General features: G+C 48.1%; 2 protein-coding genes across 3 annotated transcripts; one reads left to right on the forward strand and one right to left on the reverse strand.

The window, feature by feature from the left end:
• Nucleotides 1–7,169: 7,169 nt before the first annotated feature.
• Hmgcs2 (3-hydroxy-3-methylglutaryl-CoA synthase 2) lies at nt 7,170–27,542 on the forward strand. 2 transcript variants are annotated; one of them, XM_050124778.1, is made up of 10 exons: nt 7,170–7,343; nt 16,642–17,096; nt 21,643–21,768; nt 22,185–22,349; nt 22,615–22,780; nt 23,237–23,407; nt 25,285–25,391; nt 25,784–25,909; nt 26,276–26,391; nt 27,114–27,542. In XM_050124778.1, the coding sequence occupies exons 1-9, from the start codon at nt 7,240–7,242 to the stop codon at nt 26,380–26,382; spliced, it is 1,527 nt and encodes a 508-aa protein (XP_049980735.1). In that variant the 5' UTR covers nt 7,170–7,239; the 3' UTR covers nt 26,383–26,391; nt 27,114–27,542. The 2 variants fall into 2 exon arrangements, with proteins under 2 accessions (XP_049980735.1, XP_049980734.1); XM_050124777.1 differs by having other exon boundaries at nt 26,276–26,387.
• Nucleotides 27,543–30,568: 3,026 nt separating this feature from the next.
• Nucleotides 30,569–57,485, reverse strand: Phgdh (phosphoglycerate dehydrogenase). Its single transcript, XM_050124796.1, has 12 exons — nt 57,224–57,485; nt 48,090–48,241; nt 46,718–46,783; nt 44,612–44,666; nt 44,415–44,513; nt 38,592–38,724; nt 38,006–38,154; nt 37,021–37,173; nt 33,859–33,991; nt 32,736–32,866; nt 31,593–31,830; nt 30,569–30,864 (listed from the first exon to the last, which is right to left on the reverse strand). Exons 1-12 carry the CDS (start codon nt 57,359–57,361, stop codon nt 30,710–30,712), a joined length of 1,602 nt encoding a protein of 533 aa, XP_049980753.1. The 5' UTR covers nt 57,362–57,485; the 3' UTR covers nt 30,569–30,709.
• Nucleotides 57,486–70,839: the final 13,354 nt, after the last annotated feature.

Below are 70,839 nucleotides of genomic sequence, written 5' to 3' on the forward strand. Positions count from 1 at the left end.
CAGAACGGTGAAAGGTGGTGTGTGTAAAGACATATTTTAAAGTTTTTGGACAGTCCTATGAATATCAGATCAAACAGAGAACTGGGCTATGAGTGGTTTTCAAGGAATCATCGTGAGATGATTGAACTCTGATCTACAACATTTCAACTTTATAGCCACCCAGTTCAGCCATTTGGACTTGTGGAATACTTTACCCTTTGGTCTTAGTATGCATTGATTATACCAAAATGAGTTTCATTATATTTTGGTCATATTTACTCCCTGATACCATCCTGTGCCTCCCCCTCACATACACACACAATCCAGTGAGTTCCCTGGTCCCACCCACCCCCTCCCTCTCACACACAGTGTGTTTGTTGGCTCCCTACCTCCCCCTCTTTCTCTCTCACACACAATCCAGTGAGTTCCCTGGTCCCACCCCCCTTACACACACAGTATATTTGTTGGCTCCCCACTCCCCCTCTCTCACACACTCACACACAATCCAGTGAGTTTCTTCATTAGCGTTGCTTACTCTACAACTAAAGAAAATCTCTCTCCCTGCCCCATCAACCACTAACGGCAAGGAGGAGTAGGGCCCCTGAACCTCCCCACTTCCATGATAGGATATTCAGGAACCAATCTCGTACAACTTTGTACAGATAGTCACACCTCGTGTGAGTTCAAGAGTGCAGAGGCCACGTCACATCTGGAATAAGGACTTCCCATCCTTTCCTTGGGATCTTCCTTTCCTCGTACCCCTCCCCCACCATGTCCCCTGCGCCATGGAGGGAGTAATATAGGTGCACTCTTGTGGCTGAGCGTTCAACAGTTGCTCATCCCCAGCACTGTGGCCAGTGACGGGTCTCTGCAGCTACTGCCCACTGCAAAGGAGAAGCCCGGAGATGATTGGTAGTTTCATCTATGAGTATAAACATGGCGATTTAGAGTGGCCTTGCTAGGAAAGTAGCGTGGCCTTTAGAATCTTGAACTCGGGTACAGACAGCTCCCCTCTACCCAGGGAAGTCTAGCTTACACGCCCCATTCTCTAACAACCCTGACTCTGCTGGGCCACTTTTAAGGGGCTACCTGCACCTCCGCTGGGTTCACCACTGACTCTGTCTGTCTTCCCTATTGTTTCTCCCTTCTCCTACACAGCTTGGATAAAGGCACTGTGTCACCGTAAACATCTAGCTCTGTAGAGACCCTGTGACGTTTGCTGACTCAGACCTATTGAACTTCTGACTGTGGCTGAACCCAAATTTTGATCTCCTTTAATAATTTTTTAAATTATATTTTTACTTTTGGTTTTTCCAAGACAGGGTCTCTTTGTGTAGTCCTGGCTGTCCTGGGACTCACTTTGTAGGCCAGGTTGGTCTTGAACTCTGAGATCCACCTGCACCTGCCTCCTAAGTGCTGCTATTAAAAGAGTCTACCACCTCCTCCTGGCTTTCCACTTTAGTCTTGCATCTTGGACAGCTAAGTCTGGCTACAGGAAAATACAACTTTGGGTTTTCAAACATGCATCTCCAGTGTGGAAGGAAAGAGTGGCAGATTCAGAAATGAAGTGGTCAGAAATGGAATGGCAGATTCAGAATGGACTTGAGTAGGAGAGAAGGTCATGTGACCGCGGGGAACATGATGTAGAGGGATAGGACACCAAATCAGAGACAGCATGATGGGGTCTTAAAGGGATGGAGAGGCTTTTCTTTAAGGGAACTGGCTTAACACACAGCTTAAAGTAAACAGATAATTGCCATGGACAACATGATAGCGGAACCTGAGGGAGAGAGAGGAGGAGAGGAACAGAGAGAGGAAGGGAGGGAGAGGGAAGAGATGAAGGGAGGGAAAGAGAGAGACAGAGAGAATGTTCTCTGAACACCAGGAGTTGGGGAGACTAGCCACAGCTCAAACCCAGTTCCGGGTAAGCATCGTAGTTGTTTGTAGAAGGAGCAGAGATAAGGAAGAACATTTGTTTACAAAATCCTTTTATATTTGCAGGAGGTGGAGCTGTGCTGTATAGAAGGTGTGGCTTGATTTCAGACACACACACACACACACACACACACACAGAAAGAGAGAGAGAGAGAGGAAGGTAGGAAGGGAGGGAGGGAAGGAGGGAGAAAGAGAGAGATCTAACAAAGTTTGTATTTAAAGTCTCAAATCCTCATTCCCAGCTGAACACTTTGACTCTTGTTTCCCCTAGAACACAGTAACTATCCAAAAGAGCTGCTCCCCTACCCCCTCCGCCCCTGCTCCGCCCTCCTGTTACTAGGGAGGAAAGGTGCCTGTTTTGGGCTCGTGGCCAGTCACCACTTACACAGTGATTGTGTCACCTCTGTCCACACAAGGGCCGTTCCCCAGCTCTGCCCTCTCCCTCACATCCAGGTCCCATTCCCTACTGTGTTGTTCTTATCCTTCTGTTCCCGTACAACTCCATCTTCTAAACTCCCTTTGCAGGCCTCTGTGTTTTACTGTTTGCACCTAATCTATATCCTCCTTTGTAGCAAATTAATTGTGCTACAATCTCTTTAGTCTTTTGTCCCCAGTGCACCAGTGCTATTGAAACCTCTCTTATCGAGGTCCCACGTGACTTCCTTCTCATCAAATCCAGTGGTAGGTCCTGAGCCTTCAGCATCCCAGACTGCTGGGGCAACAAAGGGCAAGGTCATTCTCCCTCCTTCTCAAGGAACTACCAAACCAGACAGTTCCAACTCCATCCTCCGGCTGCTTCTCACCCTCTGACTCTACATCTGAAGGAATCCAAGCAGTGATATCCTCCTGATGTCACTAAGATGGAGGAAGCTGAATGGGAACCCTGGGATTTTATGCAAACATACAGGATTGCAAACACACAATGTATTAATTTGATAAAACTAGAGAACATAAACATTCAATCTAACAGAAGTTTGATTTTGTGTTGTCAAAAGAAAAAGCTCTCACTTCAAAGGCATAAAGGACATGGTTTGTTCTGGAACAAAATTTGAATGACCCTGACCTGAGGACATACATTGAGGTCCCCCCCAAATATAATGTCCAAAATGGAGGCAGTTTCATGGAAGTTGATGGTAAGAGAATAAAGAAATTTATAAATCAATGCATTTTTTTTAAAAAAGTGCATTGATAGAAACCTCAAAGAGGAAAGTTACAGTAAGATAAGGGGAGTTCTGCTATTGGCCTTGGATGCTGTCTTCAACACTCTTAGCCCTTTGGTAAGTTAGTACATTACAAAGGTTTCTTCACTGTCAGATTAAGTATGGCTAATAGCAGTGTGTTAGGTCTGACAAAGGGTGTTTTTTAGGGTGCTAGAGACCACCCAGGATAAATTATTATGAGGTTTTGGGGCTGCACCATTCAACCCCTCCTCATTACCCAAGTTTCATTGTCAACTTGTATAGCCAGATTCTACCCTGGAATTCTCCTTCCTGTAAATGATAAATGGGGCACCGCCATAAACATTGCTGCAACAAAGACAGATTGCTGACTTCAACAACCTAAAGAGTCTCTTTAAGTTTTTTTTTTTTTGTTGTTTGTTTTTTAGGGACATACCTACACTCAGGAAAATGTTGACTTCAACACAAGAAAGAATTTCTGGGCAAGTGAGCATGAAGCAAAATCAGGGTTTATCAAAAGACAACTGGTGTAGGTGGCTGAGGGGATGGCTCTGCTGGTAAAGTACAGACCAGAGTCCAGATCCCTGGCACTCACATAAATAGTGGGTATGGTGTGCACCTTCAGTCACCGTGTTGAGGGTAGAAGGCAGGAGCATCCTTGAGGCTTGCTAAACAATCTGTTCAGCTGAATCAGCGAGCTCCAACTCCAGGGAGAGATCCTGACTCAAAACAGAAGATAGAGAGTGATAGGAGGGGGAAAGGATGCTACTTTGACCTCTGACCTCCACCTGTACCCCACCACACACACACACACACACACACACACACACACACACATGCAGAAAAAATAAAGGGCTTTTTATTTAACATAGATTTTTAAGCATAAGAGTTAAGATAAAGAAAGAAGTTTAGGAGAAGAAAACAAGACACTGCAAGGGCAATGGGTATGGGTTTCTCTAAGAGAGTGTTGCAGCTCATTGCCTTTAAAATAGTCATATATGCCACTTTGGTGAAGTTGCCAGGGAAACAGAATGAGATGACAGGTCTAAGGGACAGTTGACATGACTTTGAACAGGCAACCGTCTAGCACTAAGGGATGCAGGAAGGTATCTTCACCACACAGCAGAGTTTATAATAGTCTTGTTTGAGATCCCCACTTGGAATCTTGGAAAAGAAATGAGGCCCTTCTCTGTACAGACATTTTATGTCAAGAGAAGAGAATGTCTGTACAGAGAAGGGATAGTGTCTCCTTGCAGGCAGCCTTGGTACCAACACATCACAGCAAATGGCAATGAGGAGGAAGGTTGATGCTCGGCTGGGACAGACTTTAACCAGAGTCAAGGGCAAGGGCCTCTTTCCCTGCCCATGGTTCTCCATGTCTTTGCGTCCTGCCTCACCAAGCACTAAGAATTCCATCGGACTAATCAGCTTTATTTCCCTCCCGCTGTTGAGCATGTACAGAGTAGTCTGTTGTCTGCCAACTACTTGTGACAAGCATTTGTGAATGTTATCTTAGTTAATTTAAATAAGTATCTGAAGTTGGTTCTGTTGCTGTGTCCAAGTTACAAGTGTCTGAACAAGGTCAAGATTATGACTGAGCTGGGAGACTGAAATCAAGAGGAAGGCAAGAGCCTGAACCTGACAAATGTGTAGGAAGCCAGCATGAAGGCTGATATCGCTAACAATGTAGGAGGGGCTAAGAGTAGAGAGGAAGCAGTGGTCCGCGTGCTTAGATGCCTTTGAGGGGAAGTGGGGCAAGACTCTTACAGGACTGAAAGAAATGGGGGACATTGGGTGGGTGATGGCTTGGACTTTAAGAAAGCAGGTTTTTGTTTATTTGCTTTGACTCAGGGTCTCATGTAGTCTGAGTTGAATAATTATCACAGGGTCATCAGGGATGCTTGATCCTCCTGCCTCCACCCCTGAGTGCTGGGGTGACAGAAATGTGCCACCACATTTGAGTTGACAATGGGAGGCTTTGTAAGGATGGGGAATGGAAATACTCAGTACTTAGAGGTATCAGTGAAGAACCAAGAGACACGTGCCTTGTTCCAAGTACTGAAGAGCCTTGGGTGTCTGTGGCCAGAGGAGCAGTGTGTGGAGAAAGAAAAAAAAAATCAAAACCATTATTGGGAAGAGCCACGGGAATGCCAGCTGATTCATCCTTTGGAATTCCCAGTTCTCAGACAATAAACAACGGACATTTCAGAGAAGAGACTGCAATAAAGAAGTCTCTTGATTTCAGAACCTTGTAGAAGGTTCGGTGGATGAGCATGAGCACCAGGCGGAGACTGAGCTAGACCTGAGCCAAGACATGTGTGGGGGAAGGGAAGATGAAACATTTGACCCCAGGGATTGGAGGGAGTACAGAGGAGAAGCACACACAGTTGAGGTGTAGGGATGGAGGAGGAGGCATCTGCTGCCACTGACGTCCTAGAGTCTGGCAACCTGAGTTCTGTAAACTTTGTGGGAGTGAGAGGAGCCCTTGTCGTTTTATAATCTAGACCCCAGGGGAGTGTGCGAAGAACTTGGAGATCTATGGACAGGGTCTTGGTAGGGTTCTTGCCACAAGGAGGCTGTTGCAGGTAGGCGTGGCCTGAGAGCATTCTAGCTGGATTCAGCAGTATGGAGACAAGAACATGAAGGTGACCTAGAAGGCTCAGATTTAGGAGATATCTAGAGCTTCTGGCTTCAGGGAAATAAACGAACCAGAACTACCCCAGTTCTTGTGACTCTCTCGCAGAGTTGGATTAGACATCCGGGTTAACAGCATCAACTGCTAAGCGAACGCGTGATCTTTGTGAGGGATAGAACCTGGTGCCCCAAGAAGGGTGGGGCTGACACTCACCTAGCACCTCAGATTGCAGGAACTTTTGTCTTAAGTAGCAGAGGCACTGGGGAGGGCTCTCAATGGATAAAGTGAAAGTATGGGACCTTAGGTTTGGGACCCCACACCTCTGGATAAGCACACGTCTGGAACCCCAGTTCTGGAGAGGCAGAGCCAGGCGGATCCCAGCAACTCTTTGTTCAGCCAATCTAGCCCAATAGGCAAGCTGCGGGTTCACGGGTTCACAGAAAGACACACTCCATCTTAAAACCTAAGGCAGAAAGTGGTAGAGGAAGTGACGTCAGCCTCCGGCAGCCAGAGGTGCCTGCACACGGCAGTGTACTTGCGTGCACAGGTGTAGTACACAAGGTCAAAGACACGGTGGGGGGTGGGACCCCACTCTGCAGCGTAGCAGAGCTTCCTGCTCCCTGATGTCTTCAGGCTCCTGCTAACACCTCTCCCTTTTAGGAGAGCCTGGACTTCAAGACAATCTCCTTTCGAGGGACCCTGAAGCTCTCCCGCAGCACCGGCTGCAGCCTTCTTGACAGTCATGTAGAACTGTGTAAGCATATGGTGATATATAATACGATATGATAAGCAATAAAGATAAGAAGAAAATAGCCAGCTCCACGGATCAAAGCCAGCCAGCCCCTCACAAGTGAGACAAAACCTACTACTCTCAGCTGCTGGAAAGGCCAGTATTAAAAGATTTTACCTGTAATCACAGCACTTGTGGGAGGCTGAGGAAGGAAGACTGACTTATAGTTCAAGGCCAGTCTGGGCTACTTAGGAAAAACAGGACAAAAAGAAAGAAAGAAAGAAAGAAAGAAAGAAAGAAAGAAAGAAAGAAAGGCAGAAAGAAAGAAAGAAAGAAAGAAAGAAAGGAAGGAAGGAAGGAAGGAAGGAAGGAAGGAAGGAAGGAAAAGAAAAAAGTCACTCAGCAGGGGAGTGAGGGGCCGAGGCGGGAGGGAAGGTGGGCTGGGGACCAGTTGGGGTGACTGTTAGTTAGGATCACACTTCCATGTGCTTCCATGGCTGAGCAAGTAATATAAGGCTGACGACGAAGGACGCCTCAGAGCCAGCCAGCCAGAAAGCAGCCAGGAGCAGGGCAGCTATGCACATGTTAGAGATGATGTTTTCCTTTGACTTGGTTCTGAGACCTTTGGCCCAGTTTTCTCGAAGCAGGCAGAGGCCTCGATAAGCTGAGGCGGAGCTTCCAGAGGCTGGAGTCCTGGAGACTTATAAAGCCCAGCCCACAAGTGCTGGGCATCTCTCCCAAGGTCTCCGGACTGCTGCTGGCACTCTGCTGATACCCAAGCGATGCAGCGGCTTTTGGCTCCAGCTAGGAGGGTCCTCCAAGTGAGAAGAGTGTTGCAGGAAGCTTCGCTCACACCTGCTCACCCGCTCTCAGCAGCCCAGCAGAGGTGAGTTGCCTGCGCTGAGGGGTCAGACAAGCAGGCAGAGGACCTGTCGGAGAAAATCACTAGAATCCTGGGCAAAAGCTGGTGAGGCTTGCACTCAGCCCTAAACACACAAGTTGGCTTCAAAGGAGCTCTGTTGCCTCTTTACTAGACAGCGCCTGCCAGCTGTTGAGCTGGAAACATCCAAACCTAAGTCTCTGATGCGGGTTGTTTAGGAAAATCAGCATCCTTTCCTCTGCCAGCTGGAGGAGGCAGCAGAACTCCTCGGGGATCCCGCGGCTGCAATCGGATCCCCCAGCTGCAACCGGATCCCTCAGCTGCAACCTTAGTTCAACTGCTCACTTTAGCTCAGGGCAGCAAGACCTAAAACGTACCAAAAAGAGGAAGTTGTGTTTCTCCATACTTCAGCTTTATATGATTAAATATAGAAGGTGTGTGTGTGTGTGTGTGTGTGTGTGTGTGTGTGTTTAGGGGGGGCATGTCCTTATGCAAGAAGAACACTCATGCCTCAATTCTTTGTAAACACCCTTTAGTCTGGTCCAAGTACTCGTGGTTGCCCAGAACTAACGGGATACAGCTGTGCTTCGTGCTTTGGGTTCCCAGCTGCCCCTGAATTATTTTCTCCTTTGCTCGCTGCCCACTGTCCCAAGGCTTCCCTTCACTTATACTCATGAACACGAAATATTTGGGAAAGCCCTTTGCTCTTGTGTCTTCCCTTGCCTGCTCTCCAGGAAGCCTGGTATAGGTGTGGAGGAGAGGGGACAGACATTGCCCTTCACCTTTTTCTTTTCTTTATGACTCCGCCATCATCTCCACTCTCCCACCCCTTGCAAAACTCCTGAATTTCAATAGAATATTCCAGTTCAGAATCTAGCTTGTTTCTGCCTTTGTGAGGAAGTGGTAGACATGATTTACTAATTTCAGGTCTGAACAAGAGTGATCATTCCATGCCCCCCCCCACTTTTTGAGAAAGGATCTCTCTATGTGGCCTTGACTGACCTAAAAACTCACTATGTAAACCTTGACTGATCTATAACTCAATATGTAGAAGAGGCTGGTCTTGAACCCATGCAGATACATCTTCCCGTGCCTCCAGAGCACTGGGGTTATAGGTGTGTGCCACCAGCCACCACACCTGGCACAGACTTTCCCTAAGCAAAAGTGGACCACTACCCAAGCCTCCTTCCTCATCAACGCTCTGTGGCTTCCTTGGTTCATGCTCTGGAATCCTTGTTCACATTTCCCTTTTGGTGGCCTCATGGTTAACCCCAGTGCTGGCTGCCTGAACTACTAATGCCTTTATAGGTCATCTTTGCTGTAGCTCACCTCTAATCCAACCAGCATCAGTTTTAAGTCCACCCCAGAATAATCACCACCCCAGCACCCGCTTCCCTGCCCTGATATTAAACTCCCGGGTCTTCATGTTTCTCACTCATAACCACTACACACCCTCCTCTGTGAAGGCTTCCTAGCCTGCTCACACAGCCCCACTGTGGCCACTGTCCTTTCACCCCCTCCAGTTCTTCACTGACAAAACGCCACTCATCTGTCACTGACCTTGGGGGCTGGTGAGGTGGCTCCTAGGGTAAAGGTGCCAAATCAGAGGACTTAAGTTCAGTTCCCAGAATGTGCATGGCAGAAGAAGAGAACAAACTCCTGAAATTTGTCTTTGGACTGCCACACATGTGCTGTGGCACATGTAATCCCCCCACACCGCAACATTTGAAAAACATAAACGAAGGAAACAAGGTTGACTTCAGATTTAGCCTCTCCCATGAAGCTCTCCTTATTTTGCCTCTCCAGAGAATCTCTGCTTCCCTTGCCCTACATGATATTTCCTGTATCCCTTCCATGGTCCTCATCCCCCTCCAGTCTTGGCAACTGAACTACAGCCATGCTCCTTCCTGCCCTGCCCTCTTCTCTGTGTAACGCCTCACACAACACCACCCTTCTCTGCACAATGGGTGCCAACCATGGATGCCGACCATGGGTGCCGAGCATGAGATAGTTAGCTGTGAACTCACAGGGAAGCAGGAAGGATGAAGTGAATTAGAGCTTGGTGCGGATTCTTGCGCTAGCTAGGCAGCAAGAACAAGCGACTTTAAATTCAATGCAGTATCGTCCTTGGAGAAAGCACAGGATGGGGACTCTTAACCAAGTGCCCGGATGCTCCTGGAAGCCTTTGTGCAGTACTTTAATCTCCAAGGCCCTGAAATCCACATCCAGAAAAACCTCTTCCACGAAGATAAGGAGAGTTCCTGGTTCTCTGAACTTCTCCCTGGATCTTGTCTTTATGAGAAGCGAGGGAGGCAGTCAGCCCAGATAAGGCAGAAAAGAGACATGAACCTGAAGGGAAAGTAGCCACGCTGGCAGCTCCAAACACTAGCTAACCATTAGCTCTTGGTCCTGGGGACGATCCCCCATAAATATTTGAAAGTTCAAACTCCAGTTATTTGGAGGGCACCAAATAATTAAGTTAGCTCCTGCCCTCTTCCTGTCAGAGACCAATGAGGCGAATCGCTCTGCTTTGGTCTCTCTTGACCGTAGGATGCTCTTTTGTCTCACTGAGGTTCTTAAAAGTGACTCCTCGTGGGAGAATTTGGGAACCACAGAGGTGCAGGAGAGGAAGAGAACTCAATAAGAGCCAGAGCCTCTAGGCGACAACTAGACAGTATTCCTAACACTGGGGAATTACTTCACTAGAGTTTATAGCGAAGAAGGGCACTGGCTTCAGATCCTGTAGGAAGGGCGCTTGCAGCTCAGAAGGGAAACTGCACACTTTCACCAGAGGAGGGACACAAGAAAGAAAAAAAAAATCTCTCCTCCCTCTTCTACTGACCCCCCCCCCCATTCTCTCTGATCTCCATTTAAATTGTACTTTTGATCCTCTGTGCTCCCACGGGTTGGCCTGCTCCACTCCACAAGGAGCTATAAAATGCCTGCCCCTCTGTGGGCACAAAGGGTGTCTGCCTTAGTCTCTGGTGAGTCAGCTCTGCATGGGGAGTGTCTGATGAATACTGAAAAGTCCCAATCAGAAGAAAACAGACAGACTGGAAGTTAGGGGAAAACTTCCTTTACAAGTAGGAAAATGACCTGGGTGTATTGGCCCACTTTTGCAATCTCAGCACTCCGGAGGCTGAGGCAAGAAGGTCATGAGTTCAAGGCCAGCTTGGACTATGTGGTGAGACTTTGTCTCAAAACAAAACAAACACAGCAACAAGTGGGAAAAGGATCTGTGTGTTTATGTGTGGGGAAAAAAAAAAAAAGAGGAGATAGGTACACCATAAAGACAATCAAGGTTTCTAGATTATTCCAAGAGCTTTTACCATATGTGAAAATAAAACATCAGGATCACAACAGCTGGAACGGATGGAGATGGTAACAGAGCCGACCTCAGAAAGGGATTGCACTCTTCTGCCGGTAGTTGGGTGTACTATTTTTAATAGGCACACAATAACTGTTCATACTTATAGGTATGGTGTGACATTTAAGCGTTCATGTGCACACACACACACACACACACACACACACACACACACACACAGATACACACAATCTTGCAATGACCAGATCAGGGCAATTGACTTATTTATCTTTACAGACTTTTACTATCTCTTTGTGTTGTGAGCATTCAAAATCTTCCCTACTTACTACTTTGAAATAATTAATTACTGTCAATCATAATGATCCTGCTTATATCATAGGGCAATGAAAGTTACTTCTGGGACTGGAGAGATGGTTCAGTGGTTAAGAGCACTGGCTGCTCTTCCAGAGGCTCAGGGTTCAATTCCCAGCATCCACATGGCAGCTCACAGCTGTCTGTAACTTCAGTTCCAGTTCCAGTGGCTTCAATACCCTCATACAGACATACATAAATAGGCAAAACACCAATGCACATAAAATACAAATAAATAAATTATTTAAAAAAAAGAAAGTTACTTCTGGGTGAGGATGTGGTTCGGTGCGTTTGCCTCAAATGTCCCGCATTTATGTCCCAGCACCATGGAATAAAGAAAAACAAAAACTGAAACTTGTTTCTCCCATGCAGCGGCACCCCTGTGCACGGCAGCCATCCTCTCCCTGCCTCTCCCTTTCCTTACCCTGCCCCAGGCTTTTGTATCAATGTTCTAGTCTCTACTGCTTTGAGGTTAATGTCTTAGCTATCACCTGTGAGCAAGAACATGCAATATTTGACTTTCTCTGCCAAATATATGTCCCATCCATGTCACTGCAGCAACAGAATTTAATCTTCATAGTTAAGTCATATGTATTCCAGCATACATATATGTTTGTGTGCAGTTCATCTGTCAGCGGACAGTACAAAGGATTCTCTATTATGGTTCTGGTCAATAGTTATGCAATAAGTGTTCAAATGTCTATTGTGTGTGACATGCAAGATGTCTATTCAGTTCAGTTCCTTTGGGTATGTAGCTGGTATTAAAATTCTTGGATCAGGTGGTAGTTCTCTTCTGGGTTTTGGTAGTACAACTGTACAGTTTCTGTGTGGCTGTATCAATTCACACTCCCATCATCTCTGTATGAAAGGTTTTTCCTTTAAAAAAATTGTGTGTGTGTGTGTGTGACACAGCAAGGAGGTGTGTGTACCTTGGCACACATGTGGAGGTTCGAAGGCAACTCCCAGGGGTTGCCCTGTGGCTTACTGAGACTGACCACAGTCTGTCTTCACAGGAGAGGCAGAAAGGCACCTTCCCCCACCGAGCCATCTCGCCAGCCCTGAGAGTTCCCTTTCTCTGCAGCCCTCCCTGCATTGGCTGCTTATTTCCTTACAGAGCCATTTTCACTGCGGCGAGGCTCCATCTTGGACCTTTGCTCCGCATCTCCTTGCTGAGGTGTGATGTTGCATGTGTTTGCACCTGTTCTCTAGTTGTGTATCCTCTCTTGAAAAATGTGACTCAGGTGTTGGCCTATTTAAAAACAGAAATATTTGGATTTTTGTTGTCAAGTTCTTTCAGTCCCTGATATGTCCTGAGAGTTGCACCCTTCAAATGAACAGATTGCAAGGATTTCCTCCCATAGGAGGTTGTCTTTAGTCTCATATTGTTCCTTGTGCTGTTCAGAAGCATGTTCCATTTTAAATAATCACATTTGCCTTGCTCTGGGATGGGGGTTCTTAAGAAGTATTTGAAGGACTAGTGAGGTGGCTTGGCGGGTAAAGCTGATATGTCTGACGACCTGAGTTCCATTCCCAAAGCCCACATTGCGGAAGGAGAGAACACCCACAGTTGCCCTCTGATGCCCACACACATACATAAGTCAATATGTAAATAAATAGATAGGTCGGTAATATAAAAGCAGGGAAACTGAAGGGAAGGGTCATGAATTTGAGTTTGATCTAAGCAACCTACTGACTCCAGTCCAGGCTCCATAGTGAAATCACGTCTCAAACAAATCAAATCAAAACAAGACAAATCTTTACCCACCTAGATTAGCATGTGTCCTGCATTTCCTTCCAGTAGATTCATGATTTTAAGCCCTACATTCGGGTCTTTCACCAATTTTCAATTTATTTTTGTATGGTGAAAGTCAAGGTCCAGTTCTCTTGTGGGTGGAGAGCTTGTTTTCTCAGCAGCACTCATGGAGAGGTTCATTTCTTCAAGGTGTATTCTTGACACCTTGGCAAAAACTCAGCTGGCTAGGAAAGTGTGAGTTTATTGATTCTGAGTTCTTTACTCTGCTCTGTTGGTCTATGTGTCTGTTTTTATTTCAGGGCTGTGTAGTTTGAGCTATAATATCTTTGTAGTGTGTGGTCATTGCTTTGTTTGAGAAGGGTTCTGCTATATAAGAACTGGCCGACCTGGACCTTGCTAGGTAGCCTAGGCTGGGTTCCTACACACAACCTCCTGTCTCAGCTGCCCATGTACTTGGATGGTGGATGTGCACTTCAATGCCCAGGTTTGTACCTTTTGAAGTCAAGTCTCCTAACACCTAACACCTTTGTTCATATATATATATATATACACACATATATACATATATATATAGCAGGAGTATTCTTTTTTAAACATTTGTGAGTGTGTGAGTTTAAATGCTCACATGTACATGTGTGAATACATGTGTGTGTGCATGTGTGTGCACGCACACACTCGCACGTACCTTATAAAGAGGTCAGAGGTCAACACTGGGTATCTTCCACACTCTCCATTTCAGTTTTTGAGACAGCATCATTCACTGAACATGGAGATTTCTGATGGACTAGACTAACTGGATAATGGGCCCCAGTGCTGCTCCTGTACTCAACATGCTTAATTAATTGATTAATTAAGCTAATGGCCTACCAGGGTGATTTATTATTTCAAGGACTAATTCTATTTCATTGTTCCTTTCATTGCTTTATTTTCTATTTTGTTTGTTTCTGCTCTGCTGCTTGTTATTTCTTTCCTTTTCGTATGTTTGAGTTGGTTCTTACTTTTCTTGTTCCTTGTATTGCATCACAAAGTCGTTTATCGCATTGCATCATTAAGTTGTTTATTCATAATCTATTTGTTTGGCACAGACGTGTTGCCATATGCTTCCTTCCAAGGGTTGGTTTTGCTGTGTCTCGTGGGCTTTGGAATGTAACAGTTTCACCTGCATTGAGATTGTTGTCCAGAAACAGCAGCTGTTGGTGGAATGTGCTGCCAACGTTTGCTTCATTCGCTTGGTCTACAGCCCAGGTGAACTCTATTGTTCCTTTGTTGACTGTCTCCATGATCTATCTTATCTATTGATGAAAGTGGTGGTGGTGGTAAAATCCCCAATTATATTTTAGGATCTGTTTTTCCAGTTCTATCTGAAGTCTTGCTTTATAGAATCCATGCCCCTGCACTGAATGTATATGTATTTCCTCTTGCTGACTTTATCTATTGTTTATTTATTTATCTATTTATTCCTCTTGCTGTCCATTTATTATTAGACAGCAACCTTCTTCATCTCTTTCTATTATTTACAGTCTATCTTATCTGACATGAGCATAAGTACTCCTGTTTGCATTGGGGGTTCTTTTTATGTATCATTTCCATCCTGTCACTATTGGTTTATGTGTATCTTCAGTAGTGATAAGTTTGCTGTAGAGAGTATATCAATAGGGTTTGGCTATAGTCCAAAGCCAATCTATATCTTTTTGCTGGTCATTTCTATTGCCTGTGCTCCTTCCTTTTCTTGTTCATCAATGTGGTTTGATGGTTTTCTATTCTGATAGATTTCTCTTTCTCCTTTTACATATATCCATTCTGCTATTGTGTTCTATATTTTCAGATGTCTTCATAGTGTGGTTATTTTGTCACCTCAGTATAGAATTTCCATAAACATTCTTTTAGAAGTTATTGGTCAGTGATGAATTCCCTGCTTTTTCTTATCTTGCTAAGACTTCATTTCTTCATCTCTGAAGTATTCTTTGCTGCATATAATATTCTTGGTTGGCAGTTTTTTCTTTTAGAACTTTGAATATATCACCCCATTCCCTACAATCCTGCATGGTATCTGCTGAGAAATCTGCTGTTAATCTAATGGACAGTTCTTTATATATAACATGAGTTATTTCTTTTGTTGATTTTGGAATTTCTATCTTATACTTTTCCATTTATTTATTTACTATGTGTGTACACGCGTATATGTGCATGCTATGGCTATGTCTGTGGAACAGTGTGTGGAGATTAGAGGACATTCTGGAGGAAGTGTTTCTCTTCTCCCACTATGTAGATCCTAGATGTTGAATTCAGGTCACTGGGTTGACAGCAAGTGCCCCTACTTGCTGAGCTACTTTGCCAGGTCTGTCTTAACTCAGCTGTGCTTTGCTAAGTCTCATGGGCTTCCTTCCATGCATTTTCATCTCTTCTTTTTTTCATTGGATTAATTTTTAAAAAGCATGCCTTCTTTATGCTCTGAAGCTGTCTTTTTTTTGCCTGCTCAGTTGTATTTTTATGACAGTTATTACTATTCTCCGAGCTGAAGAACATAATAACTGCCACTCCCTATGACCAAGCGTTCAAATATATGAGCCTATGGGGGCCATTCTTATTCAAACCACCACCCCTGTAATCCCAATACTTAGGAGGTAGAGTCGGGAGAATCCAGAAAACCTAGCCTGCCTGGGGTAAAATGAGAGACCCTGACTCACAAATCTCAAATCCAAAACAACAACAAAAGACACACAAAACAAAACAAGCTCTTAGAAGTTAAAATAATAAACAGAGAAAAGGTATAAAGGCTTTTGTATTTGTTACTCTTCCTTTTGCTATGACAGGATATCCTAACAGAAGCAACTGGAGGGAGGAAGCAGTTATTTTGGTTCACAGTTTTAGGGTTCAGTTTACCATGGTGGGGAGGTCACAGTGACAGGAGCTTGAAACAGTCAGGAGTCAGAGGACACGGAGTAGCTATGCTCAGCTTGCTTCTTCCTCTTCATACAGCCTAGGACCCAACCCAGGAGAAAGTGCCGCACTCCTCCAGGGTGGGCTGTTGGAGCCTCCTCCAACAAAGTCAGCTAGGGTACATGGAAGTGGGTGTGAGGTTGAGGAAATGGCAGATTGAAAGAAATTGAGACAGAAAACATAGGATAAATTTGGAAGGTCGGTTTGGTAAATATCAACCAGCCCTGAGTTTATTTTAGAACTTGCTCTTATACCAGTTGAAGGCAGAACAAAGAGCGGTAGAGTCAGTCAAACATCCGCCCTGCGCTGTCCTTGGAGAAAGCCTAAGCAGTTTTTAATCTGGATGTGCCTTGGGCTGGCACCTACCAGCCTGTGTCTTGTTAGATAATGTGTTCCTTTTTATGGGCAAAATGCTCTTTCTTGTGGGCTTAATCAAAACGTTTTTTTACAGTTCTCAAGGAGAGTGAAACAAGCAAGCTTGAACTCAAATGACTTATAAGTCAGAAATAGACTCCAGATGGAAACTGAGTCACATTTGGGTTACCACAGTGGGCCTTCCCATCTCAATTAAACCATCAAGATAATCCCTCATAGGCAGGCCCGAAAGCTAACCTACTCTCAAAGATGGAGGCTTGTCTCCTAGGCAATCCCAGATCCTAACGACTTGATCATCAACACTGACATTACACTCTGGGAGTCTAGACTGCCATTCAAAGAGCCATCACAGAACTAGCGTGGTATGCGATTAGGATTTAGGATGAATTAAAGGATGAAAGGGTCAAGTCAACAGATACAACTACTAAATTTTCACTCCCTTGCTAACAGAGCTTTAAAACATACCAAAACATGAATGAACTAATTACCCCATTATTGCTTTCGCGGCAACTGTCAAAAGGCCATCAGTGGATTTACAGCTGTTATTTTAACCACAGGTTTTTCACAATCCCTCCTGCTCCCCTGGCCAAAACAGACACTTGGCCGAAAGACGTGGGCATCCTTGCCCTGGAGGTCTACTTTCCAGCCCAATACGTGGACCAGACTGACCTGGAGAAGTTCAACAATGTGGAAGCAGGGAAGTACACAGTGGGCTTGGGCCAGACCCGAATGGGCTTCTGCTCGGTCCAGGAGGACATCAACTCCCTGTGTCTGACAGTGGTGCAGAGGCTGATGGAGCGCACGAAGCTGCCGTGGGATGCTGTGGGCCGCCTGGAAGTGGGCACGGAGACCATCATTGACAAATCCAAGGCTGTGAAGACAGTGCTCATGGAACTCTTCCAGGAGTCAGGCAACACCGACATTGAAGGCATAGACACCACCAACGCCTGCTATGGAGGCACTGCCTCCCTCTTCAATGCTGCCAACTGGATGGAGTCCAGCTACTGGGATGGTATGTGTTTCTGGGACATTACAGAGGTCGGGTTCTCAGAGTAGGGGCTGAACGCTATGTTCTGCTAGTCAGCTCTCCAGAGGGCTTTATCCTGGGAAGGAAGGGAAAGGCAATTTAATTCTACAGCTGCTGCTATTGCCCAACAAAACCAGTGAGAACAACCAGGTAGATGTCCGTGCGGCGGTTCATTTCTTCTGTGCGTTATCCCGTGGCGTGAGTCCTGCACCAGATCAGAGAAATGATCGGTGTCTTACTGTTTCGGTTACTTGTCTTGCATCTGAGCTCATTGCCACCACGGCAGGAAGCACGGCAGCATGCAAACAGACATGGTGCTGGAGTTTAGCTGAGAGTTCTACATCCAGATCTATAGGCAGAAGGAAGAAAGAGACTTGGGGCTTAGCTGGAGCTTTTGTAACCTCAAAGTTCACCCCCAAAGACTCTCTCCTCCCAAAAGGTCATATCTCCTAATCCTTTCAAATAGTGCCACTCCCTGGTGACTAAGCACACAAATACATGGACCTATAGGGTCATTCTTAGTCAAACCAACACATTAACCTCCCAGAGCCTCCAAGCTCTTGTTCGCCTTTCTGCCTTTCAGGGCTGAGGGAAGGAATGAATGAAGTACTGACTGGGGTGTGAGGGGCCTTGGTGGTCTCCGTAGTTACTGAGTTCGAAACTAGGCCAAAAAGCACAGGAAAACAAAGTGAATACTAATTACAAAATTAATTTTAAGGTCCTGATGTGGCGATGGATCCTAGGGAATATACAGCCCAATATTCTTTGCTTTAAGTAAAGAGACCAGGACTGCAGAGAGGGCTCAGTGGTTAAAGTACTTACTTTCAGGGCAAGCACAAGGACTGGAGTTTGGATCCTGGATCCCAAGTTAAAGCTAGGCGAGTGAAAAAAGACTGATCTATATAAAAATGAGGGGGCTGGCAAAACGACTCTTTAGGTGAGGGTGCTCGCTGCCAAGCCTGGTGATCTGAGTTAGCCCCAGGCTCCACGAGGAGGAAGGAGAGAACTCTATTGAGTTGTCCTTTTATTTCCTTTTGGCGTGACTTTTATAAAGGAAGGAAAATAGATTTTTGGAGAACTTAATCATTAAAAAAAAAGTTGGCATTAAAAGGCACACACTGAAATGAACCAGACTCAAAGGCTATTCAACTCGATGGATTTCTCTATAGTTAGAAGAGCCACTCGGAACAGACTCTGTAGATTTTATACTTCCACAGTTGAAAGTATGTTTATGCGTGTATCCACCACCAAAACCAGAAACTCCACGAGAGAGTTAGAACTAAAAAAAGAATTTGCTTTGTAACTCATGACCAGCACCTGCCTTCAGTCCTTCTTCATCTGCTGCAGGACGATCGTTTTGTATGCTGTGAATCTGTTTGCACATTTGTTTGCATATAGACAAATCTTATTAACTAAATTCCACATCTGAGAGAAAACCTGAAAAGGTTTGCATCCCGATAAACCTCTCCACCAATGCAATAATCCAAATCAGACTAAATCAAACCAAATTAGAAAAAGCCCAGGTTTAATGGATGCCAGCGCTTCTGGGTTGGCATTCCAGCCCCAGAGAGGAGATGGGGAAGGAAGACTGGCAAACCGCGTGCTATTTCTCTGTGGGGACAGTTTAAATACCCCGTGGGAGTGGTCTTGAGCAACTTTGGCAGGGGGTCACCCTTTGGCAGGCTTTCTTGGAGGTGGAGTCTGGACTGAGGCAACTCCCAGGGGAGGGGCTAGGGATGAAACTTTTCACCCAAACATTCCAGGCTCTTTGGGTTTATTGATGCCAGGGGTTGGGGTGACACTTCCAATCAAACAAAAACATGTGTCTTTTTTCAACATGTGTCTTTTTTCTTCCTGAAATTGTGTGACCTTGTTTAATATTATACATTTTAAGTTCATCCGTTTTCCTGCAAACGTCGTGATTCTGTTTTTCTTTTAGGCTGAATAATGTCCTATTTTATATATAAAAATTTCCTTTATCCACTCAGCTCTTGAGGACAATTAGGATGATTCCTCTTCTTTGCCACAGAGAATAACGCAGCAGTAGAGATGGGGTGCAGATACCTCTGTGGAAGGGTGTGGGGTTCTCTGGGTATACGGTCAGGAGCGGAACAGTTAGGTGATATGCTAGTTCTGTCTTTACTTTTTGAGATATCCCCAAACTTATTCCCACAGCAGCTGTATTCATTGAAGCCCCACCAATACTGAATAAGTGTTCCTTTCTCTCCGCGATGTCTCCAGCATTTATTGATAGATTTGTTGACGATGGGCATTAGGACTGGGGTGCTAAGGTGGCATCTCAAAGTCGACCTGATGGCTAGGAATATCGAACACTTGAAACAACAAGTGGCCACTTGTGCTCCTTTTTCACCTTTTTGAGAAGTGTCTATTCCATTCATGTGCTCAGTTGTGGACTGGGGGTTAATTTCCTCGGTATTTAATTTCGGCATTTTTTTTTTTTTTTTTTGGTAAATTCTTGATAGTGGCCTACTGTCTGGAGCTTAGCTGGTAAAGATTTTCTTCCAGGCTGTGTGAATATTTTAGGCCATTTTTTCTGTTACACAGCTTGTCTTTTTTAAATGAGACTTTTGTAATGCAGGGAAATAGTTCGTTGGTTATACATATTGTAAATAGTCTTCAGTTCATCTTTTGATTTTGTCTCTCCCTAGAGATTTGGTTTTTTATGGTTAAATTTAAAGGCCTTTTCCTTAATGTTATGTAAGTGCTTTTCTATAGTTTCTGAATTTTTCATATTGAGAATGAAAAAATAGATACATAAAAAAATGTTATTTTTTTCTCCAGTGGCCCACATGTACAGTGTGAGGGAAAACCCTAATACTTTCTTCTTGGGGTTGTTACAAGTAGTGAGAGGAGGCCTTGGGACTTCAAGGAACGTGAGTTGGCCTCCTGATCCTCAAAACTTCATCTTACAGTTTAATATCTTAAGTTCTGTGGGCCTCGGTTTCTTCCTTCTTTGAGGAGGCCGTGGCTAGGTTGTGACTCAGTGGGAGAGTGCTTGCTTGCCTAGCATGCTCAAAGGCTTGGCTCAACCTGCAGCAGTGCCCAAAACACAAGGGGGAGAGGGACCAGTCAGAACAGGGTTTAACTTTCAAATTCCACATCCCCTAGGTCAGTGGTTCTCAACCTTCCTAAGGCTTGCAACCCTTTTATACAATTCCTCATGTTGTGATGGCCCCACCATAAGGTTATTTACATTGCTATTTTATAACTGTAGTTTTGCTATGAATCATAATGTAAATATCTGTGTTTTCCAATGGTATTAGGTTAATTTGTTTGCAAAGGGGGCATGATCCACAGGTCAAGAACCACGGCATTAGCTGAACACTCCAGATAAGTTTCTCAGGAGGCCGTGTCTTCAGACCTGTTAGCACAGCCTCCTCCCTCCTGATGCATTGTCCTTCTGTGGTTTAGCAGACACATGAATATGTAGGTGCTCTAAGTTGGTTGGTACAAACCTAAACTGTCTCCACAAATGCCAATCAACAGAGCTTTAAGCGACTTTGGAAATGGAATCCTGACCAGACATGGTGGCTCTAATTTGTCATCAGCCACTTACCGATGCAGGAGGATCCTGAATTTGATCCAACCTGGCGTATGCAATGAGACAATGTCTCAAAAACACTACAGACAGGTATGGAGAATGAATGGCTCAGCAGTTGAGAGCACTTGTTATTGCAGAGGACCTGGCTTCAGTTCCCCGTCCCCGCATGGAGGCTCACAACTACCTGTAGCCACAGTTTCAGAGTGTTCAACCACTTCTTCTGACCTCTATGGGGACCACACACACACACACACACACGGTGCAGACACATGCATGCAGACAAAACACTTATACACATAGACTAAATAAATCTAAAAAGTAAAGCTTAAACCCTAAAAATAGAAACAAAATTTTGAAAAAAATAAATAACCCTGGGGACCAGCAATATGGTTCGGTGGGTAAAGGGGCTTGCCACCAAGCCTCATGACCTGCGTTCCTTCACCAGCACCCATGTAGTGAGGCCTGACTTGCACAAGTTTTTCTCTGACTCCCACATGGGTTTTGTACTGTATGCATGCGAACATGCATTCACTTAAAAACTACATCAAAAGTCTGGAGGTGGTAGCTCAAACCTTTAATCCCAGCTCTTGGAAGGCAGAGGCAGGTGGATCTCTGTGAGTTCGAGGCCAGCCTGGTCTACAAATTGAGTGCCAGAACTGTTACACAGAGAAACCCAGTCTTGGAAACCCCCCAAAAAAAGCATAAAAAATTTTAAATGTAATTCATATATATAATTCTGAGTGAGTGAGGATTCCATAGTGAGATTGTAGGGGCACTGAGCACTGAATTTATATTTCAAATACAAATGGATTGTGGGTTTTACTAGAGTTTATGTGTGCTATTTTATCTTTTTTTGTTTTAAGGTCTGGTTCCATTTATTTCCAGAATACAAAACTGTGCTAGGCACACAGCTGACCTTCTCTACTCCAGGTTTGGCAGTGATGTCTGATGGTCTGTCTGTCTTTGCAGGTCGCTATGCCCTGGTGGTCTGTGGTGATATTGCGGTCTACCCAAATGGTAACGCCCGGCCGACAGGTGGCGCTGGAGCTGTGGCGATGCTGATTGGGCCCAAGGCTCCTCTAGTGCTGGAGCAAGGTTCGTAATTAACAGTCCCAAGAGGCTGCAGGTGGTACGTTCACAACATCGATCCTAATCCCAAACTGTCGCACACACTCCTCAGGGCCAGGGGATGGTGGTGGCTCTCATCTCAAAATCTGGCCTGGGGAGCAGCTGCTTAAGGAAGAGAGAAGCCAGAATCTGTGGTTTCATCATTCCTGGCGGGGGCGAGGACAGTGTATGGATTGGGCCCTCCGAATGCGGGTTCGGAACCGTAGGGAACCATGGTGAAGCTAGCAGTGAAAGACGACATTCAGCCATAAAGTCAGGCTTGGAGAATTCTGGCATAGGCGACAGAACAAAGCCAGGAGTCTTTTTTCACGGTCTCTCCCATCCTTTCTGCTTGAGGCGGCCTGTGTGAGAGGCGGTCTCTGAAACCGTCTATACCTTTCCAGGGCTGAGGGGAACCCACATGGAGAACGTCTATGACTTCTACAAACCAAACTTGGCCTCAGAATACCCACTGGTGGATGGGAAGCTTTCCATCCAGTGCTACATGCGGGCCTTGGATCGGTGCTACGCAGCCTACCGCAAGAAAATTCAGAACCAGTGGAAGAAAGGTACAGGGCAGGGAGGGCATAAAGCGGGGCTGCTACTCATGGCCAAGAGTCTTCCTTTATCTTTCCCTGGGGGGGGGGGAGCACTTTGTAAGGCCTGTGGGACGAGTGAGACAATGTGCAGAGGAATGAATGAGAGAGCCTCACATGCTAGGAGTGGAACCCATTTCTTCAGGAAGCTGAGCCTCTGGGCATCGTCACATCCGGGAGAGAGGATCTTCCTAGCTCATTGTCACAGGGCCTCTCACCTCTCCACCTTCTTTTCTAGCTGGAAATAACCAGCCTTTCACCCTCGACGACGTGCAATATATGATCTTCCACACGCCCTTTTGCAAGATGGTCCAGAAATCCCTGGCTCGGCTGATGTTCAATGACTTCCTTTCATCCAGTGGTAACACACAGAACAACTTATACAAGGGGCTGGAGGCCTTCAGGTGGGTCTTCTTTAAGTGGAAGGCTTGGGAAGTGTGAGAGCGGAGGCTCCCTCACACCTCTGATGTGGGCTTCCCTCCAGGAGAAGTAGCCAGCAGCCCTCCACAAAGCAGAAAGGATGCTAAGCCTTTCTTTGAATAGAGGGAAGGGATGGGGCAGCTCTGCAGGGGCTCTCCGTGTATTAGGTAAGGGGAAGAAGATAAAAAGAAAGAACAAAAGCCCAGCAGGGTGTGTGGTTATGGGTTTGGTTTCTAGTTTTCTAACAGACTATGGAAGTGTGCGTAGATGCCACAATGAAGTGTGTGTAGATGCTGTCTCAGTCGACAGGAATGTGACTTTGAGGTCTACAGACGTTTCAGTTTGTAATAAAAAACACGCACCTCAGAGCTTTCTCGCCTCCATGTTCCTGGCCTTGTTGTCTTGTCTACTCTCATGTGACATCTTGCTCTGCTTCACAGGGGTCTAAAACTGGAAGAAACCTACACCAACAAGGAGGTAGACAAGGCGATTTTGAAGGCCTCCCTCGACATATTCAACAAGAAAACCAAGGCCTCGCTTTACCTGTCCACGAACAACGGGAACATGTACACCTCGTCCCTCTACGGGTGCCTGGCCTCCCTTCTCTCCCAGTGAGTACTGCCCCTCCCACCTGCTGTTTCCTATTCGTAAGCTGCTAGCCCAGCCAACGCTTGCTCCTTTCCATTGAAACATTTGGTTTGTTGAGAGATAGACTTTTACAATAAAGGGGGAGTAAGAGAATGGAATGAAAGGTTATAACTTGTCCCAGAGGTGGTTGGGGGCAAGTTTGCTAGCTGTGTTGAACTTCCACGGCATGAACATATGTATACTGGGGAATGTGCCAGATATACCCAGGCAGGAAGAAAATAGAACTTGTGGGCGTATCTTTATCTCACCAATTTAAAATCTCTATACTTGATACAGCATGGTGGATTGGAGGCTGGCTTCAGACCCCATAACTGGTTCTAGCCTGTTTACCACTTGTCTTGAATACTAACTTCCTGGACCTGTATGAGCCTTGCTTTCTGTACCTGTGAAATATCTGTGTAACAAGGGCTGCTTTCCACAGTTCCTTTTTATCCTTTGGTAATTTCTTACAGTATAAAATGTACTTAGATTGTATCCACCCTCCATCACATACTGCAACTCCTCTCGGACCACCATTTAGATACCTCTTTTTTTGTTTTTATATAACTCACTGAATCCAGTTAGTGCTTCCTATATGGTATGGGTATAGGGTCATCTGCTGGAGCATAAGCAACCTACCAAGGGCCACACACTGAAGAAACCAACTCCCCTCCCTCAGCAACCGTCAGCTACCAACAGCTCTGCAGTTAGGATGAGGCAGCATGAGCCGTCTCTACCCATGCAGGAATTGTGATGGGCTTGGCCGAATGCAGGCAGCCAGAGTTGCAGCGTGTTCATGAGTGCAAAGGCCCTGACATGTCCAGGAGGCACGATTTTGCAGCAGTCCAACCTGACTTCTGGATCTCACAATCCTTCTTTTTCCTCTTTTGTGATTGTCCTTGGTGTGTGTGTGTGTGTGTGTGTGTGTGTGTGTGTGTGTGATACAGATGTATTCCCATCAGTGCCATAGTGACACAAATGTTATTGGAGTAACCAACAGCTTTCTAATTGGATTTAAGGTCAGCTCCATAGGAGGGAACTCATGCCTGGTATTGTAAACATGTCCAAGAACCCATGACTGGGTAGGTCCTAGGCCCTACACGAGAACCTACGATTACTTTGCTAAATAGACATGGTATGGAACACTCTTCTAAATACCTATCCATATGCTCATATGTTAGTACAGCTATCATCCCTGCGTCTTTTGGCTGTGGCTAGTGAGCAATACAGAGATTAACAACTGGTCAAAGTACGGAGGATGATCGACTATGGAATGCTTTCCAGTTTTCATGAAAATTGCCTTAAAACATTACGATGCTCAGAAAGCGCTCAAATGCTGTTAGCTGTACTGATCTTTCATGTTTTGCGGTGTTTATAAGGGAGCATTGCATATTATATAGAAAAGATACCTAGAGGTGAACTTGATCAAATTACTGATGGGGGATGCTCAGAAAACTGAGTCATAGGGATGTGTGCTAGCAAATGCCTGTACTCCCAGAACTGTGGAGAACTGGGGAGAGGGACCGTAGAATTCATGGTCATCCTGGGCTACATAGGTAGGTAGGTACACACACACAAGCTGAACCATTGTGGTTTGGGAGCCCTAAGGGTTAGTCCACTGGTCTAATCTGCTACACCTGGAAGCCTCTGCCCTCACAGTTCTGCCTTCATGCTTTGGGCTGTGGCCGCTCTCGTTCTGGCAAAGCTTCTTCTTGTTCCCACATCTGGATTACACCAAAGGTCCCTCTTTGTGCAGGGCACGTGGAGCATACTTCTAGCTGCGTGCGGTGTGCAGTGGCGAGACAGAAGCTTTATATGAAATGCAGAATACTGATGTGGATTTTTTTTTTTTCACTTGCAGACACTCTGCCCAAGAATTGGCTGGCTCCAGGATTGGTGCCTTCTCCTACGGCTCAGGCTTAGCAGCGAGTTTCTTCTCTTTCCGCGTGGCCAAGGATGCCTCTCCAGGTGAGTCTCATCTTGTAGCAGGTACTCCTGAAACCGTGCCCCACCCTGCACTTCACCCCAGCTGAGGCTGTTGTCTTAACCAAGCTAAACTGGGATTAAGAGCAAAGAGAAGTCCTACATAAGATGAAATGCATGTGAGCGCTTCCTCCACAGCAGAGTAGACACAAGGAAGCCTGGTAGACAAGGCAACAGGTCCTGAGGAATGGGCTGGCCGCCTAAAGAGAAGCTGATGGACCTGAAACAGCCAGTGTCAGTTGCCTGTGGTGTGACTGCTGTGACCAAGACCAGGCACCTAGGCACCATGGGGAGGGGGTCAGCCCCCAGACCCTGGCTGCCTATTAGCACCAGCGACGATGACAACAGGACGTTTTAATATTGCTTCTGCTTCCCAGGTTCCCCTCTGGAGCAGCTGGTGTCTAGTGTGTCAGATCTGCCCAAACGTCTAGACTCCCGGAGGCGCATGTCCCCTGAGGAATTCACAGACATAATGAACCAAAGGGAGCAATTCTTCCACAAGGGTAAGAAAGGGGGCAGGAAAAGAGAAGAGAGCGATTCACCCCAGACAGCACATCAGTGCCTGGGAACCATACTGGTGGGTTTATCAGATCTCCAGGATGTCATGGGCCAGGGTCACAATTTTTATGATGTGCTTATTAGGCGAGACCTTGAGCAACTGAGCCATCTTCACAGATGGTCTCTAACAGCCATGCAGACCTCAAGGGCCAGACCCCCTCTTCTATATGATTCTACCTTCCATAGGGTGTTCTAGGGCAGCTCAGTCTGGAGTGCTTCCCTTGCATCTGTGGGCATTCCTACTACTGCGCTCTTTGCTGCGTGCCTGCGCCTCTCTTTCTAAGTCCTGCTTCTTCTTCTGTGTCCCACAGTGAACTTCTCACCACCCGGTGACACGAACAACCTCTTCCCAGGGACTTGGTACCTGGAGCGAGTGGATGAGATGCATCGCCGGAAGTATGCCCGGCGCCCCGTCTAGAGGAGGCGAGTGAGTTTGTCGGGCTCGTAGCCTGAAGGCCTGGGGTCTTCCTCTGGGTAGCAGACGCAGTTCTGAAGTCTGTAATCATGTCAGAGACGGTCATAACTTAAGAGGATTTACAAACTGTGAGCTCCAGGACATGGGTGGGAGGGGTCTCTGTCTTGGAAATCTGGACTGTGAAAGTCAGACCTCTTCGAGTAAGTCTCCGAGAAGCTTGGTAAATCAGAGCCCACAGGAGGAAGCAGCCAACAGACAGAACTGCAGCATATTGTTCCAAAACAATGAGAATCAGAATGAAAAGAAAAAAAAAAAGACAAGAGAGAAGGCAGATCATCCCTTTCCTTCCTAAGAGCCTGGCAGCATCATGCCACAAAGACGGAGCACGGCTCCTGAGCCGTTCGCACTGAATCAAGAGTACCAAGCTGGGCTGGCGTGGAGAATTAAGGTTGATATAGCAGGCCATGGAGCCAGTGTTCCAGCCAAGCCACCCTGACCTCTCATCAATAGCAGAGCATGTGACAGGGACATGCCTGCCCCCCAGTCTCGGCTGCTTTAGCACCGGTTGATAGGCTCCCCAGGCATGGCGGCTCAGAACTGGGAAGACAGCTAGGGTACCAGGATCTCATAGAACAGGGGGGCTTTCATGCATAGCTGTCTCTAACAAGGGGCAAGGCCTTGGGGCTGGGGAGCCCAGGGTGAGGGGTGACCAAATCTGTTTCTCCTCCCTACAGATCCATACAACGGTTCCTCGGGAACGGATCTGAGCTGCTGCCCAAACAGTGTCTGCGTAAATTTCCACCCACAGCTAGCTGTAAATAACGAATAGACACGGTAGCCCCATAGGATCAGCGGTGAAGGGCCATCAGGCTCAGTGGCTCCTTCGTGACTCTCTCTGATGCCACCACTGCCACAGGCTCATGCTGCTGTGGACCAGAGCGCCCCTGTGAAGAATACGGGAGAAAGGGGGAACGCTGACCCCTGTGGAAGCAGATCAGTCGTTTTCTCCCACATTCAGACAGCCCCACCATTTGTTACGGCTCATCATCGGACTTCAATGCTGTTGCATTTTATGCTCATTACTTAAAAGTTTCCCGAGAATGTCTAAATTTTGTATCTTGTCCTGAAATAATGTTTGGCAATAAAAATGAGGGAAGAGACGATGCACATTTTCTAGAAGTCAAGAGCTTCGCAGAGAGCAGGGCACGCATCCCTTCACCCCACCCCTTCCACAAGTCTGTCCAATTCCACCAAGGACTACGGCAGATACCAGGCAAATAAACAAAGTAACACGAACCCCCCCCCTCCCCCCCGCGCTCACTTCTCTATCCTACAGACACCATATCCAGGCAGGGCCAGCAGGTGCTTGGTACATCAACCCCCCCTTGGCATATGTGGCCAGTGTTACCTAGACCAAACATAAAAGCCATAAGATTAGCCAGGCATGGTCACACAGATCTTAGCACTTGGGAGGCCGAGGAAGGGTGAATTCAAAGCCAGGCTAGCCTGTGTGGGGAGATCTAATAAACACATACACACACAACAACAACAACAAGAAAAGATGAGGCAGAGGTAGGTAGGATACTCTCTGCCTTGGGTAAAGAGGATATAGCTTTTCCAGGGTCCTCAGAAAGCAGCATGGTCTAGGGATGGGAACACTGAGCACAAGGCAGGAGGAAGGGGCCAGGGAGGGCTAGGAAGGACAAGGTGTTGTAGTCCTTCATTTCTTTCAGAAAAAGCTTTGGAGAGCCTTGGGGACACAGAAGAAGCAAGGTGAAGACCATGTCACACTGCCACTAGTAATCCCGGGCAAGGCTCAGGCTAAACAGCTAATCCCCCTCTCCTCAGCACGGGGCCCTGGGCCAGCATCTCTTGCAGGACCATGCTCCCTTCTTTGGTTACTGTAGTGCTGTCTGTCTGCATGGGAGAAAAGTCACCCGGTTCAAGACAGGGACACAGAACCCATGAAGAGCAAGCTCTCTGCAAGGTCCTGGCAATCAGGACCCCCCTTCCATATATCCCATCCTTGGTTCCTGGCCTACCTTTACCAGGGGTCATGTGGCTACAACTAGAAATGACCTCAGAAAGATGGCTTGGTGAGTTAAGGCACCTGCTGCCAAACCTGATGAGCCAAATTCCACCCCTAGGTCTCACAGGGTAGGTGAGAACCAGCTCCTGTGAAAGGTCCTTCTGCAACCAAGCTTGGAGTCACAGCCTGCACAAGACATCAAATTCTGATTCTGAAGAAGCCACATGTACCCTGTGGCATACATGTTCTACGCCCTGATAAAATGTAATTTAAAATTGTGTCAAGGTGCTTCCGGTCAAGTGAATGATTGCTGTCACCACACAACAGCTGAAGGCCCAACTTCAGGTTACAAGCAGAGCACACAGGTCATCATTCTCCACCCTCCCACCACACACACACACACACACATGTCCCTTGCACTTTTCCTCATCTGCCTTTATAAGGCCCGAAGAGGTCCTCCAGGAGTTAAACTCCACTCTAAAGTTACAGGAAATGGATGCCACAGGGAGAATGTCACAAAGAACGGCACTGACTGAGCAAACACGTTCTTTCACCTCACAAGAGCTATCCAAAGTGACTCCCCAGATACCGACATCCTCTGCTCGGCAGTTCCTCCTCGGACCCAGGAGAATCTCTCCATCCCTGTAGCAAGTGACCTGAGTGGTTTAGCCACGCCCCAAGACTTCTGGTGCGGGATGGAGCACTTTGAATTCTCTGAGAGCAAAGCACCACTCATCTTCTAGATCCAGAGCGAGCTCAGCTAGCTGGAGGCACTGCTTAGCGTGAATGATGCCTTAGGTTTGACAGCCAGCGATGGGGGAAATGAAAATCAACCCTTCCTTTTCTATTTGTGTGTGTGTGTGTGTGGGGGGGTGTTCTATGATCAGCCAAGGGCCACGTGCTGCAAAGAAATGCTCCCCTATGACCCTCATGAAGGTGTTTCCAAGTCAGGTCCCGAGCACCCTAGCATGCACTGCGCTTTGTCTGGAAATAGGACTCATTTTCACCGGCATGTGGCATGTTTAACTTCACCCACCTCTGCCTGCTTTCCAGCTATAGGTGTGGCCCCTCGGGGATACTCTTCATTCAAACCGAGTTCAGGAGCCAGCACTGGAACAAGTATTTCAGTAAGAAAGTGGGTGGTCCGCTATCAGGATGCCCAACAAACAGGCACTGGACATCACTGGAGAGCGTGCTGAGAAGCTGCCTGACTGCTCCGAGGAGCAGGCATGCCCATACGTCGACCGTCAACCTCGCGTTCATTTCCTGAGCTCGCACTGCTGCCCCACGAAGCATCACACCCCTCTCACAGACGACCCAGCAGAGCTCAAGGTCAAAACCGTGGTGTTCCAGGTCATCCAGGCCCGCCCCTTTCCAGGTCATCTAGGCCCACCCCTTTCCAGGTCATCCAGGCCCGCCCCTTTCCAGGTCATCTAGGCCCACCCCTTTCCAGGTCATCCAGGCCTGCCCCTTTCCAGGTCTGGGGCAGAAATGGGAGCAGGCCTTTCCTGCTCTGGACTTGCAGGAAGCCATGGCTGAGAGTAGCCTCTCTGTGTCAGGCGGGCTGGAAAGAAACCCTTCCTCACTGATGGACTAACGGGGCGAGAAGCTCTCTATAGACACAGTCGTTTGAATGGAGTTCATTCTGCAGCCTTCCATGAAAATCAAGTGAAAACACCGCCCAGCTCACACTAAGCTTGCTGTGTTGCAGCTACTAAGGAAACATGTTCCTTTAGCTCACAAAATCTTTCCAAAGCAACTCCCCGGAGGCCAGCATCCTCTGCTCAGAATCAGGAGAATCCCTGCACTCCCACAGCAAGTGAGCTGTGTGCCTAGCCACACCCACAAGACTCTGGTGCCCAGCTGTCCACTTTGAATTCTCTGACGGCAAAGCACCAGCCAGGGCCTGGCATACACGGTGCTGAATTTTACTCCTTAATTGCACTCCTAACATGAGGGGATTCTGAAACACTCTGAGCTACATTCCTGTGGATAATCTTTGAAAGGACGGGAGGGGCTATCTTCAGGGCACCCATGCTCAGGTCTTTTGTACACCCCAACCTTCCTCTCCACAGTTACTGGTCAGCTGCCAAACCTCCAGAGGCAGCCCGTGGGTGCCCTCTGCTGGCTTTTCTGGATAATGACCACACAGATACCATGTGGTGTTCAAAGCTTTACTAGATGTTATTTAAGGCAGGTGCCTGGGTTCTGCCCCAGGAACGTGGATCTCCTCTCCCTATAGATAACAGCGAGCAGGTTTCTCAGAAAAGCCCGAGGGCCTGGTGCCTCCGAGTCCCAGGTTCAGAAGCAGAACTGGAAGGCTTCAGACACGTGTGGCTTCCACGCATCCAGGCTGGGCAGCAGGGACGAGAGGCCCATAACGTGCCAGGTCTCTCCGTCTGACACCTTGGAGGTTTGGTAGGAAAGTAGCTGTACACCTGCCTCTGCCAGGAGGCCTGGGGGTGGGCAGAAAGGAAAGCCCGGGTTAGCATGGCACAAGGGGGAAGGGGTGAGAGAACAAGAGGCCAGAGTAGCGAGATGTCAGGTTTCTGTGACCCAGGCGGAAGGGCGGAGGATGGGAGGGGGCGGCGCTGGTCTCCACAGTAAGGAGCTGCCATGGCAGAATAGGTGACTTTCCTATTCTCAGCCTGAGTATCAGGTGAGGCGGGGAGCTAGTACCCTGACGGGAGCTACGCCAATAGCGAGGGAACAAGATAATCAGAGAACTGTCCTCCGGGCAGCTGGCAGAGATGATGAAATAAAGTCCCCCCAGGGTCTGGGGGTGCATCCTCTGCCAAACCTGGATGAGACCCAGAACCCTCAGAAGGGAGACCAGGGCTGCACCTCCTGTGCTCTGACACATATGTTAGGCTGGTCACCAGAGCCCATGGAAGAAACAATCCATGAAGTAAGCTCCAGGGATATAGAGAGTGTGCGGGAACATGGCGAACTTGTGCCATGGCCGGGGGTAACTGGCACTCTGCCCACCTCTGCCCATACTACTCTGTGACCTCAGATGAGCCGCTCACTTTCCCTGGCTGAGCTGTTTCTTTCTAATATTGTGGAAATGGCTCTTTGCAAGATCCTCGGTGAGGCACATATAGACATGCCCTGAGGCACAGAGAAAGGCCCAATCCCAGGGAAGACCCCATCTCTGCCAGCCTCCCCCACAAAGCCTCCTCACCAATCATAGTGGGCAGCATAACAGGGTTGGAGGGCTGAGCTCGGAACATGAGCAGGGGCTGGCCCCGGCGTAGTGGCACCTCTGGCCTGAAGACAGCTCCGTTGAGCATCTGCAACATTGGGGTGGTACCCTGGACCAAGCCCACAGCTTGGTAGGGGGCACCTGCCAGGGCCACAGTCAGGAGGCCTTCCCCGCTGCCCTGCTCCCCTGAGGCCCCCGGGCTGTGGGAGGTGGTGACCTGAAGAGAGAAGACAGAGGCACAGTTGAACAGTCTAATCACACCCAAATGCAGGGAATCAAGTCCAGCCACCAGCTCAGCAGTCTGGGTACAGGAACAAACGGGGACAAACTCATGTCTCCAGACTTTAGCTTCTCAGGGCAGTCAAGATGCCCCATAAAGGGAGGACCAGGTGTCTGCCTAGCTGGCCAGGAAGGGTGGGAAGTGGGAAGCAGAGGACCAAGCAATAGATAGCTGACCGGCCTGGTCCTTTCTGCACCAGCCTCTTAAGTCAATGCCTGACTAGGATGCAGGAAAAAGGTTAAAGGTGGCAGGGCCGGGAGAACACTGTTCCTAGGACTCCGGCCAGCTTCAAATTGCCACCACATAGTCTTTGATTCCAAGGGGAGTAAGGGAGGAAGCCACTAGAGGAAAGCTCAGAGGGTGGAGGAACGTGTTCCCAGGGTTTGCAAGCATCTCTTGGCTCCATTAAATGCGGCCTATGTCAGCTTTTTTTTTTCTTCAGTTGTAAAATGGAGGTGCCTTACACCCCCCATTCAGGCCATTTATCCATCTATCCATAGTTTTGTGAGTGTGAGTTCACACCATTACACTCAAACATATGGTCACTCCCTTCACAGATGAAGGCATCAAGGTGGGCTCTCACCGATGGGCTAGCTCTCACCGATGGACAGGCAGGTGGCAAGAAGCAAACCCAAAGAGCAAAACTGGGAACAGGCTCTTAAAGTGCAGGGTAGATAGAGCTAGGCACAGGGACACACGCCTGAAATCCTAGCGTTTGGGAGGTAGAAGCTGAAGGATCAGAAGTTCAAGGACAACCTGGGTTATACAAGACTGCCCCCCCCAGAAAAAACAAATAAAAAGAGGGGTGACATAGTAGTGCCCAGAGTAAAGAGAGTGCGCACATTGAGGCCAGCCTCTTTCACCAGTAGCTTAGCATTCACCAAATTCACATCTGCCTGCTTTGACGCTTCCCTCAGGAGGCCGACAATGACCGCAGGGCTCAGACAGTTCCCAGCATTCTTCAGAGATGCTCCTGCGGACACAGAGAGTTATCCCAAAGTTAGTTGTTCACTAGACACCACAGGAGGGGGCAGGAGACCACTGGCACTTAGCTCTCAGCGACAAGGCTCTTGTTGACCTGGGGACCCCAAAGGCAGGCTGCAATGGGCACTGTAATTCCTTGAGAGTGTTAAAAAGCCAGCTGGGGGGTCCGAGCCCAGAAGCCTAGGATATTTTAACCAATTTGAGAAACTCCCCTCCAAAACTGAGAACATCCTGACTGGTCTCCTTGGCCGGCCTGTCTTCCCAGAAGATGCTTGGAAAACTGTGTGCTCCCACAAGTGGCTGGGATGGTGGCCCTTGCAAGCTCAGAAGCAGAAAGGTGACACTCAAGTAACCATGTGACCAGCGTCCAGCTATGTTTCCTCAGGGGCTTGGGAAACCAAGGCAGTGGGCGTGGCGTCCCCTGGCTCCGCCTATCCCTGATAACCTTGGCATTTTGGGTTTACCTGCCCTGCCCAACCTCATAATCTCGCCCCAAGTGTCAGGTGCCAAACAGGTAATTGAGGGTGCTGGAGAGGCACTGTACAGGATGAAGGGGGGCACCGAACCCTGTCTGCAGAGTGGTGGACCCACTACCAAGGCCCCCTGAGCCACACACAGTCAGGTGGAAACCAGAGCCACACAGTTTTGCTGACTGATTTAGATTCTCTAAAGATTCCAATAACGTTTACACGAAACTCTCTGGTCTTGCTTGCACGGGGAACTTGTCTATACTAAAAACACTGCATAAACATGATCTGAGAAAATTAAGTACATTTTCCCAGGGAACTTACATACATTTTTTTTTTGTCCAACTCAGTCGTGGGTTTGAGCTGTACCCAGAGCAGGGCCCAAGTCCCCTGAGTCTGCCACTAGATCTGCACTGAGCACTGGAGACACCCAGCAGATATGAGTCCACAGTCTCTATTCCCCCCTCTGCAGGACCCCAGCTCATGCCGTGGGCCCAGCCAGACCCGGACTCACCTTGTGTCACCACCTGGATGGTCCCTTTAGGGGAGCCAGCCCAGGCATGCATGAGTGTGCCCAGCGCTTCTGCCAGACCAATCCAAGGCTTGGTGTGTGGAGAGAAGGCGCTGGTAAGGGCCTGGGCGTTTACCTGCAGAAAGAGGAGGACAGGGTGAGGCTGAGAACCTGCTCAAAAGAGGAACTAAATCAACACCACGTGGCCAAGAGTCAGCCTGCCATGGAGGGGCAACTCAGGAGATGGGTGACAGTCACCCAGAAAACAATGACTTATCCCTGTAGACCAGAAGAGCTACAGAGCCCAAGGGCACACAGAGGAAAGTTTCTGCTGCACTATGTAGCCAGAACAGGGGCTGGAAGCCTAGCTTCTTCCATTGAGCAGTACTGGTACTGGAGCCCTCTGTGGGAGACGGACTTCCTGTGTGATGGACAGGGGTCTGTCTGGACAGCTCAGTAAAACACGGACGTCATAGGTATACGGAAGCAGAGTGATGGTTCTTAGGGAGGGTGATCTAATTTGCCCTTTTTGTGTTGTTTTGGGACGGGGCTTCACTCTATAGTCCAGCCGGGCAGACCTCCAGAGTGCTAGGCTTACAGGGTGAGCCACCAAGCCTGGCCCATTTTATTTTCTATTTTGATTATTTGAGGCGACTGCTCATATTGGTCACTGAACACTATGCTCGGCTACCATAACATATAAAACCAGATTCAGACAGTTCCAATGAGCCTACAGTATGCTTCAAACAGCCACCTATGCTGAGTATAGAGAGGCATGCTGGGAAATTGAGCTACCAGAGTAGATTGGAAAGGCCCTGGACATCCCAAGTACAGGGTCTCAGGGCTTGGCCCTCCCTTCTGCTCCCAGAGACCTAATAACAGAGCTTCCTTGTTCTGAGGTAAAATTCCTGCTCCCTTTTGTGGCTCCAGAAGCTTTGGCTCCCAGTCAGGCATTAACAATTTCTTTGAGGCTACTTTAAAAAAAAATCTATGCAAGAAGGATTTAATTAGGAATCTAGGTTTTAAATTTGCCTGCAATCTCAGCCCTAGGGAGGCCAAGGTAAGTGGCTCCCCCTGAGTTCCAGGCCAACTGCAACTACAGAAGAAAACCCTACAAGTCACATCCTCACCCCACTGGCAAGCAGACAAAAACTTGGGTTTGATGAAAAAAAAAATCAAATAAGCAGCTAGGAGATGGGAAAAATGTAATAATTCTGTTCTTGTTTTCATAGTGATCACTAGAAGAGTCAGAAGCTGCAGCAAGACACGGGGAGGAAAAGCGGAGGACTCGGAGGACTAGGGGCCAGCTCAGAGCAGAAAGGCTCAGCTAAGAAAGCCCAAAGCAGGCCTCACAGCTCACTGGAGGCCACACGGCCCAGTCCAAGGGCTTGCTTCTCTGTACTTCTGTAAAGTAAAAGGGTGTGCAGTGATCCATCTTGAAAAATAAATAGCAAAATGCCAGGACAGAGTCAGGTGCCGCTGGAAACCGGCCTGGCCCCAGGGCTCATCTGTGCTAAGGTCAGAGAACCGGAGAAGACACAGGACGAGTCAGGGAGGAACAGTTCTTTCCAAAGACTATCGGCAGCTGGGGTAGAGAGCTCGATTTGCTAACTTGGTTGTGAGACGGAGAGAATTCCTATCTTACACAGGATGGCAGGCAGCCCTCTGTCTTTGTACTCCGTGGAGCTCATCGTGGGAAGCAGCCTGTCAGAAAATGTCATGTGATCTCACCGTCACCTCGCGAGAGGTGGCTCCCTCAGACGGTTCCCATGGAGGGGGCAGAAGCCTGCCTTTGAAGAACTTGAGGGGTCGAGCTCTATCGGGTTGCCCAAGAAGGGGGATATTCACTAGCAGGGCATCAGCTGAGGCGGGAGAGATGGTCTGTTTTGTTCAGTCTTCCATTCTCTGGTTGGATAATCCAGCCAGGACCCTAATCAAAGTGACCTGCTCAGAAACTCACTGGGTAGCCAGATGGGTAGGAAAAAGTGCTGTGGTGGCCTCAAGGAGCCAATGCGGTGTGCAGGGGAAAGAGAAGACGGGCTGGACGGTGTCACCTGGTCTTCATGGGCTCTGCAGGCTCTCACACCACAACTGGCCCTCAAGGAACCCCCTGATCACTATAGACCAAATGGCCTCCTGATTGTCTCAAGACATAGAACTGAGCCATCTTACGAGACATAGGCCGGCTGAGTGAAACTGTCCTTCCTACCACGGTTCTGTCCCAACCAGTGACTCTCTCCAGGCTGTGAGACAGCCAGGAAGGCACGAGCCCTCTGTCAATCATCTGCTGTTTCTTGCGGAGTATCGGTTACATGTCTGGGGCACTCACATAGTCAGCCTGTTGGTCCTCAGAGATCTTAGAATTCAGCATTAACCAGATAACAAACCCATAGTCCCAGCACTCGGGAGGCAGAGGGATCCCTGAATTCAAGGCCAGTCAGGGCTACATAGTGAGACCTAGCCTCAAAAACAAACAAACGAACAAATAAAAAACCCCAAACAAATAAAAACAAATGAGGCAGAGCAGCAAGGGCCCAGAAAGCGTTGGTGAAGGAGGGTAAAAGGCTCCAGGAAGAGCTGTGCTTTCTTAGTTCTGTGTCCTTTACTGGGACCCCATGTGTGTGTGTGTGGGGGGAAACAGGGGGTGCCTGGCATCCACCAGACTAAGCAAGGGGGCTAACTAACACAGCAAAGGTTTTAGGAAGTAGGAAGACTGGTTGGTTATGGCAGGGTGAGCTCTGACCATGGACACTGTGCTGCTGTTGAGCATACCCCCCAACACGCGCGCGTGCACACACACACACACACACACACACACACACACACACACACACACACACAGTGGGCCCTGCTCTGCTCCCTCACCCCGGCAACACACCCTCCCTCCCAAGGCATGTGAACAACAAAGGAGCCTTTCACTGGTGCTGGGCCTGGGAAAGCTCACAATCTCTGCAGCGGGGCTACAATATAACGGCTCAGAACCCAGCTCCTGGCTCCAAGGCCTTGGCTATCAAGACTATAGAAGAGCTGCTCCTGCCCATACACCCCGTGAGACAACTCAAGTACAGCCTTCGGCTCCATTCCCAGGGCTGAGTCTGTCCACCCCGAGCTGCTGTCTGCTCTCTTCCAGGACTCCAGACCCCAGCCCCACGTAGAGATACTTACAACCCCTGCTAGAGATTTCCCCTTCACCATGTCCACAAACTGGATGGCGATTTCTTCCCCACAGCGGCTCTGGGCCTCCTTGGTGCTGGCACCCAGGTGGGGACAGCTGATGACATTCTCGTGGTCCACCAAGGCCCGGTCCCGTGGTGGCTCCTGCCCGGAGAGAGACCTTTAAGTTGACAATGGACTGGCTATATTATAAATTCTCTACTGTTGTTCACACTGAATTTTGAGAATTGCAATGATCTGAATCCTGGCCTCCTAATGGTGGGAGAAGATGGTGCATTCTGAGGAAGATGGTCATATACAGGGGAGCTGGTGATACACCATGCACCCTGGCTGGGAATAGACAAGTGCCATGGGGTTCAGAGAGGGCCAAGTGACCTGCCACAGTCTCGCAGCTAGAAACTGCATTCACGCCAAAGGCCACGCTCTTTCTCCCGGGCCACACTGAGGAGCCCTGATGCTGAGATAGGGCCAAGGGAATTGGTGGAGGTGTGCACTCTGCACTCTATATGCTGGGGCTGAACCTTTGCACATGCTGGAAGAGCGGTCCACACTGGGGACTGCCATCACCCCTGGATTTCTGGCCCTTCCTAGGAATGAAGAGAGAGAGAGAGAGGAACACTAATGGGTACTGGGCAGGCCATGTCATTGGCCATGGCCTTGACTAAAGTATCAGGAATGACACACTAACTCCTGTGTTAGTCTAGAACCCCTAGCCTCATCAGTTTATCAAGGTCTTCCCCAAGTTACCAGTACAGCAACAGCCTGACCAAGAACGGGTCCTATTTTAAGACCCAGGATTTGCAGAAGACAGCAGAGAAAAGGCCTCCTCAGAACCACAGGTGTTGTTTCTTGGCAGCACAGCTTCCTCTGTGCCAGAAACAGTGAGCTACTGTCCTGAGAGATGCTACCTTTTCTTGCCTGTGGCCTCTCGGCTCCTCACCTTTCCCCTCCAACTTGACACTGAGGCTGCACTTACCTCTGTGAACACATCCAGGGCGGCACCAGCGCACTGACCAGACTGCAGGGCACGGAGCAGGGCACCTTCATCCACAATCCCTCCTCGAGCACAGTTCACCACTCGCACGCCCTTCTTGCACCGGGCAAAAGTGCTGTCGTTCAGCAAGCCTGGGAGAGAGGAGACCTCGCCCACTGTGGCGGTTCCTGACCCGCTCTCTCAGCACCGGTTCCCAGAAGCCACCTCTCCCCAGAGGTTTCTTTCTGCTGGATAGGTACCTTGTTCTCACCTGTCTTCAGAGATGCTCTGAGATCATAAACTCTGTACCAGATATGGGTTAGACTCAGGCAGTTCTGGAGATGAGCGTGCTTTGAGTAGGCTCAAGAACCAAAAGTACCCCTGCAGGGTGCCATGAAGCTTCCACACGGGACGCTAGTTGCATCTGTGTCCCGCACATTCATATACCCTTGCTTTTTCAACTAGCTCAGCCGCCTTCATCGGTGGCAAGCACTTGTGACAAAGAGCCACGGTGCTTGGCGGGTCCTCGCTAGGTCCCTGTCAACACTTGCTCAATAGTATCAGCAGAAAACCCACACTAAGAGCCTACCTGTGGTGGAGGGCAGGAGGGGAGTGTGGACAGTGATGAAATCACAGAGAGGCCAGATCTCCTCGAGCGGCAGCTGCTGGACACCAAAGGAGGCCGAGACTTCTGGAGAAATGATGGGGTCATAACCCACAGTCTGGTCCAAAGCGAGAAAAGGGAGGAGACACCTTTAGCATCAATGTTGGTATTGTCAGTAACCGCACCATTTGCTAGTAGTGGGTACCACATTAAGCCTAACTGAATCCTCTAGTCTCACTCTCAGAACAATACATGGCGCTTAGGGCTACTCTCCTGTCTCTGTAGGTCAATGGGAGGAGGCTTGAAGAACTAGCAGGGAGCATAGTCAGACAAGGGAAGGCTGCCTGTCACCAAGACCCAACAGCAAGTAGATGCAGGAACAGCTCATGTGTGGCTGGACAAAGCGGAACTCGGGAGCCTTGAGGCAGGAGGGCTGGTGAGGAAGGGCTCAGGGATGACCACCAGGCCCACTGTCCCGGCTACGCCAGCAGGTGTCTGGGGTTGAGGGTGATGGGCCAGGGAAGGAGTGAGCAAGCATTGTCCACAGAGGCCAGAGAGCACAGGTTCAGCTTCTTCCAAGTCCCAGCAAAGGTCATGCCCTAGCAGCCACGCAGATGTAGGAAACAGGTATGAGGGGGTGGTTTACAGTAACCAAGATCTAAGCACTCTCTGCTGATCTACCCAAGAGGCCATCCCAGGCCTCCCTCCTGAGCTCAGCTCTATGGGCAACTCTGACTTTGGAGAAAGAGGCACCAGAGCCCTAAGAACAAAGGCAGGGCAGTCCTCGGAGGCAGGTGTGCCTGCAGCATCCAAGAAATGGCTGGAGCCAGGAGTCCTTCCTCAGCTGCTGCCAGCCGTATGTCAGAGTCCCCTAGAAGGGAGAGGACCCCAATATAAGAGCTGTTGGAGAGATGACTTCAGTCGCTCGCTGCTCTGCCACGCACTAAAGCAAAACTATTGAGAAAATCCCCCTGACCTCTTCAGGAATATCTCCATAGTGGACCCAGATGTAAGTGAAGACAGGAAAGAAATGAGGCCTCCTCCTTGAGCGGTTGCTACCTCTGTGGGGAGGAATTCTTCCCCTTCCTGTGCTTTTTAAGCCCTCAGCTACATGGTGTGGGAAGCACCTGAAATTAGGGGGCTACAGATCCTGCCTTATGACAGATCATACAAAGACTTCTTCCTCACACTTAAGAGCTCCGGGGGAAGAAAAGGAAAAAAAGCCAAATGGTTATGAAGAGGTTAACACTCTGGGGCCACATTTTGCATAATTAGCCTTGTTCTAAGCAAAGCCAGGGAGCTCCCTTCCCCCATTCCAGCCACCAGGGAAGGCTGGAGGAAAGACATGGCTTCTTGGGGCCCTCTAAGGAGTACAGCGCGGAGCACCAAGGGCGCACATATTTCGAAGGCCTTTTCAGACATTTTTATTGCCCTCCGATGGAGCCCATTTGCTTCCGGACAGAGAAGGAAATGCTCAGGGGGGAGAGATGAATCCTTGGCCTCATCCTCACAATTCGCCTTTGTCTGCTGGCGCCAGAGACGACGAGAACAATGGACCCGTTCATCTCTAATCCAGATGTGTTTTCTTCTCATGTGCAGTGAGGGTAGAAAAGAACACCAAGAGATCACAAAGTCACGCGTGACTGAGCGAGCTCACAGCACTCTGTGGTCTTTTCTACTCTTGGGGACCAAGGCCGACCACTTGTTTGATCCCTAGCACCCCCATGGTAGAGGGACAGAACTAACTCCCGTAGTTGTCCTCTAACTTCCGCATACTATAACCCATGCACACTCACATGCACACACAATAAAAAAAATGCAAGAGTAAAAATTTGAAATAATAGCAATAATAGTTTTTTTTTTCTGAGGTAAGAGCTGTTGCCCTAGAAAGTGGCTGTTGTTTGCGTCACTGAGCAGTGGCTGCTTAGGGACTTAATGTGGGCCACGAGTGGAAACAGTGGTGGCCCTGTAAGCCAGGACACACGAGTGGACTCTCACTTCCTTGTCTTTACTTTTGAGCCTGTAGATGGCCTTGCTGGGCCTCAGTTTCCTGTGAGTATCACAACTGATGCAGCCGACCTTAGCAAACAGAAGCTAGCCAGGAAATGCCAACGGCCACCGGACCTCGGGTGCTGAGGACACGGGTGGCAAAGACCCTGCTATGAGATGCTGATGGGGTCTGAGAGGGACACTGGTAAGGAAGCACAGGGCTCAGCTGTGAGCCGGCCGGGGCCTGGTTACACACCCCGAGAGAGACGCCAGCATAAACAAGGTGAGTCAATCACTACAGCTCTCGTTTAGCAACACACTGAAGGAAAGTTCAAGGTAACAACAGAGTGTACGGTCACCAGCGGGCTACAGGCCGACCTGGGTGTCATCCACCTTGCCCTGGAATCCTTCCTCTTTAATGCTGTTAAAGTCATATTACCTTTTCCACCAAACACAACACTGTTAGCCACTCTTTCTTTGGCTCGCAGAGGTGTTTTCCAAATGTTTCCAAAGTCCAAATCTGTCTAGTAGCTTTTTAGACCCTCACACAGACACGGAGATACATATTCTAGCTAAACTTCCTGTTAGGATGGCAACCATTCCAGCCTTCCCGTGTTTTAGGACTTAATTCTTCTCTATACTTGAGGCAGGATCTCAGTATGCACTCCAGCCTAGCACTGAGTTCTTGATCCTCCCGCAGTCTCTCGAGTTCCAAACATGCTCCACCACAGCTGGCCAGATTCTAACTACCTCTCCTTGCTCTCTGGATTCCACAAATGATGCCTGGTCCCGGCTATGGGTGAAAATGGTGGCTAGGGCAGTGCTCTGGGCCACCATCGACAATTTTCCTCCCGCCTGACAGGGGCCTTCCTTGAAACCTACACATTGTGTGTGTTGGGGGGAGGGTGGGAAGTGGGGGATGCAGCTTATCCCCACAGGGATTACAGAAGAGGCCTTTGCTGAAACCTCAGTGTGCCTCTCTGGCGGAACAGCCAATAATCCATACCACAGTATTCCAACTAAGCTTGAAAACTTTTTACCTTAACACTATATACAACGTTGTGCTCTACACAGACCTGCAACCTTCTCTGGGCATAGTACACAATCCGTGTACACACAGAGAATGCACTCTGGGGTGGCATATGCCAAACTAGTGCCACTAAGAGGAGGCTCGTACTGGGAAGCTGATGTGGGAGGCCGTTATCTGTACGAACGCATTCATTTATTACGTAATTAGAACAGTGCCTTAAGATGGGCATCCGGGCACATGTCTGCAACCTCAGCACTTAGGAGCCAAGGCCAAAGGGTCCTAAGTTTAAGGCTACCCTGGGTAATTCAGCAAGACCCTGTCTCAAGACAAAATAATGAAAGGGGCTGATGATGTAGTTCAGGGGTATAGCAACTTGTCTGCCTCTGTGAGGCTCCAGGTTCAAGGCCCGGTACCCCAAAACCAACCCAACAAAACTCCCATATTTAAAAATTGTCTAGGTAGAGAAATAGTTATAAATCTCCATGCTTTACCAGTTAAATTATTATTTTCAAAGGGAACAAGACTAGTTTGAAAATGAGCTTAATAAGGATTGGTCTCAGGGCTGTGAGATCGCCCTGTAGGCATAGGCACTTACTACCAGGGCATATGCCCGGAGTTGGAACCCTGGAACCCACATGGAAGAGAGAGTCAGGTCTCACACTCTATCTGACCTCCACATGTGCACCAGGGTGCATGCGTGCATTCTTGTGAACATGCGTATGCACACACATGCACACACGGTAATATAACTTAATGTGATCACTGTCTCCTCATCTAGAACTATGCTATCTTGTTTTCTGTGGCTTTGAAGACACAGACAGGAGCTTAGATGGTGCAGAATCTCTGTCCTGAGATGACACCCACTAAATCCCAGGAACGTTGCAGGGTAGTCAGGGGGCTTGACGAGGGAGGGCACCACAGGCCATGTTTTAAGGGGTTTACAAGAAATGGTTCAAAACTGAGACAGGCAGGAGTGACCCTTCAGAGACATCTAGACAGAAGAAGCCCCAATAAAGACAGCATACCCTCAAAGTCCTGGTTGTAGTTAAACATGGCTAGATATGGCTGTGCATGCCTATAATTCCAGTACTTGTAAGTTTGAGGCTAGCCTGAACTACATAGTTAGACTCTATCCTAAACAAGTTCAAGCATGTTGTGTGTGATACAAAGCTACAGACCAGCAGTAAAGTGAACAGGTTCTAGAGATGTCTTTGAAACAAACACCTGTCTGAGAAGAACCTATTACTTCTTGACATGGATGCTCAAGGCCCCATATGGCCAACACCTGCAGGTGGAGGAGCAGCTGGGCATTAGCAGGTGGCTGCGTGGGCTCCCCTCTCACTGCTATTATTTGGGAAACAAAACAGGGCTCTTTGGCTAGATTCAGCTACTGCCAAGGCCTCTGTTCTACAGCTAGAAAAGTCTGGTGTTGATGCCCCAGGGACAATGGGAGTCACGCGGTGGTAGAGAGCCTCATTGCCGGTCCCCAAGCCAACGCATGGCAATGAAATGCTTAGTTGGTTTGTTCCATACGTTTAGCACTGCTGAAACATGGTCCTTAGTTTTTAGTTCAGCATTCTTCATGGGATAAATCTGGACCTTGGAAAAAGTATTCTTAGTAACTCATGGCCCCCTCTGTCCTCTCTACCTGCAAGGGCCGTGCTGAGATTTCTCTTCACCATCAATGGATCCTGCTGAGCCAGGCCCAGTTCTCTCAGGGACCTAATATATATACCTGAGGCTTTAGGAAGGCGTGTGATTTAAAGAAATACGACACTCAGTGTGGCAGAATGGGATGCTGCCCTGGCGTCTGGGTCACCATCCCTTCAGCGAGTCCTTAGGCACACTCTTACAAATCGTGGGTGTCAGTCTCAACCCATAACTTCCATTCTAGCGCTAAGGTAGAAGGGGTGCTGACCATGGGAAGAGCGAGGAGGGGAGAAACGGAAACTCTATAGCAGATCTTTGTAAGGTTTCCTAGACCTGGAAGGACTGATTATTGTCAAAACAATTTTCTTAATGTTTAACGAAAGCCTCTGGCTGCCGCATGCCCTGCAGTCCCTGTAATTCCCTCAACAACCGCATTAAATGGTTGACAGTGCAAGCCCGCTGGCACCCAGTCAGCTGCCTTTAGCTGTCTGGCCTATCAAAGCAGACCTGTACTGAACACCAACCTTCACCCAGCCAGGAACTTGCTGGCTCCCAGAGTTGGAAAAAGAGAGGACCAAAATGACTTCTGAGACAGCTAGGAAGCTATCTAGTCATTTCTCATATCAGAGCATGCAAACAAACGCACATGTGTTTTAAAGAAAGGATCTTGCTATTCAGGCTGGCTTTGAACTCACGAGCCACCTGCCAGAGGCGCCTAGATGTTGAGATTATAGACACGTGACACTATGCCCACCTATTAGCATCCTAAATCTTTGCTGGGGTTGTGAGGGAAATAGGAAGGCCAGGAAGCATTGGCATTAGGCTATAAATTTGTTTTCTAAATTGTCAAAGAGGAGACACAGCGAAACCAGGAGGCCCTGTAGTATGATGGGAAAGGATGTGTATCACAGAAAAACACTTGCTGGCCCATTGAGACTCGGGGCTACTGATACCCAGGAGCTGAGGGACTGTATTGAGTACTCTCAGCTTTTGAGTTCAGATGTCCCAACAGAGGCCAGTGATCCCTTCCTCCCTGACTTGACTGCTTATTTGATAAGGAGTCCTAGAGATCCGTGTATAGATCTTCCCTAAAGCCTTGCTCTCTCTCCCAATGCTGCGTCAGTCTGGAAGCCTCTCACCTTCATCCCAAAGGACTGCATTCGGGTGGCCACCTCTCTTCCAATTCTGCCCAGGCCGAGAATTCCCAGTGTCTTTCCGTTCAGCTCTGTCCCCATGAACTGCAACCAGACAGGCAAAAGGCAAAGGCGCCCAAGTCAGGACCAAGAGTGGGGCTTGGGAGCTGAGCCCAGATGGGCGAGCCAAGGCAACAGCTCACCTTCTTCCGGTCCCATTTGCCATCTTTCATGGAAGCCGCTGCCTGGGGAATCTGCCTGGAAGAACACAGCAGGTTCAGTGGGTCACCCTGAAGAAGGCGCGAGGACAGCACAGCATAGCCACCATCTGTCAGTCATTCTCCTGGGAACCACACTCACTGGGGGCATGGGAGCTGATTCAGGGTCACTGTGTGTGTAAGGGAAGCTGGGACAGAAAGACCATAGGACAGGAGGCTGGCAGAAGAATCTGATCTATCTCAACCATTGAAGGACAAGGAGGAGTGGGTTTGGCAGGTTTTTCTCCTGTAAGTAGTGGCCAGACTTGCACAGTTTGCAGGGACAAATGCTCCAACGATGGCAGGAACTCTTCCCATCCTCATCAGGACCACTCTTGATGACTTCTCTTGTTTTCAAGGGAAGACCAGCTGATCTTTCCTTCTTAAACCTCAAGAGAGCTAACCTGAGGCAGACGGGTGCCACTGTCCAAACCCTTCCACTCTGCCCTAAATGAACCTAATACCTCCAACATGTCCACCACCGTCCTGCCTGCTCCCACACACTACAGACTATCTCCTCTACTGGCGCCTGGCCAGGTCTGAGTCGCCATGTTTTGTGTTGTTTTGCTTTCTGGACCAAACAGAGAAAGTGGCAGTTAGGGCACTGTTAGGATTTAAGGGTAAGATGCGGACAGTAGGACATGTCACCAAGACCACATCTGGGAACACAGACCTTCTCTAGGCTGGATGCCCTGAGAAGTACTCGGTCCTACACTACTCATGGCGCTCATTCCTGCATGCAGGAGGCACTCAGCCAGTCACAGGGAGCAGCCTCAAGAGCAGAATGCCCACTAGCCTATGAGTCAGGAGCCTCCTCCCCAGCAGGGTAGAGATGTCTTGGTTCATGCATATCCTCAATGAGGGACGTCAGCAAGGGAGGCTGGGAGAGGGTAGCCTTTTTTAAATCACAGTGTCCTGCCTACTCCTTTAGATAAGCTGGTCCTGGCAGTGGAGGGAAACCAGCACCTCAGGAGTAGGAGCAGAAAGTGGTATTGGGGGATCCTTCTTTGACTCCAACAGATAAATATACCACCGAGATTAACAGCGGAAACAAAACTAGAGTCATGGGCCTGTACCATCCTCCCGGGAGAGACCCAATTCGGACATCCTGGGAGACCTGGGGATGCTCCTAGCTGAAGCTTTTCTGCTGTGCCTGCAGTCCTTGCTGCTCCCTAGCCCCATCCTCCCTGCACTGACCAGTGCAAAGTCCGTGCTGCTATGAAGGACTCCTGGGAGAAGTAGAGCAAAGGTCAACTCCCCCAGCAGGAGGGAGAAGATAGGAAAGAAAGAACTTTGTAATCACAGCAGGCCTCAGGCCCCAGCAAGAGTCTAGCTGCTGCCTGGCTCTTCAAAGGGACTGGTAACAGCTTCAGGCCCCATTTTACTAGAAAGCCTGTGTCTCAGAAACAGGAGAGACGCCTGTTAAGTGTGTCCTGTCTGCCAAACAACTGCCTGCAGCATTAGGAGGAGTTCGTATTATATGCGCCATCTACTTGGTCACTAGACTGTCCCCTCCAGGAGGCCCACACATCCAGAATTCTGCCAGAAGAGCTCCCTGAGATAGGAATTCACAGGGAGGCACAAGAATGATGATCAGGTATTTATTGCATATGTTACAATACAGGCCTAGAGGACAGAGTCAGATCAACGCAGGGGGCCATGCCCAGCTGCTCAATCCAGAGTCTCTTGAATGAATTAACAAGAATTAAACCCCCAAATCTCAGTGCTTAACAAGTTGTCAGTAATCCGAACACACATGGCACTTGAGGTTACAGGGTACGGAAAGCATCTCAAGGTTTGCGGACTAGAGAAGGCATAGCACCCAGTGGGTGTGAGGCGTGGTCGTGAGTCGGAGGGAGGGAGAACGGTGTGTACACTCTCTGTGCGCTTGGAGTTAGCATCCAGCCTCCCATGCCTACTTCCAAATGACCAGAGAAGCTCCCGGGCATCTGCGTACCCCTGCAGCTGTATCTTTTCCCTAGGTCTGTTTGCTTGTGGTAATCATTGACCTACCAGAGGGTGTCTGGGTCAAGTGAGAAGTCAGGGACTTACCTGGCCAGGCACATGATCATCCCACAGGTGAGTTCCGCGGCACTGAGGCTGTTTCCGTTAGGGGTGCTAAAGACCCAACAGAAGAGAGGTCAGTGGGCCCAGACAAACCCAGTATTCTAGGCTTCCAGCCCCAAGCTCCCATGCTGGCTTCTCTGATCCTCTGTGGCCCTAAGAACCAGGCTACCTAGGCCGCCCACAGAGAAGCACCTCACGTGATGGGAAGGTGGGTGGGTGGTTCAGCTCGGTAGGCTTTCATTTCAGGGCCCATCCATCTCCATGCCCCTCTGCTCCTTCCTAGGGGAGACCCCTGAGCAAATCTCCGACTTTCAGGTCAGACCACTGTCGGGTAGCCCTCATCATCACTTCTCCGGGCTTGTACTAGGAACAAAGCTCATGTCTTTATTTCCACTTGGTTGGTTTCTCCTTCTTACTCAATCTATTTTTGAACTGAGAAAAAAAGCCTACTCCTCAAAAACAAACAAAACAAAACACCTGAATAATGTTGACAACTCCCCAGACCTAACACCTGTTCACCCTCCTGCTTCCTCTACTGGGTGTGTTCATCTCTAGAAGGTTACAGGAGTTAAGAGGTGCTATTGAAAAACAAAAGGACTCCAAGAGCTTTTCATTATGAAAGACAACAGAGCTTCCAGCTCTCCCCCTACCAAGCAGCCAGGGCAGGGGAAAAAGCGGGACTGGAGGACTGCAGGGACCAGGTAGAATGGGTTATCCTTTAACATCTCCACGTGAGGTACTAACTTCTGTCAGGCACACAGACAGTCAATACACCCCTTCCCTCCTGGGGGCAGGGGAGGCACAGCAGGACTGGGAGTCAGCAGAGTGGGCCTGGAATAGCTATACTACCCAGGAGCCTGATGATGCAAGACAGTGCTCTAGTGGCTGTGATCTTTGCCCCGCGCTTCTACAAACACAGCGCTAACAGGGACCCCTCTCTGGGGCCTAGAGTGCTAGAAGAGAAACTGGGTTCTTCACTTTATACCGGTGCAGGAAAATGAAGGAAGAAACAACATGAGACATCACTTTACCAAGAAAGTGCATGCATCTATTCAAGGGGCAGGACTACAGAGCTAGCAAAACGGAAGAGCCAGGCTGGCACCGGAAACCAGGAAATCTTTACCTACGGTCTTCCGATTCCTACCCGAAGCTACAGATGGGTGGGTCCCAAAGCAGGGCGAGTTCCATATCCAGAGACTGCAGACCACAGCCTTGGAAAAACTAAGCTGAACTGGTCACCATCATAGGGACCAGCTCAGACAGCACTCCAAAAGGCCTAACACCTGGCTCTAATTTCCGCATTTCTTTCCCTCTCTTTTATTGGTCTCCGCACCCACCCTCAGCTTCCACAACTCACTTCATGACTAGGATGCCCTTCCTAGTGGCGGCCTCCAGATCCACATTGTCCACACCTGTGCCAGCCCTGCCCACCACCTGGAGCTTCTCGGCTGCGTTGATGACATCAACAGTGACCTTAGTGGCTGACCGAACGATAAGGCCTTCGCAGTCCTGGGTAGGGAAAGAAATATCTGGGTTTAAGTAGCTGCTCTGTGAGGTACCTGAAGCCTCTGGTGCAATCCCAGTGGGTATGAATGCCACTCATAGGCAGCTCCGCCTTCTTGGTGTACTGTCGGTGATGAGGATTGCACCCTGCACAGGTGTGATGTGGAGTTGACTCTACTTGTAAGACACAAGCATCTTGCTAGCACACTCCAGCATCAGCCTGCTGGCACTAGGCATTTGATTCATCTCTCCCTAGACGATACCCCAATAAGTACCTGTAGCCAAGGGATAACCCATCCAGTGTGACCAGACATGAGTCCCAGTCAGCACCACACATGCTAACACTCCTGGATGCCTCTTTGCTCCAAAGGTGAATTCCAAAGAAAGAAAAGGCAACGTCTGCACACATCGGTCTAGCCTGGGCTCAACTCTAAGCTGTGTTGATCCGAGAGGGATGTGGGTTCCAGCCTCAGGTGTGCAAGGCACAGACAAGACAGGCGGGTAGAGCACCTGGTCATCCCTTTCTTCATCGGACTGCTGAAGAGAAGAGCAGAAATAGAATCCAATTCCACCCCTCGAGCCCCCGGGCCAGGCAGCTGGAAGGCAGTCTGTAAATGCTGAATGAGTAAGCAATATGAATGGAAGACATGCCTCCCGAAACGAAAATGCTTCCTGAGACAAGAACCCACAGGAAAGGGGGGGGGGAGGGGGGCTTGAGCCTAAGTGCCGCCCTCTGCAGCTGCTCAGAGGCTCAGTCAATAGCACACTAAAAATAGGCATGCCATAAGTTCACCATCGCAGCTGGGCCAAGAGACCCCTGACTTGTCAGAAAGACGGTTGCTGTCTTTCCCGAGGAAGAACATTCTTTGACCAGACAGGACGGGAAGCCCCAGGAGAGGTAGCAGGTGAAAAAGCCCGCACACTCTGTCCTACATGGGTGGCCTCAGGCCAGCACGAAATGATGTAAAGGCGCTAAGCCGCTGGTTATGGGGGCAGGCACATGTCTGTCACCTCTGCATGTGAGGGCCTGAGGCCCGAAGAGCATGTGTTTGAGCCAGACTACCTCTAATTATTAATTAGTAAGTAAAAATAGATCAAACAAACAACAAGAAGACAAATGTCAAAAAAAAAAAAAAGCACCAAGGATAAAGAAACACCAAGTCCCAGAGGCCAAAGTTCAGGCGGGTCACTGTGACAAGTCACCCTGTTCCTTATCCCAGACCTCTTCCACAGGTCATGTAAGAGGGCTGGAGGAATGGCCTCTCACATCCGGTTTCCCCAGAGGCGGTCTCTGCCAGGATCTATGGAGATCTTCCTGCATCTCTCTTCCACACATGGATTCTGAAGACAGAGACAGGCCCCCAAAGCCGGCCCCCGAGGTTGAGCCCCCACACTCAACTTGTATTGACTGTGTACAAGCCTGAAACTGAGGGAGGGACACGTGTGGAGAGGTTAAAGGCCAGAGCTATGTTCTCTCTGCTGGGAAGAGAGGGGTGAAGCTTGTGCTGTGGCAAAGGGTATTGATGCTGGGGGTGGGGTGGCTTAACTATTGGAATGGACCGACTGCTCAGGAGTCCAGAGCAGTCGTAGAATCTATAGTGACAGAATCCAAGGCCTGTCCAAGCAACATGAGACCCGGCTTTAAAAAAGAAAAAACAGCATAAAAATAGTTATAGAATCACTTCTCTGTAGCTATTGATGCTTCAGGTACCCACATTGGTCTGGTCAGGGCTGTGCCTGCCCACAGAGTTCCATCAGGTCACCTGAAGGGCACTTCATGCCCTTCAGTGGCTGTGCTTTAGATAGAACAGAGCAGGAGATTCTAAGAAATCTTCCCACGTGTCCCAAGTTCATTTTGCAAATGAGAAACACACACCCAGCCACGCCTGATCCCCTAAAACCCAGTCAGTTCTGTAAACCTCCAGCACCATCCCCCAGGTCCCAGTGTTTTCTTTCTTCCCCTGGCTTGGTCACTGGTAGCTAAGACAACCAAGAAACCATCCAGACCCAAAAGTTTGGAGACAGATATACCAAAATCTGCCAGCACTCGCCCTAATGGTACACTCAATACCAGTATGCGCCGAGAGGATGCCCCAACTTCTCTCTAGCACCTTAGCCCAATACTAGCCAGAGCCCAGTCAGAAAAAGCACATTGCTGCTGGCACACAGACCTGCCACACTGGCTCCGAAGAAAAGGATTCCCCTGCCTCCGACAGGATGTGACAGATGTCTGTTCTCTAACACTTAAGTTCAGAAGAGCCATCTCATCCTCTCTGCTTTGTTCCCAGACACGGCTTCGTGAGAGCAGGCTGACTCTAAATTCACAATGTAGCTGGGGATGACTTTAAACTTCTGATGCTTGTCTCTATTTCCTAAGTGATGGATTTCCAGCGCTCACCACCACACCCATTTTATGACATGCCGAGAATGGAGCCCTGCGATGCTAGGCAAACTCGCTACCAACCAAACCTCCATCCCCAGCCCCAGATACCCCGTATTCAGCGGTCCTTCCCCTGATCTGCAGAACCTGATCTACTAGACCTAAAGATCTCTGCTCTTAAAGCAACGTTTTTCAGTTGAGCATTTACCTGTAATATTTTTGGCACCCCCCTTTCTCCACAGCCCCATTGTGGGGTTCGGTGCTGTGTATATTAGCCATGTTAGCATCTCCAGGGGCTGCTTTGCATTGCTCTCACCACAACACCAAGAACAAACCCCGTCATCCCTATTTTCCAGGTCAAGGAATGGCTTCGAGAGGTAACATGAACTAAGTCACTGTTACAGATCTAAAATCAGTCCCAAGAACTGGTGGGCAGACAAGATGTCAAAACAATAGAGTCAGAGTAACAGCCAGGGAGGGGCAGAAAACAAATTGGAAAATACCTTGACTAGGAGGAGTGGGGAGTTGCTAGTGATGATTTTTTAAAAAGGGTACTTTACGCTGGACGTCGGTGGCACACACCTTTAATCCCAGCACTTGGGAGGCAGAGACAGGTGGATCTCTGTGAGTTCGAGGCCAGCCTGGTCTACAGAGAGTTCCAGGGCAGCCAAGACTGTTACACAAGAGAAACCCTGTCTCGAAAAACAAACAAAGAGGGTGTTTTACATCAAGCACTGGGCTTCTCAACAGCCTAATTCATGGTCTCCATGTTATAGGCAATAATCCAACCCTAGAAGAAGCTGGGTCAGGATCAAGCCTCCTTAGAGTCCAAGTTCGCAGCTACTTTCCAAAGGCAGCATCCACAGAGACACTGTCAAAATTCTATGGTTACTCCAGGAAAGCCGCTGAGGTTCCCAACAAGGGTGTAGGGTCTTCAACTACTCAGCTAGTCAGGCACAGTTACAAAACAAAGACAAAACAACAACAGAACCAAGAGGCCTCTGGGTCGTGGCCTCTAGGTCAGGCACCAGCGATTATTGATGACGAAACACTTGTTACATCAACTTGATCAATAAGAGTGACTAAGGATCTCCAGTAGGTTTTGGAAAAGGGGAAAAAGTTGGAAGGACTGGGAGAAACATAACAAACATGCTGGGAAATCAACAGAAACAGGCACCTACACAAACAGATCCATGGTGTGGCAAGGTGAAGAATATCCAGGCACTGGGAAGACTAGAGCAGGGCGGCTGCGAGTTCAAAACCAGCCTGGTGACAGAGCAAGCCATTGTCTTCAAAACAAACAGCAACACTAACACTCACAGAGCAGGAACTTATAAAGGCAAGAACCAAGGAGATGGGGAGAGGAAAGACTGAACAGCTGTACTGAGAAGATTTAGAGGGAAATGCTTAGATTTTGAGAATCCAGATGAACTAAAGAAATTTAAAACAAAACACTAGAGCAAAGTGTATACTGGGTTTTCTTAAGCTCTTGGGATGACAGAGTCATCTATTTAAAAAAAGACACACATTCAGAAACTGTAAGATCATGGCCATGTTCTAAATGTAAACCTCTATATGGAAAAATGTCTCATAAAAAAGAATGAAAGACAATGGCCTTGACATGGGAAGAAAATCCAATGCACCACCAAACATAACCCCGTGCCTTCAAAGCAGAAGAACTCATAAAACATCCGTGAAGGCACAGGCTGGCAATGAAGACCCGTGCAAAGACCTGGCAACTCCTGAGAGCAAGGGGAGCAAAGCCGAGCCGCAGAGGTTTGCTTGACAAGTCTCGCACACGGGAGCCTGAAGATTGCCACAGATCTGAGACTAGCCTGGGCTACAGTGTGAGATCCTGACAGTAGAAGAACCAAACAGGAGCTCAGCTGGAAAAAATGCTTGCTGGGCAATCCTGGGACCCTGCACCCAGGTCTCTTGCTGGGAGGGAAAAAAATGACCTCTGAAGGTTGCCCCCTGCCTGCCCCTCCCCCACTGCACACCTCCAATCTCCCGTGCACAGGGAGATAGAGATAGAAAGATAAATTTTTTAAACAAAAAATTGTAAATTGAGCAGGCACTTGGTAAAGCCCCGTCTCAAAAGTGGAAAAAGGTGAATTTTAAAAAGTTCATTTCACGTGGCTGGAGAGATGGCTCAGCAGTTAAGAATATTGGCTGCTCTTCCAAAGGACCCGGATTCCATTCCCAGAACCTATGTAATGGCTCACAAACATCTGTGACTCCAGTTCCCAAGGATCCAATACCCTTTTCTGGCCTCCTCAGGCACTAGGGCACCCACATGGTCCACAGCCATACAAGCAGGTAAAATAAAATACACATAAAAGTAAAATTTGGAATGTTCATTTCAGGTTTCCTATTGGTAAAGAGAAAACTGACCACTCCCCGATGGTGAGCATGTGGGGAAAGGAGAGAGAACACTGCGCCGCAGCCTTTGCAGAGGGCAGCCGGGCAGCGGCTGGAGGCTTAGCGTCCTCCTCTGCAGTCAGCAAGCACATTTTAGGTAATTGCTAACACACCAAAATATTAAACCTGTCCTGGAACTGGCCAACCCTGGGAGAAGGGTCCAAGTTCAACTGACAAGCACAGATAAGGAACAAGTGGGGCACAGACCACCCAAGGAGTCACCTTCCTACCCATTGTCTTTTCTGTGATCCCAAACCCAGGCCCTGCCCTGTTCAAGGTAACCTGCCCAATCATTCCCCTGGGCTTCGGTACTCTCTCCAAGGTAGCCCCAAATTGAGGACCCCCCCCCAGGAGACAACGGCTGCAGAGGATGTAGGGGGGGTCACAGCGATCTACTTTCTCTGACAGCCCCCAAGGACAAGCAGAGCAACAGTGCTCTCTTCTCGCTGGCTGGGTCTGTTCTGTGGGGACGTCACCCTGTGCCAACCAGCTTTTGGCTATGATGAACCCGAAGCTTCTCTGGTAGAACTGGCATACATGGGCATCCACAGCTGGCATGTCCCAAGAGCCCAGAACCTACATTAGAGCCAACACTGGTCAGAGTTTGCCTCCTACAACATCAGCTAGAAGCCATAGAAAACATAGGGAGGCCAACTAGTCAACCCACCTCAGGCTAAGTGTTCACCACCACACCCCAACCCCCGGCACTCCTGAACACCATCAACCCTTCCCCAGCACCATAGCTCAACCCTCACAGATCCCTCTGGGATGCTCCTCCCTCTTCTATGTGTACAGACTACTAGACAACCCCAAGGTTCACACCTACCAAAGTCCTAGTGTAGTGCTGGCTTAGAATGCTTTCCTTCATGCGTGATGCACGCCTGTAATCCAGGACTCTACCCCAGTGCTCCAGCACTGGGAAGGGGCAGAATGTAAGGTTAAGGCTCTCAAAATCGAATCCTCCTTCCCCCCGATCCCAGTATCTGCTCTTCCCTCTCTGGCACTGGCCAACTGGGAATGCAAGCACCCTGATAGAATCGCCTCCGTGGCTCTTTGCCTACATTTCATCCGGAATGCGCACGCCCCACATTCGCCTACATATTTCATCACTCCCAGGCTGTAGCGCTAGGAAACACTGGTCTGCTTGATTTATGGCTGTCCCAGAAAAAAAGAAAAAAAAAAAAACGACGCTAACTCAGTGGGAATCTAGCCCCACTCCCTTTCTTCAAGTTCACACAGGACTCCTTTCCCAACGAGCATGGGCTTGGCCTTGTGGGTAATCCTATTATTGTTACCACTTAGTGCATAGGGTACAGCAGCTCTCCAGGTGATTCCCCTGTTGGGCTGTAGGGAATACAGGTATGCCCGGGATGGCTTGGAGCACAGAGATTCACCTGCCCTGCTGCCTTCTGAGTGCAGGGATTAAATGCAGGAGCCATTATCCTTTGCCACCCTCTTTTTTCTTTCTTTCCTTTCTTTCTTTCTTTCTTTCTTTCTTTCTTTCTTTTTTTTAAGATGGTCTTGCAGCAATCCTGATGTTCCGGCTTCTCAAGTGTGGGAGGATTACACAGGTATGCTCACCACAGCCAGAGCACACTGTGCTTCACTGACACCCAGCTAAAAATTAACCATTTACAAAGGACGCAGTTGTATGCATGCATGCGCGCGCGCACACACACACACACACACACACACACACACACACACTGTGAGACCCTGTCTCAAATAATGTTGACACTAACTCGATTCAGGAAATAACCAGGCTAGCTAAAAGATAAAAAAGATTCCCCATCAAAATAATAATGATGTTATGTTGATGAAAAAAAAAAAGAAGCCAGCCTCTAATCTGTGTCTTTATATTCCTATATTCACATACACACACGTGTCTGATACCCACATATGAAGAAGACACTACCAGCACTGCTGACTCTCTTGTTTTCTACAACACTGATCATGACTTAGGGGAACTCAGTGCCCCGCTGTGCTGTGATTTGATGACTGGCAGGTTATCACTAGGGGAGAGAGAGACTGGTCCTCCTTCTTGGGCTGAGGGCAAACAGCCTGCCCAGGATATGAAGCGGCACAGGCCAGCTCCAGCCCCAGCTCCAGCAGAGGGGCTAACCCTTGCTTCTCCCTGCAAAGATTAAGATGGGGCAGGGCAGGAGACACTGGCAGGAGGAGATAAAGTGAGGAGGGAGGGTGGAAGGGAGGGTCCTTCTGCTAGGTAGCCAAGATTGATTGGCATTCTGAACTGGGTATTGTGCCAAGGCAGACTGACGGCTGAGAGCTCTTCCTGGGGGCCAGCCAGTCAAGTCAGCCGGCACCCACCTCTTCCTGCCTGGCAAGTATCTCCACTGCTTGAAAGCAGCCTGCATTTTTAGCAACATATTCCTGCTCCCAAGCTTCCAGGTTTTTGGTGAGGCCTGGCCTGCCCCTCCCCCATCTCACACACCCCCATTCCTACCTCTTTATTGGCTATAACATTTCTCACTGCCTCTGGAAAACAGCAAAGCCTTCCAAGTGCAGCCAATGGTTTCCTGAAAGCCTTTCCACAGCCTTCCTGGCCGCTGCTTAGATGTTGAGCCAAGGTCTCTGACACCAGGCAAGACGGATGAGCTTGCAGTAATTGCTCCATTGACACTACCCACTCTTCAGAGTGACATCCCGAGCCATGCCCACCCGTACAGTCCCAGGCAAGTCCCTTCTCCTGCATTTTCCATTCCAGCAGGTGCCACCGCTTGTTGTCTCAAAACGGTCACCTGAGCAGCTGTCTCAGTGTTGGGCCCTGCTGGCCAGGAAACCTACAACCTTTCCTTTTCTCAGCCTGCTTTCCAGACACGGGCTCATTCTGTAGCCCAGGCTGGCCTCGAACTCACAGAGATGCTTCCGACTCAGCCTCCTTCATGCTAGGCATGAGCCAGCCAGCTCTTTGTCATTTGTTGTTGTTGTTTTTGAGACAGGGTCTCAGGCAGCCCAGCGGATCCAACTTGAGGAGCCTCCTCCTTCCCTAGGCTTCCCAAGTGTTGGGGTTACAGCTGTGTGCCACCTGGCCTAGACTCCTGCAAGTTTCTTAATGACCAGGACCAGAAAAGTATGCGAATAAGGGCCGCTGTTGGGCAGGCACTTGGATAACAGCACCACAGAGGAAGGGGATTGGAGGCGGGGCAGGGTCCTGGGAGGAACTGACAGTCAGCTCAGACTGTTTCCAGGGCAGCCAGAGCAACCATGCTTGGTCCCTGCGGTTTAAGGCCTCCCAGCCTGCCCAAGAGGAGGCATAACATTCGCTCTGGCTGCAGGCCCTGAACAGAGCACGTGGAACTTGGGGCGTGGGGCAGGACAGCTGAGAGGCAGCAAGGAGACATCATACCTGGATGGATCCGATCCGCAGAAAGGGCAGGAACTGGAGTAAGGCGCTCCCAAAATAAGCCCTCTAAATCTGAGCAACGTCACCCAATTTAGCAAAGCCTTCTTTCAAGTAAGGGAAAGACTAAGTTATAAGGATTAAGGTTTGTTCCGAAGACTTGGTAGAAGTTAACCCTTCGCGATGGTGCATGGGACGAGATTCTGATGAACTGAAGTAGGTCCTGATCGGCGATGAAGCCGACGGTGGAGGCTGACTCCAGGCGGGCGGCCGCGTGGGCGGCACGGGGCTCTTGGTTGCTCCCCCGGCCCACCCCGAATCCCGCGAGCGCTCCCCAGAGGCCCAGGGCTCCGGAAAGCGCGCCAAGGTCTTGCATCAGACGAAAGGCGGTGCGAGATCGCTGCCACAGATGCCACGGGACGGGCTTTGACATAGCCAGCGCCCCCTGCCCCCACCCCAGCGGCCTGCCCCGGGCTGGGGGAAAGGTCCCCATGCACGAGTCTCCGCGTGCAGCACCCCGAGCCGGGGAGCCCGCAGCCTGGGCCGCGGGGCACGAAGGCTCCAGAGCGGTTCTGGCATCCCGCGGTACCAGATGGGAGCAGCTGTACTTAGCAGCGCAGGCGAGAAACACGCGTTTGCAAACAGCACGCAAAGTTTGCATCTTGCAGCCCCGGGCCGTTTCATTCCTCTTCGCCTCTCCTCCCTCCCTCTGCTGGCTCCCAATCTCTGAAAGCCTCGGAACCAACAGATATGACAGGGGAGGACAGCCCTGGCCGGTTTGACCATCAAGATGCACGGTGACTTTGCTCGTCTCCGGCTCGCTTACCTGCAACTCCGCTATCAGCTCCTCCTTGCTCAAGTTCTGCTTCTCCACTACCTGCAGCCCTCCATCTTGCAGGATCTTCCGGCAGCAGGGGTCCAGGCTGTCACTGATGAGCACTTTGCGCAGATTTGCGAAGGCCATTGCTGGAGCGAGGCCTCGGAATCAGTTGCTCTGGGTGGGCAAAAGCACTTAGGTCAGGAAGCTGCCGGGAGGGCTTCTGGATCCAGAGACTGGGCAGGGTTCTCGATCTCCCGCTCCCCCTTTACACACCCCCTCGCGCCAATGGTCTCCTTTTGATTGGTCAGAAAAGCTTAAACTCTGCCGACTCCGCCTCCCCGGACAGAACCTCCCACTTTTTTTTTCTTTTGGCTCTTTTCCTGACTATTTTCTGTAGCAGCGAATCTCTTACCTGCACCTGGTTAGCTTTAACACGCACGATTTACGCTGACTAGCTGATTTATATCTGAAGTAAACGGAGAACTACGCGGTCTCCACAAGAGAACTAAGGGCCCAGTCACTACTCTGAGTATTTATAGCTCTGTGGTTAAGCATAGTTAGCATGTGCAAGGCCAGGGGTTCAATTCCTGGCAACACACACACACACACACACACACTAATCTCCCAGTGTGTGTGTGTGTGTGTGTGTGTGTGTGTGTGTACATGAGTTCAGAGGACAACTTTTGACAGTTGGTTCTTGCCTTCCACCACGTGGACTCGTGGAATTGAACTGTTGATTTAGCCTTGCCCGAGCCCTTTTAAGCATTTTTTTTTCCCTTTAAAGTCCAGGAGCAATGTTAGACATTAAAAGGTAATGCGATACATCTGTTAGGCTAACACAGTCTGGGACGAGCACAGACAGGTGCGAACTTAATTAAAAACAATGCACAGGCCAGGCAAGGTGGCACACACCTTTAATCCCAGCTCTCTGTCAGCAGAGGCAGAGGATCTCTGAGTTTGAGGCCAACCGGGTCTATAAAGTTCCAGGATAGCCAGGGCTACCCAGAGAAACCCAGTCTGGAAAAACAAAACAAAGAAACAATGACAACAATAAAAACCAGTGTGGATCTTCGGAAGATGCTAGAAAGCCGCCAGCTCCAAATCGGTGGTGGAATGAGGAACAATTAGTTTAGTTGTTGATAATTCTTTTTCTTCTCTAGTTTCAGTGCTGGGTGGGCATAACACAGGCCCCCTCACAAGCTTGGTGGACGCTCAGTTAGTGAGCTTCCCCCCCCCCCCGTCCATTTTTAATTTTTAAATTATGCTCTTTTTTCTTCTGAGGAGTCTGTGTCTTAACTGTCAACCTCTCCAAGTGTTAAAGCGCATTACCAAGCACACAGTAGGTGGCTTCATAAGTTAGCTTTTGAACAAACCATCTCCTGAACACTTACGATATAAAAATAGCTGTGTGAGGCGCTCTTGGTGGGAAGTACAGACTTACTGCCTGTCCCCTTTTGCCTTTTTATTGCTGTATATTGGTATCATAATTAATTATATAAATAAGGTGTTTCGTTATGACATTTTCATAATAAGGTGTTTCGTTATGACATTTTCATACATGGGTACTTGGGTTATCATGCTCACCCTCTCTGGAGACTACAGAAAGAAATAAGATGCAAAATGTTGATGGTTTATATTACACAAGACTGTGATATAACCTGGATTGCGGGTGGAGTAGGGTGGGGTTGAGGTTGGGGTGAGGTGACCATATCCATTATAAACGAAGTACAATGGTGGGCAGTGGTTTATTCTTTAGGAGTTAGATGACTAATTTTTTTTCTTTTTAGAAATAATTAAATCTGTTGAGGAAGCCAAGCTCTGCTTATGCTATATGCACATATATATTATACTTATATATGTAATATATGCATATATTGTACTTACTATACAATACCCCACAGTCTCATGTCAAGGCAAGTACGAATATTTTTCAGAGCTGCACCCAGGAAATTCTTCTGCTTGTGGTGTCCTCCACAAAACAGGAACTTTGACCTTCTTGGAAGAATCAGAGAAGTGGTGCTGCCCTTTTCTCTAGACTTCCACTCCTTTCCCTCCTCTGGCCCCAGTCCCTTGGGAAGAGAGACTCTCCAGGAACTCGAGCTGCCCAGCTCCTCTGCCTATGGCTCTCGGAATAAGACTAGCAGGGCTATGCAGACGAGAGGAGGGCAGTAGCTTTAATTTGCTCTTTGGAGCTCAGCTCTGCCCTCCAAACCTGCGTGGGGAGAAATAAAACAGCTAGTCGGAAGGGTAGAGTATACAAGATGGAGCAGGGTTTGATTGCCAGCTTCTCAAATGGACAAGAAACTTATGCTAGCTGGGCAGTGGCAGCGCACCTTTTAATCCCAGCACTCGGGAGGCAGAGGCAGGCAGATCTCTATGAGTTTGAGGCCGGCCTGGTCTACATAGAAAGTTCCAGGACAGGCTCCAAAGCAACACAGAGAAACCCTGTCTCGAAAAACCAAAAGAAAAGGGAAAAACAAAAACAAAACAAAACAAAAAACCTGACTCTAAAAGGGTCTCTCCAAGCGTTTGCTTTCTCATGTCTGCAATGTGCATTTGTCTGGGGGGATGACATGAAAAAGCATTTGAATTAGGTATAATGTATAGGGCTTTGATCGCAGTTAGCCAGTCAGCCAGTTGGTGAGTCAATGTTTACTTGTTGAAAACTGCCGAGAATGCTGGAAATAGAAGTTTAGCGGAGAAAAATCTCATGCCAAACTGGCATTGTAGTATATGTAGGTGATCTTAGCACTTGGGAGGTAGACACAGGAAGATCAGAGTCAAATCAAAACCAATTCCAGGGCTGGTGGCGCACACCTTTGTTCCCAGCCCTTGGGAGGCAGAGGCAGGCAGATCTCTCTGGTCTATAGAACTAGTTCTAGACTGCCAGGGCTACACAAAGCAATCCCGTCTTCAGAAAACAAAACGAACAAACAAACAAACAAAAATCAACCAAACAAAACCAAAATCAAAAATCAAAACCAATCAACCAAAACCAAACAACAACAACAACAAAAACCCCAACCAATTCTAGACTGGCCTGGGCTACAGGAGATTTTGTCTCAAAATATAGCAAAACAAGAATTGACTTCCTGTTTTCTGTGTGCCCTTGCACTGAGGTTGGAAGCCCTGGTGAAGAGCTTGGGCTTGTTGTCAGGGCCTCTCTGACGTGTCTTTCAGCCTGGCCCCAGTGAGACCTGCAGCTATAAGCTATAAGCTATCCCACCTTCTTCACTGAGTGGGCTTCTCTCAGTTCCTTTACATTCTATCCACTTGTAGTATCGGGGTTCATGGATGCCCCCCAGCAATCCTCATTGAGAAGTCAATCGTGTAAGATCTGGTGCGTTACTGGTCACATTGCAGGGTCATGCTATATTCTTTTTTTTTTTTTTTTTTGACATGGTCTCTCTGCATAATTTTGACTAAACTGGAACTCACTGTATAAACCAGGATGGCCACAAATTCGCAGACATCCACTGGCCCTCTGCCTCCTGAGTGCTGAGGTTAAAGGTGCGAGCCACAATACCCAGCTCGAGCTATATTCAAAGAAGCTTTCCAACTAGATTTGTGATGAGAAGGGGGAAGGGAAATGGGTGCTATTCTAACAGATTGGTGGGACAGGGGTGTCCACTGTCTCCTGAATTTACGAGAGTTGCCTGGGACTCTTTACCTGGTTGGAATGAGGCTTACTCCTTCCTATTCTGCGCAGAATGTAAGCTGCAACGTATGGATGCTACCTTACAATCGGATGCACTGGCTGGGGGAGGGGGCAGAGGGAGGAGGGAGCTGCTGCTGCTTACAGTGGGACTAATGCCTGGGGCTGTCATAATTTGCCATTTTCAGTGGGATTCTTTTACGTGAAGAACTTGCCATGCTGCTCATGTTTGCGAATACACTGGGTGGGATCCAGGGGTCTCTTAGATCTTAAATAGAAGATACTTAAATACAAAGTGCTGCAACCCTAAGGGAGGAAATGCTTCTTCGTGTTTATATTCTGCTGAGGACAAAAAAGGTAAAAAGCAATGCCCAGCGGAGATGCTGAACAGAGCGAAGAGGATAAAGTCGGGCGACGTGGCGGGAAGGGTGGGGAAGGGGTGCTGCCGTTAGACTTCGCGTTCAGGGAAGGCCTTCCTGAGGAGATGGCGTATGGGTTGCGGCTGATAAGAACTTGGTTCTATAAGGAACTGAGGGGGTGGGGACATATAGCTCAGTGATGGTGTCAGTAGTGGGGAGACGCTGCCCAACCCTGTCTCCAGCAGCCCGAGGAGTCACTTCCTTCCCACCTAGGGACCCCCACTCAAAGACAGTGGTTCTCCACCTCCCTAACGCTGTGACCCTTTGGTGACCCCCAACCAGAAAATAATTTTGTAACTACTTCATGTCTGTAATTTTGCTACTGTTAGGAATTGTAATGTAAATATCTGTTATGTAGGATAGCGTGATCCACAGGTTGAGAACCACTCACATAAGGAACTCTGAATCCTTGACTAGGCTGCAGATAAGAAATTAAGGGCAAGATAAAGTGAGGCAAAGTTTATTAAAATTAGGATATTTTATTAAAGCTTATTAAAATATCGAATGTACAGTTGCTTCTCCAGAGAATAACACTTAGGTGTCTTTACATTGGCCGTTCATATATGATCCTGTGGCTTTCTAAGTAAAAATTCTCAAGGGAAGTAATTTACACTAAGTGTTAAGGGCAAAGCTAAGCTAGAGCTGTGGAGCTGGCTCAGCAGTTAAAGCTCTCAGAGGACCCACAGCTTGATGGGTCCTAGCACCCACATGGCAGCTCACACTGCCTGTGACTCCAGTAGCAGGAGACCCAACGCGCTCTTTTGCCTCCAAGGGCACTGTACAAACATATGTGGTGCATGGACGTACATCCGGACAAAACACCTGTGTACATAAACATTCCGGTATCGGGGACCCAATGCCTCTTCTGGCCTCCAGTGGTGCTGTGTAAACATATGTGGGGGCATGGACATACATACAGGCGAAACACACATCTACGTAAATATCTCTTAAACTTTTGAAACAGTATTTACCTGTAACTCCCTATGAAATCAAAATCGGAGAGCAGACCACATACTTGCAACACACAGCAGCACAGACTACACGTTACCATTCCGAAAGGAAGGAAAGCGAGCATAGTGAGGAAACGCTGGACCAGCGCAAGGCCGGAACACTTATTCACGAAGCCTATTCTCTGGCCTCTTAGGACCCAGTGAGCCTCTCATTGTTAAATCACAGTTTTGTATGCAGAACAGTTATATGACAAATATTCATTGGCCACTTTGAAGTGGCAGATAACTACAACCTGCTAAGTCTTCCCCACTTTGTTGTAGATGGCTTCATAATTCCATTTATAGATGGAAAAATCGAAGCGACTTTCATAACTACCTATTGTTGGATGGCAGCCTATAAGTCATTCCAGTAAATTCACACACACACACACACACACACACACAGAGAGAGAGAGAGAGAGAGAGAGAGAGAGAGAGAGAAAGAGAGAGATTCATTCTATAAGTTCTGTGATCCTAGAGAACCCTAATATACACTTCCTTAGACTAAAGCTTTCTAGGTAGATTGCATATCTATATAGATATGCAATCTATAAATAATCATTGGATTATTTAATGGAAGATCAAGCACCTGGAAACAGGTGTGTGCCTGTAATCTCAGAACTTGAAGATGGAATCAGCAGGGCCAGAAATCCAGGGGCCCCTCAGCTATATGAGGGGTTGAGGCCAGCAAAGCAACACAAGATCCAAGTGTTCCCAGTGGTACAATGCCAGAGGGTTTTTGCAAGTCAAATTATCTTGAGGGTTTAGAAAGGAGAGAATATTCTGGGTTGTGTGGGTGGGCTCAATATAACTACAAGAGGACAGAGGAAGAATTGTAGATGCCTTGGCAGAAGGGAAGATAGCCTAAAGAGAGACCATTGTGCCCCCCTGTGGTCATCAGACTACTGAAACATGTGGACCCCAAAGAACTGGCATTTTCTCAGGAATGACATGCCAGCAGCCCAGTGATGGCCAGAGGAAAAGCATGGCACCAAGGAAGAGACTTCACACACTTTTGGCAACCGAGCAGACCACATTGCAGGGGATGCTGCAGCCCAGACAATGAAATCCAATCATGGGCTGGAGAGTACCATTCATCACTACCGGACAGGACCATCCCATCACACTGGAAGGACCACCCCACCACACTGGACAGGACCATCCCATCACACTGGACAGGACCATCCCATCACACTGGACAGGACCATCCCACCACACTGGACAGGACCATCCCATCACACTGGACAGGACCATCCCATCACACTGGACAGGACCATCCCATCACACTGGACAGTACCATCCCATCACTACCAGACAGGACCATCCCATCACACTGGACGGGACCATCCCATCACACTGGACAGTACCATCCCATCACTACCAGACAGGACCATCCCATCACACTGGACGGGACCATCCCATCACACTGGACAGTGCCATCACATCACTACCAGACAGGACCATCCCATCACACAGGACAGGACCATCCCATCACACTGGACAGTACCATCCCATCACACTGGACAGTACCATCCCATCACTACTCTTATACATAGCTGTTGCTTTCCGTTAAACCCAAACATCATGTCAGCACCCCCATCACGAACTTGGGGCCACACAGAGCTACTCTTTTTTCTCCTCTTTCCACTATTCCTATTTCTCTGATGCCATGGACGGGGTGCCGAGCCCGGCTCATCATGGCTTCCAAGACCCAGGCCTTAACTATTGAAGCTGGAACAGCATCAGGCACAGAGAAGGAAATACGATGATGGAGGTGGGGGCTGAAGGAGTGTGCCAGGAAGGTGGAGGAAGGGGGTTACAAACCACGGTGCACAGATGGTGTCTAGAAAGAGGAAATGGCAAGGAAAAGGTCTGTCTCCTAGCCTCAAGAAGGACCAGCTCTAATGGCACCTTCATCTCCCTCGAGACTGGTTTTGGGTTTCTGCATCATAGAACTGTAGTGAATATATGTTTGTTGTTTTAATTCACTATTAAAATAGGCAACAGGAAACCTCCTACTCAGAAACAAGGAAAGGATGAGAAGAAGGAATTATGTCATAGACGGAAGCTAAGAGTACCAGAGAGGGATGGCGAGTTTAAGAGAAAGGGAGGGTGATGGGAACTGTGGGCTCCTCTGCCATTTCTCATTAACCACATTTGCATACACAGAACCATGGGGCTAAACTGGATGTGGTGGCTCTCTGCAATCCTAGCACTCTGGAAGACGAGGCAGGAAGAGGCCAGTCAAAGCTACACTGTGAGTACCAACCCTGCTTCTGCTCCAGGATGAGCTCCTACATGAAACCAACAAACAATATCAAAACAAACACAAAAGCAGTAGAGCTGAGAGTGTGGCGCAGTGTGAAGCCCCTGTCTGGTACCCCGAGCACTAACAACCACCAGAGCCGAAAGCTAGGTGGGTGAATGGGAGCCGGAGAGCTCTTCCCCACCCTGGCATCCTTGCTCCTCAAGCCCCGGCTTTCTGGAGTGTTTGTGGATGCCAGAGGCCAGAAACGAAAGCATTCACTTGGTGGAAAGACTTGAGTTTTAAGCATTTTGCATGCGGCCATCTAGATGAATTTTAAGGCGTGTTTAAAGGTGGAGGGGATGTTCTTGAGCCTCAGGGAATGCTACTTATGTTTCTAGGGGATGAAGGGGATAGATGAGAAGGGGTGGTGTCTTTATTCATTCCCTCTTGGCATTAGCTCTTTCTCCGAATACCGTGTGCTTAGATAACTTCCAAGACTGAAGGTGTTGGCGTCCTTGTATTTGTAGCATGTTCTTCTAGTGGAAGCAATGAATATCAAATAATTACATAGATGAGGATCTGATTATAACCTGGCTTAAGGATAGCCTAAAGTTGGTTCTTTGAGAATCTCTCATTTAAGAGCTTAAGCACTGTTGGGAAAGAAGGTTTCTTTGAAAGCTTGAAGCTCTGATGAGATTAGAAGACAGACTGATGTTAACAGTCTTCTGAGCTTTTCAGAACCTCCAAGCAGAGGGAGCCCTGTGGGTGCCCTAAGTTTTGGAACAGGGGGTGGGCAGCAAGCATGTTCATACAACTCAATGAAGCTCTGTGACCAGGGTCCAGACAGCTAAGCAAGCCCAGAACATCCTCTGTACCCTCAGGACCATCCTCACACATGGAGTATTCTGTGCTAATGTGAACGGTGGATCTGGAGAACTCTTCTCTCCTGTCATCTTCCCTATCAAGCACCTGCTTCTGGGAATGGTTAATCGAAGCCAAAGATGCTGGGCAAGGTTGGCCACCCCTGATAGTTGCAGAGGTTTGGGTTATACTTCTCGTAAGAGCTTACAGACTGCTTGGCTACAGCTGTGATTGCAGAGAAATGGCTGTTAAGACATCTTAGGCCCTTTTAACAGTCAGTTACTATCAACTCTGTATCTAAGCCAATGCTTTACCATTAGATAAAACTCGTGGCTGTTATAATCAAGCCTGACAGACCTCTAGGCTCCACCAGCCCCAAAGCCAAGAACACAACAAGATAGCACACGATTATATCTGCATCCTGCCTGGCTTTCCTGATACAGTTCCTAAATGCACTGATTTGTTGAAATAGGAGCAGCGGGGCTGCGTCCCCAACACCCCGGCCGCTTGGCTAGCTCATGCCCGAAATAACAACACACAAACTGTATTCATTTAAGAACTGCTTGGCCCATGAACTCTAGCCCTTACAGGCTAATTCTCGCACCTGGACTAGCCCATTTCTAATGATGTATGTAAGCACCCCAAGGTGCGCTTACCGGGAAGATTCTAGCCTCCGTCCATCATGGTGTCTCTGCTCCAGAGCAGAGCAGTCTACCCAGGAGACCTGAGCATGGCGTCTCTCCGGGAGCAGAGCAGAGTCTGACCTCACTTCCTCTTCCTCCTGTTTACTCTTCCCACCTATCTTTTAACCTATCAGGGCCAAGGAGTTCCTTTATTGCTTAACCAATGAAATCAACAGATTGATATGACACTCCCACATCACTGATTTAGAATGGCTTTTGTTCTGTGACTATTAAAGTTCCTGTGGCTGCTTCCCCGATGGAAATGTCATTCAGGGAGCTTGGGAAGCTGAGAAAGGAGGATTATGGGAGGAGACTAGCCTCAACTACACAGCAAGATTGTGTGGTCTGTGTGTGTGTAGGGGAAGCAATGTTTAAGGCAGACACTGCATGGGATAAACAGCAGATTAGACAGAAGACAAAATAAAAGACATGCATGGTGACCATCATCTGTATTCCTAGCTTGGGTAACGTAAGTTAACATGTCAAAACTTTGTTGGAGGAGGGGAGGTCGCTTGGTCATTCCCGGCTGCTCAGCCCCAAAATAATCACACAGAAACTGTATTAATTAAATCACTGCTTGGCCAATTAGCGCTAGCTTCTTATTGGCTAATTCTTGCATATGAAGTTAACCCATTTCTATTAATCTGCGTATTGCCACGTGGAAGTGGCTTACTGGCAAAGTTTTGACATGTATGACTCTGGTAGTGGAAGACCCTCATAAAGGAGGAAAAAAAAACAAAACAAATCATAATGGAGTGCTGAAAGACAGGTAGGGATATAGTGGGAGAAAAGACACTTGAAATAAAAATGGCCCCAAATCTTTCCAAACTTGAGGAAAATTTTCAACCACAGAAACTTGGCCCAGGCACAAACTAGCCAAAAACTACTACACCAACTAAGGTAGTGTGGTGGTATACACACCTGCAGTATCAGCCCCTGGGAGTGGCTAAGGCAGGAGGATCATGACATTGAGGCCAGCCTGGGTTGCACAATGTGAGATTCTACCTCAAAGAAATGCAAACAAAAACCAACCAAACAAAAAAAAAAGATAGATGAATAAAGAAAGCAAAGTCAGATCAGCTAGGCATGATGTCTCTTGCCTGGAACTCCCTTGCTTGGGAGGACCAAAAGCTCAAAGTCATCCTTGCATCCATGCCAAGCTTGAGGCCAGCCTGGAGTACAAGGGACCCTGACTCAGAAATTTTCTTATTACCAAATATTAATTATGCATAAACATTGGTTTCGTTACTGTATTTTCATTCATGTGTGAATGCACTTGGACACTGTTCGGCCTCACTACCTTCTCGGGCCTCGCCTCCCATGCCCTTCCTCCCATCCAGCCTCCTTTCGCCTTTCACGTCTTCTGCGGGAAGTGACCCAACAGCTTAATCTAGGTTCTTTATACAAGCGTGATGGGCATGGGCAACTCACCAGAAGCTGCACACTGAAGAAAATGTCTCCCTCTCCCTAGCAACCATTGGCAGCTAATAGCTCCTCAATGGAGGACAGGGCCCTGTGAACCCCTCCCACCACAGACTGTTAACTGCCTGTAAGCCATCAGTGCAGGTGGGACCCTGGGAATCTCTCCCCATATTCACTTGCTGAGAATTCAAGAGGGCAGTGGCCATGTCATGCCAGCAAGACAGCGTTCCACAACACCCTGTCCTTTCTCCCCCTTACATTCTTTCCAACCCTCTTCTGTAATGTTCTCTAAACCTTGGATGGGTGACACTGATGTCTTCATTTAGGGGTGAGCATTCCCCATCGTCCAGTCTCCTCCTCTGGCAAATTAAAAGTTTCTGCAGTAACTGAAGCCCATTGCAGACAATAACATTAATCTACGGGCATAAACGTATTTGTTTAGAAGGTGATTTGAAAGACACAGTATCATTTTTAAAAAAAAAATTAAAAGAAAGCAAAAATAAAAAAGTCCCAAAGGCCGCTGGAGTGGGGGATAGAAATCATGATACACACAGAGGGACACAATAAAACATGGAAAGAACACAATGAAACATGGAAGGATGGAGAGGAAAAAATCCATCAGTCCAAAATTTTATAAGCAGCAAATGCATCTTTTAAAAATAAACCACTTCCCCACCCCACCCCCCAAAAAAACACAAGAAAAATGAAGGAATTAGTGTGGCAGCTAACACCTGTCGTCATCCTGGATCTTGGAATTCTAGTGTAGATGATTGCCACACTTGGAGACCGGCCTAGGCTGAGGAAGCCTAGATTTTTGGGGACCGGTACTCCCAGAAGACTGCATGGAAGACTGGACAGGCATTCCATAAGGATAGACTAAACTAGACTCTAAAGACCGGTGAACACTTCCAGAAAGTCTGAAGAGTGGGTGTAGAAGCTGTAATCTGCTTAGGAAGTTTGTGGAGGTGAAGACGCCTGGACAGCGGTGGCAGAGCTCTGTGTTGGGCACTAGGTTGGGAAATGTAGGTTCTAGAAAAACCTTTCATGTAGATGAGCGATTTTAAGTTTTGATTTTTGTTTTGTTGGTTGAGGTCTCTGTAGACCTTACTGGCCTGGAATTCTAATGCAGCCCATTTTGGCCCTAGGGGCAATCCTCCTCCCTCTACCTCCAGAGTCCTAGGGTTACAGGTATGAATTATGACCCCTGACCTGGATAGTGTTTGGTGTAGAGATTTACAAATTAATAATAAGGATGTAAGACAGACTAACAGGTGATCTCAGCAATTAAAACATGATCGTATTTCATTAGCAACTTGCGCCAAGAACAAGATTATAAGATGCACCTCAGAAACAATGGAGCATATGCTGTCAATTTATATGTTCACTTATATGTTTATTTATTCATTTTATTGTTGATTTACAAAATTGTTAGAAACTGTGCAAACATGAAATGCTGTGGGAAGTCCTTCAGCCATTAGCCTTTCAGACACCAGCTCACTCTGAGCATGGTCTCATGTGCCATAAATGCAGATGAAACATGTGTAGGAGCCTTTTGGCTGCTGGAGTCAATTCCAGTTCCCAGCACTCACAGAGGACTGCAGATTACTACTCTTTCTGTGAGTTTATTCCCATGTAAATAAACCTGTGTTATACTCCATTCCAGGCTATTGTGGACCTCTTTTGTACATCAACAAATTGGCACCCACTGTCAAGGGCATGGATCCACATAAGACCTAAAAAAGCTTAAGGAAAAAAAAAAGAGGGCTTCTAGACCCACAAAAATGGGAGCCAAGAGCAGCCATATATATATATATATATTTGGATTTTCGAGACAGAGTTTCTCTGTAGTTTTTGGTGCCTGTCCTGGAACTAGCTCTTGTTGACCAGGCTGGCCTCGAACTCACAGAGATCCACTTCCCTCTGCCTCCCAAATGCTGGACTTAAAGGCGTGTACCACCACTGCTCAGCCAGAGCAGCTTCTTAATAACCACCTTTTTTCAGATACTCTCTGTTTGCTGTCTTCTTTAAAGGCTTCTTTAAAAGGCAGCTTCCTAGTTCACACTGGCATCATGGACTGGCTCTGGCTCCTTCAGGAGGTCCTGTTATGGAGCATTTAAACGGAGTTTGTGAGCAGAGTGCTACAAGTTATTTAATGCGACGTCCCTGGAGCTGGAACGGTGAGCATGGCTCGAAGAGCTGGTGGCGAACATACCGCCGCCAAGTTGAACTGGGTGGAGCCAAAACGCTTAGCAGTCTTAGTACTAGCCATGCTGTTTAGCATTTTAAGAGGTGCCACCCGGTCAGGAAATGATTAAAGATATGCAATAAAGACAAATTCTGACATAAAAGACCTCTAAATGAATCACAGTGTGTTTAAAAAATGTACATAGGCTTAGAAGAGAGATGAAAAAGAGTATAGACAGTTATGAAAAAATAATTAGTCTTGGAAAATAAAACAAAGTCTTTAAAGAAAAAGTAAAAGTAATATAAAAGAGTACAGATAGTCATAGATTAAAGGAGTAAAAAAATTAGCCATGTAAATATGGAAAATTCTAGATTATGCATATTATTGTGTTTTCTTTAAATTTTTTGACTGCATAGAGAGATTTGATTCTGGGGGCTGCTAAGCTATATATATATATATACACACACACACACACACATATACATATACACACATACATACATATATAATCTTGAATTCAGAATTTGAGTCTACAGATATGTACTTTGGAAAAGAGGTTCTGCTTTTGTTTCCATAAAAGATGAGAACCTGTGGATTCATTCTAGGCTAATGTGGTTTCATGGAACAAGACCACCCCTCCAAAAGGGTGAACCTCTAAAAATACTTTGCCTAACAAACAGCAGTTTGGAGAAAACTACATTCAAATTCCCAAAATAGTTGTTTATAAATGTTTGTTTTCATTTTAAAAGGGTTGGTTATAAGTGATTAATGGTTACAATCAATTTCTAAATAAATAAGAGTAATATGATATATAGAGATGAATACTTTACATTGGTATGGACTTTGGTCTATTGATAAAAATTTAAGGTCGATTTGCCACACTGTGTATATGTATTTTTGCTCTTGTTTAATGTATTGTGCTTGTGCCACTCACTTAAAAATGCAATGTATAGTTAAAAAATGCAGATTAATAGATAGTCATCTGTAAAAATCAAACACTGTAATCATGTAAGTTAGGTTTTCTGGATGTACAGAGATATATTTCAGATAGATAGGTAATCTTCAAACTCTTCAAAGAACTGTAGAATATGGGATTTAAATAACTCAGGATTCTGTTGATGTGAGACACGATTGTTCCTGGCAGTACTGACTTATTCCCG

This window comes from Alexandromys fortis, unplaced genomic scaffold (assembly GCF_014885135.2).
Source record: "Alexandromys fortis isolate MF-2015 unplaced genomic scaffold, M_Fortis_MF-2015_v1.1 scaffold_235, whole genome shotgun sequence".
NCBI classification, from domain to species: domain Eukaryota; kingdom Metazoa; phylum Chordata; class Mammalia; order Rodentia; family Cricetidae; genus Alexandromys; species Alexandromys fortis.

Excerpts from the sequence above, each read along its gene's own strand:
- Hmgcs2 (XM_050124778.1), top strand. The coding sequence starts at position 7,240 with ATGCAGCGGCTTTTGGCTCCAGCTAGGAGGGTCCTCCAAGTGAGAAGA. Across the intron at positions 21,769-22,184 it reads TCCTCTAGTGCTGGAGCAAG|GGCTGAGGGGAACCCACATG; the intron begins GTTCGTAATTAA and ends ATACCTTTCCAG. Across the intron at positions 22,781-23,236 it reads AAGGGGCTGGAGGCCTTCAG|GGGTCTAAAACTGGAAGAAA; the intron begins GTGGGTCTTCTT and ends TCTGCTTCACAG.
- Phgdh (XM_050124796.1), bottom strand. The coding sequence starts at position 57,361 with ATGGCCTTCGCAAATCTGCGCAAAGTGCTCATCAGTGACAGCCTGGAC. Across the intron at positions 48,242-57,223 it reads AGCTGATAGCGGAGTTGCAG|GACTGCGAAGGCCTTATCGT; the intron begins GTAAGCGAGCCG and ends TTCCCTACCCAG. Across the intron at positions 38,155-38,591 it reads CCTCCTGCCCTCCACCACAG|GCTTGCTGAACGACAGCACT; the intron begins GTAGGCTCTTAG and ends CCTCTCTCCCAG.